Source organism: Pristis pectinata, chromosome 3 (genome assembly GCF_009764475.1).
Source record: "Pristis pectinata isolate sPriPec2 chromosome 3, sPriPec2.1.pri, whole genome shotgun sequence".
Taxonomy (NCBI): domain Eukaryota; kingdom Metazoa; phylum Chordata; class Chondrichthyes; order Rhinopristiformes; family Pristidae; genus Pristis; species Pristis pectinata.
Window position 1 is genome coordinate 142,228,995 of NC_067407.1, and position 69,942 is coordinate 142,298,936.

At 45.5% G+C, this 69,942-nt stretch overlaps 2 protein-coding genes across 9 annotated transcripts; both read right to left on the bottom strand.

Annotated features, from left to right (window-relative positions):
* Positions 1–1,609: 1,609 nt before the first annotated feature.
* On the bottom strand, positions 1,610–18,911 carry LOC127568697 (T-cell-specific guanine nucleotide triphosphate-binding protein 2-like). 6 transcript variants are annotated; one of them, XM_052012746.1, is made up of 4 exons: positions 18,846–18,911; positions 18,292–18,433; positions 13,641–13,880; positions 1,610–6,316 (listed from the first exon to the last, which is right to left on the bottom strand). In XM_052012746.1, exon 4 carries the CDS (start codon positions 6,268–6,270, stop codon positions 5,446–5,448), a length of 825 nt encoding a protein of 274 aa, XP_051868706.1. In that variant the 5' UTR covers positions 6,271–6,316; positions 13,641–13,880; positions 18,292–18,433; positions 18,846–18,911; the 3' UTR covers positions 1,610–5,445. The 6 variants fall into 6 exon arrangements, with proteins under 6 accessions (XP_051868706.1, XP_051868705.1, XP_051868712.1 ...); XM_052012745.1 differs by lacking the exon at positions 13,641–13,880; XM_052012752.1 differs by lacking the exons at positions 13,641–13,880; positions 18,292–18,433 and having other exon boundaries at positions 18,846–18,909.
* Positions 18,912–32,466: 13,555 nt separating this feature from the next.
* LOC127568681 (interferon-inducible GTPase 5-like) lies at positions 32,467–50,190 on the bottom strand. 3 transcript variants are annotated; one of them, XM_052012710.1, is made up of 3 exons: positions 49,465–49,780; positions 47,809–47,930; positions 32,467–33,707 (listed from the first exon to the last, which is right to left on the bottom strand). In XM_052012710.1, the coding sequence occupies exon 3, from the start codon at positions 33,699–33,701 to the stop codon at positions 32,484–32,486; it is 1,218 nt and encodes a 405-aa protein (XP_051868670.1). In that variant the 5' UTR covers positions 33,702–33,707; positions 47,809–47,930; positions 49,465–49,780; the 3' UTR covers positions 32,467–32,483. The 3 variants fall into 3 exon arrangements, with proteins under 3 accessions (XP_051868670.1, XP_051868667.1, XP_051868669.1); XM_052012707.1 differs by lacking the exons at positions 47,809–47,930; positions 49,465–49,780 and adding an exon at positions 50,077–50,190; XM_052012709.1 differs by lacking the exon at positions 47,809–47,930.
* Between the last annotated feature and the right edge of the window lie 19,752 nt (positions 50,191–69,942).

Genomic DNA, 69,942 nt, shown 5'->3' on the forward strand with positions numbered 1-69,942 from the left:
TGCTCTACCTTGATCAATGTGCTTTGTTGCATCCTCAAAGAATGCAATCATGCTCGTTAGGAATGTCCTGCCCCTCTGAACTCCATGCTGACTGTTCCTAATCAGCCTGTGCTTCTCCAAATGTCCATAAATCCTGTCTCTAAGAATCTTCTCTGGTAATAGTCCCACCGCTGAATTAAGACTCACTGGTCTGAAATTCCCACTGTTTTCCCTACTCCCTTTCTTAAACAAAGGAACAATACTTGCTACCCTCCAATCATCTGGCTCTAGCCTGATGAGGACGCAAAGATCATCACCAAAGGCGCAGCAATCTCTTGTCTTCCATTGCTTTCGGTAATAACCTTGGATACATCCCATCCAGACCCACTGACCGATCTATCTTAATGTTTTTCAAAAGTTCCAGCACCTCCTCTTTCCTCACGTCGACATGCCCTAGCATATAAGCCTGTCGTATGCAATCCTCACAAACATCGTCCCTCTCTCTCTCTGGTAAATACTGAAGCAAAGTATTCATTAAGGACCTCCCTACCCCTTCCAACTCCAGGCACATGTTTCATCTTTTATCGTTGATCGATCCTACCCTCACTCTAGTCATCCTCCTATTCTTCACATATGTGTAGAACGCCTTGGGGTTTTCGTTGATCCTGCACGCCAAGCACTTTTCATGTCCCCTTCTAGCTCTACTAAATCCATTCTTAAGCTCCCTCCTGGCTACCTTGTAACTCCCAGAGCCCTGTCTGATCCTTGATTTCTAAACTTTATGTAAGCTTCTTTCTTCCTCTTGACAAGATATGCTACATCTCCTTTCAACCATGGTTCCTCACTCTACCATCCTTACCCTGCCTCAATGGGACAAACTTCAGAGCCCCCATGCAAGTATTCCTTGAACAGCTTCCACATTTCTGCTGTGTCTTCGCCAAGAACATCTGTTCCCAATTTACGCTACCGAGATCCTGCCCAATAGCATGATGATTCTCCCTCCCCCAGTTAAATACTCTCCCATATTATGTTTCCACTTGGGATCGTAAATTGGGAACAAATGTTCCTGGAGCTTACAAATGGACTTAGGAGAGCCAGAAGCGGGCATGAGAGGTCTTTGGTCATATCGTCTGCTCCTATCCCTCTCCAAGGCTATGGTAAAGGTCAATGAGTTATGGTCACTTCTGCCAAACTAGGTTAAACCTCCCCAACAGTTCTAGCAAAGCTGCCCGCAAGAATATTGGTCCCCCTTCAGTTCTCACTACTCCCCTTTACACTGGACACCTCGCCTCTCCACTCTCAGTCCTGACGCAACGATTCGATCCTAAAGGTCGACAGTTCCTTTCCTCCCACTGATGTTGATCGACCCACTGAGTTCCTCCAGCAGATTGCTTGTTGCTCATCATCAAATGAAGCAGCCCATGCCTCATGCAGCAAGACATGGATAACATTAGGGCACGTAACGTCCATGGCACATGTTACAGACTCAGTGAGAGAGAGAGAGAGTGAGAGAGTGAGAGAGTGAGAGAGAGAGAGAGAGTGAGAGAGTGAGAGAGTGAGAGAGTGAGAGAGAGAGAGAGAGAGAGAGAGAGAGGCGTGCTTACGTCAATAGAAGATAAAGGACGTAATGATGTTGTTGAAGAAGCAGAAGAAGAGAGAGAGAAGGGAGAGAGACACCAACCTGCTAGTTTTTCTCTATCAATGGATGAAAAACAATAACTGTCTGCCACTGAAATCCATGTATGGAAGTTGGAAGTAATCCGGTGGAGTTCACTTTGTTGCTGACCTGTAGAAGGAAACAGGTATTTGTGTGTGGACGACCACGATTCGGATGGTTTTCGGGGTGAGGAAGTCACTACCGAGTAAACACTGGAGTGTCGTTTGTGTTCCATCGTGGAACATTTGGATTTCGTAATTGCTCTCCCTATGTTCTCTACATCTACGTCTTATCTTCAGACAACAGTGGTTGTTGAAGAAGTCTTTGCTCATGTATCACCTTGTGGCTTGCGGAACTGAACTTTAAGAAATATTCCTGCACTTGGAGTTTGGGACTTTGCCACACACACACACGAAGAGTTTAGTTTTGGGGTTAATATTCAAGGTTTAACATTTTTTAATTCTAACATACCAACATTTTTACTTTTATTTTTCGTATTATCATAAGTAGTGATTAATAAAATAGTTTTTAACACTGAATCATGACTCAGTGTGTTTCGTTTGTTGCTGGTTCGTAACACACAATAGTGCCAGGAAATGTCCATTTCCCAGTAAGCCAGTGTCTAACGACTGACCTGTAACAGTTCGAGACATCACCACAACTGAATCCTCCTTCTGGTTCTTGTGTCCTCATGCAGCGCATGGCTGGATGTTGACAAGGGCTCGTCCCCTGCAGGCATTGCCTGCTTCATTTTCTGAGGAGTGTCAGCCAACATCCCCACTTCTGACTTTCTGATGGAAGGAAAGTCATTGCTGAAACAGTTGATGTTGGTTGTACTGAGGACACTGCCCTGAGACCCACTGGAGTGTTGTCCCTAGATCCATGGTGCTACCCTTGCTCCACCCCCATTGACGACCAGGTGTGTCAGGACTGAATAGCTCTCATATGATTTGTCCTTGCTCTGTCGGTTGCATGTTACCATTGGTTAGTGCACATGTAATCCTGTCTTGCATCTTTGTGAGGATGATGCTTCATGTATGTGTATGGCTGTTGTGAACCTGACAAATACACCTCACTGACCCAGTGTTGATCACTTGACCTGACGGTGATGGTCAGTGAGGGAGACACCGGGCGGTGAGGTTACAGATTCTGGAGGGAACCAGTTCTGCTGCTGCTTTCTCATGGAGGCTCAGGGTTCAGTCTCCGGATGTGTCAGATACCAACACGGTCAAGGACAGAACCATCCACGGCCAATGGATCTGTTAGGATGAGCTTAATCACTCATGCTGAGGACACAGTCCTTCAAAAGAGCTCTTCTGTTACTCCTGACACCAACGTTCCCCAGCAGGAGTGTGAATTCAGTGCACAGGGCTATCGAGCAGAATGAGGTATCTCACCATATAATGATAGGCCCTGTATGGTAACGAGAGTATTTAGAGCAACCAACTCCAATTCAGTCGATGACGATGTAATGTGTTACTTGCCTCCATTCTCCCTGTATCCTCTGCATTAAAGCCTCTGTGTTGTTGACCTGACTCTTGCCTCCTAAGCAAAACTTATGATCAGAGTTGTCTCGTTACACTGGAGAGGTGGATCCCTGCAGGTTAAAAGAATTCTTCCTTATTCACAAATAAGCAGAATGGACAGAGAGGTAGATGTTGGCTTTTGTCTGAAATTTAATCTTGATTCAAATGTGCATCAAAATCTAACAGAAAAAAAACACATTAAATTAGGCTGTGATGAAAAGTGATGTGCACGGTGACCTCCAGATTTGGATACTGGATCGAGAGATGGACGAAATAATTCAGGAGGATGAATTCAAATCGCAGTGGGGCTGAGGAATTTAAATTCAGTGAACGGAATGCATTGTAATTGAAGGCAGATCAGTGTGGGTGACCATGGATGTTCTTGGTTGTCAGCAAAACCCATCTGGCCGCCAGTTAGGAAGGAATCTTTTGATCTTCTGCACTCTGAACGGAGGAGCGAACAGTCTAAGGCAATAAATTCTGGCACTGGCAATGGTGCACATGCTGGAAATGAATGAAAGAATGCACACAGCAGTGGAACATAGAACTACCGTAGTGCTGGGATATTCGCACACATCAGGAGAGGACATTCAGCCCAACTGCCCTGAACTGGGCTCCATCCAACATGTCCAGTTCCAACTAAAGCTTGTTTTGATAACAATTGTGATGAACATTAAACTGTGCATTTCCCGCAGTTGCTTCTTTCTCCTGAACAATTCTGGGCACCAATAAAACACCAGGGCACCCTACTGTACCTCAGCTTCGATCAGTGCTGATGCACTGTGGTAGCAGGCACGGAACAGTGGGCAGGATGAAAGCGTTAACCAACTGCCGTATTTTGCACCGGACAGGGTTCGGGCTTCCACCGGAACAGAGGTGGCCAACAACGAGTAGGATATAGATGGTCTGACTCTGGGGTTTCAGATAATGGCGGCACCCTCCAGTGACCCTGTACCACATGAAAAACAGTGACAGAGAAACAAAGGACTGCAGATGCTGGAATCTAGATGAAAAACAAGATGATGCTGGAGAAACTCAGCAGCCCAGGCAGCATCCGTGGAGAAAAGCAGGCGGTCAATGTTTCGGGTCAGGACCCTTCTTCAAGACAGTGACAGTCCTGGTCAGGGGAAAGACAGTCAGCCCGAGGGTGGCCATTGCTGAGAAATTACAGCTCCATCCAATTGTGTTTCAGAGTGAACACACCCCCACTGCACCCAGCGACAACATTTCCCACAGATCGATGGGGAATGACCAACATTCCAACACTTTATCCGGACGTCAGGATCACAATCTTGAAACTACAAAAGCGTAATGTTGCAAGTGTTGGAAATCAAAAATGAAATCATCAAACGCTGGAAATACACAGCAGTTCAGAGGAAAGGATTGTCAGACAGGTGACAATCCGTCGGAAAGGAAGGCATTAAGCATCTACATCAGGATTACTCAATCAAAATTAAAGTGAGAGACATTCTGAAGCAAAGTGCTGCAGATGATGGAAATCTGAGATAAATCTGGAAGTGGTGGGACTGTTCAGTGGGTCAGGCAGCAAATGTGGGAAACACCTCCCGGACACGGGGGTAAGAGGCGTACATCGGCAGGGCGAGGGGGTAACAGGAATTCACCTGGGGACAGGGTATGGAAAAAACTTTGAGACAGTGTAATAGATACCAGGATGGTGTAACAAGGGCATGGCTTGGAACAGAGGTTCAGGAATATTCCTTGGGAGGGGTTAACAGAGATACTTCCAAGGGTATGGGAACAGGAATGCCCTTTTGTACAGGGAGTAACAAGGATAATCCTTGGACACGAGGTTAACGACAATATTTCTCGGGACAGGGGCACTGGAGATATTCCTGAGGACAAAGAGTGAACAAGAATATCCCAGGGGTCAGGTTAACATGGGCTGCCCTGTCTAAAGCCCGCGGTAACGTGCGCCATTACCAGGAGCTGCAGAAGCTGCTGCCTTGGCATTTCTCAGGACGATTTTAGCTGTTTCCACCATCAGATTCAGTGAATTGTTCAACATCTGGAGAGTGACCCCAAAGGACGTTGTCGCCCCATAGAGAGAGCCCAGAATGGGGACAAGGTCGAGGAATGGCTCGGCAGCTGTCAGCGCCAGCGCCACAGTGCTTCTCTGCAGCAACAGTATCACCTGCTCCCGGTTGATCTCCCCAAACACCCAGTCGTGCTCGGTACTTTTTCGCAGCTCCGCCACACTTGTCCCCACTCTCTGGGCCAGTTTGCCCAGAGACCTATCGTCCAGACCCAGGGTCTGCCGTATAGTCAGGATACCTGAGGCAATGAGGACCAGGTCACAGGCCAGGGACAAACCCGGCACGGGAACTGCACCGATAACCCCGAGCCGATGGCCAAAATCTGGATGAAACACCGCAGAGCATCGCGTTTACTCTCTATCGCAGCTTCGGATGTATTGGGGAGAGACACCAGGAATAGATTCTTCAGAGTCTCCGAGAGATTGGACACCACGTTCTCCTTTAACTTGGGGAAGTCGTACTCATCCAGGTCAAAGGCGGAACAGAGGAAAACGCGAGGGTCCTGTATCCCTGCCGCCTTCAGTGAGGAGATGCAGTTTTCCCTCACACGCTGGAACATTTTCTCCTGGTTGTAACCCTTCCTGTGGCTCTCCGACCTGACAGAGTCGTCGATCTTGGAGCGCACCAGGTAGAAGGGTTTACCCGCCTTCTTCAGCGCATTGGCTAGTAATTGGTCGTTCTCCGTGAACCTACATCCCGTCACAATGATGCCCAAATCATACTGCGAAAAGTTGGTCCTTTTCATGAACGTTTTCACTGGGAATTTTGGCGTGTTCAGTCCGGGGAAGTCATGATACTGAACGTTAGGGAGGGTGGGGTGGGAGTAGGGTGTTATTTCAGTGGTGGTCTCCACGCAGCCAGTTGGGGCAGCTCCTTCTTCATCCTCATTCAACCCGAGCAGAGCGTTGATCATGGTCGATTTACCAGACCCGGATTCACCCATCACGGAAATCCGAAGCTGCACGTTGGCGAACTCCTTGGCTTTTCTCTCGATAACCGATTGGAAGACCCTTCTCACCTTCACGGAGATAAGCATCTGCCAGATCCTTCGCATCTTGGGCTCTGTAGTACAGGTTGGATAGAACGCCAGCCATCGCTCACTGAAAGAGGAAAGTGTGTTTATTAGTTTGGGGAAGTGATTAATCGAAGGGACCCAGGGTGATCTCGTAAATTTCCTTTAAAATTGATTGGGAGTCAAACGATGGCTGTGGGGGGTCGGTTTTCTGATTGGAGACCTGTGGCTACTGGTGTTCCACAGGTTCCCTGCGTTTTGTCATCTACATTAACGATTTGCATGAGAATGTAGGGAACATGCTCTGTATGTTTGTAGCTGACGGCAACATTGGTGGTGTAGTTTACAGTGATAAAGGCTGTCTCAGATTACAGCAGGATCTAGATCTGCTTGGAAAGTGGGCCAAGAAATGGCAGATGGAATTTATGTCGAATATGTGCAAAGGAAAGAAGTGATGGGCAGTTCCCTGTAGTTGGTGCCACAGGTACACAGGGGAGTGAGAAAGCGCTTGGCACGCTTGCCTCAGTCGTGACATTGAGTACAAGAGTTGGTATGTCATATTACAGCTGCACAAGACGTTACTGAGACCACACCTGGAGTATTATGTGGAGTGCTGGCCACCCAGCTGTAGAAAGGATATGATAAGATTTGGATGAAAATGTAAATGGGCAGGTTAATAAATTTGCAGTCAATACAAATATTTGTGGATCGTGCAGAAGATTGCCAAAGGATACAGCTCAGTTTTCGATCAGTTGTAGATATGGGCAGAGAAATGGCAGATGGAGTTTAATCCGACCACGTTTGAGCTGCTGCACATTGGGAGATCAAATATCAAAAGACAGAGCACAATTCATGGCAGGATCCTCAACAGTTCTGATGTACGGAGGGATCTTGCTGTCAAGTCCATAGCTCCCTGAACGTGGCTGCACAGGTTGATAACGTGGTAAAGAAGATGCATGTCATGCTTGCCTTTATTAGTCGAGACAATGTGTTGAAGAGTCAGGAAATTATATTGCAGATATATAGAAGTCTGGTTAGTCTGTATCTGGTGGAATATTGCGTTCAGTTCTGGTCGCGCCATTATCGGAAGGATGTTGAGGCTATGGCGAGGGTACAGAAGAGGTTCAACAGGATGCTGCCTGGATCAGAGGGAACGTGCTATGAGGAAAGTTTGGACAAACGAGTTGTTTTATCTGCAGTGACGGAAGCTGGGGGGAGACAGGTTAAAAATTATATGAGAGGCATAGACATCCTGTATCTTTTTCACAGGGTCTAAATGTCTCATACTAGAGGGCATGAATTTAAAGGTAAGAAGGGGCAAGTTCAAATGAGATGTGCGGGAAGGGTTCCCCCCCCCCCCCCCCAACACACACAGAGTGGTGGGTGCTTGGAATGCGCTACCAGGGCTGGTGGTGGAAACAATTACAATAGAGGGATTTAAAAGGCTCATAGGTAGGCAGATTAATGTGCAGACAATGAAGGGATATGGTCATTGTGGAGGCAGATGGGATTAGGTTAGTTACCACCTGCTTTTTAAAATTGTGCCCCCCCCAGCTTCTTACCGCATATTCACTTCTAAACTTAAAACTATGTCCTGTGGTATTCAATTCCCCGACCCTGGAACAAAGACCACTCACCCTATCTACAGTATGTCCTTTATGACTTTAAGTTCCTCTATGAGATCACCCCTCAGTCTCACACGCTCCAAGGAGTTAGGGTCCAGCCTGTCTATCCCCTCCCTTTCACAGTCCCTCGAGACCTTATAAATTTTCTTTGCAGTCTTTCCAGTTTAAACGTATGCTTCCTATAACAGGGTGACCAGAAATGAATGCAATTCTCCAAGTGCGGCCTCACCAATGTCTTGTATAACTGCAACATGACCTGCCATATAGTCAATCCCCTGACTGTGAGGCAAATATGCCAAAAGCTGTCTTCACTGTCGACCTGTGACTCCACTTTAAGAGAGTTGTGCAACTCTACTCCAAGTACCCTCTGTTCTGCAACAGTACCCAGGCCCTTCCATTCAATGTACAGAAAGTCCTACCTTGATTTGTCCATCCAAAATGTAAAACTCCACGCTTATCCGAATTAAATTCTATTTGCCACTCCTCAGCCCACCTACACAACCGATCAAGATCTCGCAACAATTCATGCTGCATTTGCTACCCTCCAGCCTTCCGGCACCTCGCCAGAGGATCGTGATGTTGCAAATATCTCAGCAAGGGCTCCTGCAATTTCTTCTCGAGCTCCCCACAGTGGTGCTGACCAAACTAGGCCCATTTTCCCACATTTGGCCCATTTCCCTTTAAACCTTCCGATCCATGTAGTTATCCAAATGTCTTTCAAATGTTGTTAAATTATCTGTCTCAATCACTTCCTCTGGCAGCTCATTCCATAAATGCACCACCCTCTGCATGAGGTAGCCCCTCAGGACCTTTTCAACTTTCACCTTTAAAGCTATGTTCTTTTTATTCCCCTTCCCTGGGAAAACGACTCTGTGTTGGCCCGATCGACACCACTCATGACTTTATACACCTCTATAAGGCCATCCATCAATCTCCTACGTTTCAAAGCAATAAGTCCTAGCCTGCCCAAACTCTCCCTGCAGCTCCAGATCTTGGGTCCTGGCAGCATTCTCGTAAATTTTATCTGCAGCTTTCCAGTTTAACAATGTCTTTCCTATTACAAGGTGACCAAAATTGAACACAATACTCCAAGTGCAGTCTCACCAATGTCTTGTACAACTGCAACATAATCTCACAAGTTCTACACTCAATGTCCTGATTGAATGTTAGCATGCCAAATGCCTTCTTCACTACCCTGTCAACTTGCGACATTGCGTTTAGCAAACTGTGCATTTACACTCTTAGGTCTCTCAGTTTCACAACACTCACCAGCGTCTGACCGCTCATTATACAAGTCCTACCCTGGCTGGACTTCCCCAAATGCAACACTTCGCATTTATCCAAATTGAAAACCATTTGCCAAACCTGGACCCACTTCCCTACCTGATCAAGGTCCCCCCTGTAATTTTTGACAGCCTTCTTCACTATCTACGATACTGCCTATTTCGGTATCATCAATAAACTTACGTACATTCACATAAAAATCATTTATATAAATAACGAACAGAAAAGGTCCCGGCAGGACCCTTGTGACACATCATTAGTCACAGGACTCCAGTCAAGAAACAACCATTGACAATCAGAATCTGCTTCCTCCCAATGAGCCAATTGCAAATCCAATTAGCTCTCTCACTCTCTCTCCCTGGATCTCAGACAATCCAACCTTATAAATCATCCTGCTATGAAGGACCTTCTCAAAGACCTTGCTGAATTCCATATAGACAATGCCCACTGCCCTACCCTTATCTATCCTCTTGGTTACCTCTACGAAAAACTTAAGAAATTTGTCAGATATGATTTCCCATGCACAAAGCTCTGCTGACTATCCCTAATTTGACCTTGCATATCCAAATGTTGGCAGAATGTGCCCTCAGAATTCCTACCAGTAACTTACCCACCCATGTCAGACTCAACGGCCTGTAGTTCCCTGGCTTGTCTTTGCAGCCCTTCTTAAATACCGTACAACATCAGCCAGCATCCAGTATTATGAAACTTCACCTGTAGCTAATGATATCTCTGCAAGGGCCTCCACAATTTCTTCCCTAGCTTCCCACAAGGTCTAAGTGGTACGCTGTGAGGCCCTGGGGATATATCCATCTTAATGCACTTTAAGGCCTCCAATACCCCCTCCCTCGTAATTTGTGTGTGGTCCAAGACCTCACTCGGGTCCCTTATTTCCTTCGCATCCATCAATTCTTCACAGTAAGAACCGAGGAAAAATATTCATTACAAATCGGACCCATCTTCTGTGACTCCACACATGGATGGCCATGCCGATCTTTAAGGGCATCTCTTCTCTCCTGAACCACCCTTTTGCATTCAGTATACCCATGGAATAGCTTGGGATATTACTTAACCCTGCCTGCCAGATCCGCCTCGTACCCTCTTTTTGCCATCCTGATTTCCCTCTTAAGTGTTCTCCTACACTTCGTACAGTCAGCGAAGGATTCACTTATTCCCAATTGCCTGAACCCAATGTATGTTCCTTTTTTCCTCACCAGTCCCATATCTCTTGTCAGCCAGGGTTCACTAATCCTATCAGCCTTGCCCTTCACCCTAGGAAGAACATGCTGGCCCTAGACTCTTGATATCACACTTTGAAAAGTCTCCCACTTGCCGTTGGCCCTTTAATAGCAGGCTCACCCAATCGAGCTCTGCAAGGTTCCTCCTAATGCCCACATGATTGGCCTTGCCCCAATTTAGGACCAAACCCGTGGACCTGTCCTATCTTTTGCCATAAATATTTAAAAACGACTTGAAATATGGTCACTGGACACAAAGTGCTCCCCAACTGAGACATCAGTCACTTGTCCTATTTTCCCCCAAGAGGAGGTCCGGTATTGTACCCACTCCTTTTGGACCCTCTATATATTGATTTAGGAAACTTTCTTGGACACTAATACCCTAATAGCAGTCAGGAAGTGGACTATAATTTGTAGTTAGAAATAGAAAAAGCGTGTCAGAGTGACAACGTTAAGATAATTATGGGGGATTTTAACATGAAGATGTACTGGGACATCCAGCAAGGCAGTAGAACTCAGGAGAGTGAGTTTGTGGAATGTCTTCGGGACGGCTTTTTGGAGCAAATTGTTGATGAGCCCACCAAGGGATCGGCTGTTTTGGATTGGGTGCTGTGTAATGAACCGGAGGTGATTAGGGAACCAAAGGTAAAGGAACTGTTGGGAACCAGTGATCACAATATGATTTAGTTCAGTTTCAAATTTGAGAAGAATTTGATAACTGGTCTATCGATATTTCAGTGGAACAAAGGAAATTACAGTTTCATGAGAGAGGAGCTGGCCCAATTTGATTGGAAGAGTAAGTCAGCTGGACGGACGGCGGAGCAGAAATAGATGGAATTTCTACAAGAAATAAGGAAAATGCAGGATAGATATATTCCAAGAAAAAAGGTTTTGAATGAAAAAAAGGCACAAATGTGGATAACGAGAGAGGTGAAGGCGAAAGTAAAAGCAAAAGGGAGGGCGTACAAGGAAGCAAAAACTAGTGGGAAAACAGAAGACTGGGAAACTTTTAAAAACCTGCAGAAGGAAACCAAGAAGGTCATTAGGAAAGAAAAGATGAATTATGAAAGGAAGTTGGCAGATAATATTCGAAAGGATACCAAGAGTTTTGTTAAATATATAAGGAGTAAAAGAGAGACATGGGTTGATATAGAACCAATTGATAACGGTGCGGGAGAGATTATAATGGATGATAAAGAGATAGCAGAGGAACTAAATGAGTATTTTGCATCGGTCTTCACTGAGGAGGACATCAGCACTATACCGGATAGTCAGGGGTCTCAAGGAATGGAACTGAGTTCAGTTAAGATTACTAGAGAGAAGGTGCTAGGAAAACTAAATAAACTAAAGATTGATAAGTCTCCCAGACTCGATGAGGTGCATCCCCGGGTTCTGAAGGAGGTGGCTTTAGAGACAGCAGAGGCATTGGTGATAATTTTCCAGGAATCGATAGACTCTGGCATGGTTCCAGAGGACTGGAGGGTCGCAAATGTAGTTCCACTGTATAAGAACGGTGGGAGGCAGCATAAAGGAAATTACAGACCTATTAGTCTACGTCGGAGGTGGGAAAGTTATTAGAATCAATCCTCAAGGATGTGGTTATGGAATACCTAGAGGTGCAAGGCAAGATAGGTCCTAGCCAACATGGTTTCGTGAAGGGAAGATCCTGCCTGACCAACCTATTGGAGTTTTCTGAAGAACTCCCAGGTAGGGTGGACAAGGGAGAGGCGGTAGATGTTGTGTATTTAGACTTTCAAAAGACCTTCGACAAGGTGCCTCACAAGAGACTGATTAATAAGATGAGAGCTCATGGAATTACAGGTAGGATATTGGAATGGGTGGAGCATTGGCTGAAAGCAAAGGGTGGGAATAAAGTGATCCTGTTCTGGTTGGCTACCAGTTACTTGTGGTGTTCTGCAGGGGTCGGTGTTGGGGCCGCTTCTTTTTACCCTGTACATTAACGATTTGGATGATGGAGTAAATGATTTTGTGGCAACGTTTGCGGATGACATCAAGATAGGTGGAGGAGTAGAGGGTATTGAGGAGACAGGAAGGTTGCAGAGATACCTAGATAGTTTAGGAGAATGGACAAGGAAATGGCAGATGAAATACAATGTTGAGAAATGTACAGTAGTACACTTTGGAAACAGAAATAAACGGTCAGATTATTATCTAGAAGGAGAGAAAATTCAAAGTACATAAGTACATAGGGACTTGGGGGTACACATGCAGGATACCTTAAAGGTAAACCACCAGGTGGGATCGGTGGTAAAGAAAGCGAATGCTATGTTGGCATTCATTTCGAGAGGTATAATGTATAGAAGTAAGGAAGTGTTGATGAGGCTCTATGGGGCACTAGTGAGGCCTCATTTGGAATACTGTGCACAGTTTTGGGCCCCATATCTTAGGAAGGATGTGCTGATGTTGGAGAGGGTTCAGAGATTTATGAGGATGATCCCGGAATGAAAGGGCTTACGTATGATGAGCGTTTGTCGGCTCTTGGACTGTACTCACTGGAGTACAGAAGAATGAGAGGGGACCTCATAGAAACATTCAAAATGTTGAAAGGACTGGACAGAGTAGATGTGGCCAAGCTGTTTCCCTTGGTGGGTGAGTCCAGGACCAGAGGGCACAATGTTAGAATTAGAGGGTACAGGTTTAAAACAGATGAGGAGAAATTTCTTTAGCCATAGGGTAGTGAATTTCTGGAATTTCTTGCCACGTACAGCAGCGGAGGCCAGATCATTGGAGGCGTTTAAGGAGGAGATAGATAGATACCTAAATAGTCAAGGTATCAAAGGATATGGGGATAAGGCGGGAAATTGGGGTTAGAATAGCTTTTTTGCGCTCATGGTGCAGACTCTCGGCCCCCCCCCCCCCCACCATTTCTCTTGTTTTCTTTTTCCCCTTTTGTTTGGAGCAGACTCGATGGGCTGAATGGCCTACTTCTGCTCCCTTGTCTTGTGATCTTGTGTGATCTTGTGATCACATTTAACACACTCCACCCCATCCAACCCCTTTGCACTATTGGTGCCCCAGTCAATGTTGGGGAAGTAAAAGTCCTCCCACTAATATTTCCCTTTCATTCATATGACTATCTGCAATATCCCCACACATCTGCTCCTCTAATTTATTAAAGTGACCATGCTCTCCTTGTTTCCTTTTTAACAGAAAGACTCAATGATCCCACATGAATATCCTCTCCAAGCACTGTTATTATGCCCTCCCCATCAAAAGGCAACTCCATCTCTTCTCTTACCCGTACCTCTGTCACACCTGTAGCACTCTGTCCAAGTCGCACTGGCAATGCTTCCTGCCGGGATATTTGTCCCCCTCCAGTTCAGGTGCAACCCATCTTTCTTGTACAGGTGTCCTCTGCTCCAGAAGAGATTCCAATGATGCAAGAATCCGAATCTTTGCCACATGCACCCGATCCTCAGCCACTCATTCATCTGGCCTATATTACTATTCCTGCCATCACTGGCACATGGCACTGGGATTAATCCTAAAAACATTAACATTCACATCCTGATTTATCTTCTTTCTTAACTTCCGATGCTCACTCCGCAGGACCTCATCCCTTTTACCGCCAATGCCGTTTGTACCAATGTGTACAACAATGTCTGGTTGTTTGCCTCCCCCTTGACAATGTTCTGCAACTGCTCAGAGACATCCTCGAGGGAAGGACTATACCAGCACACCACTGCTCTAACTGCCACCTCAACTGCACTCAGTGTGAACGATAGAGTTAGAGATTCCTTACCTCTACCTCTGCTCAGCCTCCTCTCGCAGAAGCCTCACAAGCCAAAGCCTCAGCACTTACAATCAGACACTGGCCACCCTCACAATGACCACTCCAAAATGGGCACCCTTCTGTACTTACCTTGTTGTAATTGTCTGATGTGCCTCAGTATTTTCAATGCTCTTTTTTTTATCTCCAGGTTCTCCTTCGTGAACCTAGCTCAAAGGGACTGCTGACCTGCTGTTCCCGTGCTGCACTGCTCCACGTTCTATCTTCTAAATCCAACACAGATACCAACGGCTTACTTGGGAGGACTTGGGCAGTATCACCCACAAAGGGGACTACTGGGAGTCCCCACAACTGGCAATGGTGTCCCGAGTGCGGCTGACGGAACCGCGAGCGGCGCCCCGATGCGAAGTGGAACTTGGTCATGACTTCGCAGAAATGAGGGCTTCCGGGCCCCTGGTGTGCAGACAAAGGGAGACAAAAACAGAAAGGCAAGGGAGCTCCAGAAGCGGCAGAGGGGTCTACACGGAGGCTCCAGAACTGGCAGAGAGTGCAATTAGAGTGTCGGCAGTGCTGGTCGCAGATAACACGTTAGTTTCAAACCTGGGACAAACTGTGGTAAGGCTTTTGGCAAGCTGGCCTTCAGTCGGGACATTGAGCATAAAATTGGGAGGTCGAGTTACAGTTGTGTAGGATGTTGGTGAAGCTGCACTTGGAGTATTGTGTTCAGGTTTGGTCGCCCTGTTATTGGAAATGTGTTATTAAACAGGAAAGAGTGAAGAGAGGATTTACAATGATGTTGCCAGCATTTGAGGGACTGAGTTATAGGCAGAGGTTGAACGGACCAGGACTTTAATCCCGAGACTGTGAGAGGATTAGATAGAGGTGTTTAAAACGTGAGGGGCATAGATAGGGTAAATGCACTCAGTCTTTCCCAAAGTTGGGAATTCAAGAACCGGAGGGCAAAGAATTAAGCTGAGAGCGAAAGAATTAAAAGGAAATTGAGGGGCAAGTTTCTTTTTTACACAAAGGGTGGTGTCTGCATGCAATCAGCTGCCGGAGGATGTAGTTTAGCAGGTACAACAACAACTTTTAAAAGACAGCTGGACAGGTACGTCGATTGGAAAGTTTTAAAAGGCTAAACGTTGGCAAATGGAACGATCTTGGATTGGGCATATTGGTTGACATGGACTAGTTGGGCCGAAGTTCTTCTTTCCATGCTGCATTATGACCATTCCATATACTTTTTAGAGAGCGGAACAGCCGCAGGAGACTCCTGCATAACGTGCCTTCCCCGACTGCCGTCACCCATTTATCTGACTGAACCTGCCGTGTGACCACCTCCCTGAACGGTGTCCCTCGTGCGGTTCCCGGAACGAAGCGATGTGGAACTAGGTCATGCTCTCGCGCACATGAGGGAGTCCGGGCCCCCGGGCTGCAGAAAACGGGAGACAAAGACAGAAAGGCAACGGAGCTCCAGAATTTCAGAGGAGTCGACAGGGGAGGCCCCAGAACTGGCAGAGAGTACCACAGGGGAACAGCCAGCACAGAGAGAGGAATAACATGGTTGATCACATATATCCCGTAAGATTCAAATCTCGGACAAAGTTTGGGAATACTCAGTATATTTCTCCGAAACAAATACAAATATTATCAACTTACCAGTGAAGAGTTCGATTACCCGGACTGTGTCACGGCTGTTTAGAGAGCGGTCCAGCTGTGCTGCTGAGTGCTCTCAATACGGAATGAAACTAATTCTGGGCACTCCCTGAATAAGAATGAAATTATCCCAGGACACGCCCCCTGTTTGATGGGAGCTGTCACACTCCAACTGACTCAACTCCACTTCCCTCAAATTCAATCACCCCGACCAATCACCTCACCGTGTGTCCCGGGAGGGCCCCATGAAACCCCAACACTGCGCAGCAGGAGCCCACAGTGGACGAGATTCACCCACTGCCCAGACCAGCAGACGGAATCAGAGAGCGTCTGTACTGAGAAAAGTAAAACGAGCTCAGCGGGCGGAACAATTGGGAATGGCAACAGAACAGGTAAGGGAGCTTCCGTCATTGGGAGAGGTCCACAGTGGGCGACCCAGTACAAGGGAGATCCCAGCACAGAGGGAGGGGTCTACAGAGGAGGTTCCTGCACGGACTCAAGGGGTCTACAGGCAGAGGGGCAGATCCCAGCACACTGAGGGTGGTCTATAGGGGATATGCGGTTATGTTATGAGCTCAGGCAAACGACAGTCGTTTTGGGAATACTCAAACACTTCTCCAGAACCAGTACAGGAATGAACAGCTTTCTTTGACAGTGAGGAGCTCACAACTGGGACAGGTGTTCACAACTGCGTTTCCGGAACTGGGAGTCGAGGCACCGAGCAAAGTGAATCTAGATCATAGTTTTTCTGATCCAAGGGAATCCAGGACACTGTTGGTGCAGAACTACGGGGAACAAAGAACCCACAGAGGAGCTCCCAGAAGAGGAGTAGACATTGGCAGAGGAGTCTGTAGGGGAGGTCCGAGCACAATGAGAGTGTCTCCAGGGTTGGTCGCAGATAACACGTTAGTTTCAAACCTGGGACAAACGTTGAGCACACTCAGTAAATGTCTTCGAAACGAGTGCAAATACAACCTTACCTTGGAGGAGTCAATTTTATGGTGATTGGCGCCGCTGTTTACAGAACGGTCCAGAAGTGTTGCTTAGCGCTCCCAATCCGGAATGAAACCTTCCCTGCATATTCAGGTGTCTGTCATAAAGCATCTGAAACGCCACTATCGCATCTGCTTCCATCACCACCCTTGGCATCCCGTTCCAGACACCCACCTCTCTAAAACAAAACTTGCCCTACCACATCTTCTTTAATCTCCCCCCCCCCCCCCCCCCCCCCCTCACCTTCAGGGCATGTCCTCCAGTGCTGAAAAACTTTGCAGATATAAGCAACTGACCTTGGAGTTCATTTGTCCTCGCGCTCGCAATCCAGAATGAAACTAATTCCAGGCACTCCCTAAATAAGAGAGAAATTATTCCAGGACACGCCCCGTGTTTGATGGGGACTGTCACACTCCAACTGGCTCAGACCAACTTCCCCCAAATTAAATCAACCCGACCAATCTCCTGCTTCAAGCACTCGACGTATTACGTGGCATTTCAAGTCCTGCTATGAATATTGCATACGTGTTATGCGCGTCTCTGTTCCACCACCCTACTCATCCTCTGGGCGAACAAAATTCTCCTTGGAATCCCCTGCCACCTGCTCTTTGACCATGGACACCTCAGTTCATGGTAAAACTCTATATTACAACATAGAACACGAGAACACAGTACAGGCCCTTCGGCCCACAATGTTGTGCCGATATTCTGTTCTGCTCTAACATCTATATAGCCCTTCCCCCCACACATAACCCCCTACTTTTCTATCGTTCATGTGTCTAAGGGTCTCATCAATGTGCCTAATATATCTGCAACTGCTCAGAGACATCATCGACCCTGGCATCCGGGGGCAACACACCAGCCTGTTGTTTGTTTTGCAGCTACAGAATCACATGTCTGCACCCAGCTAGCAAACTCTCCTATCACTGTCGCTCTGTCTGACTAAACCCATTCCCGCTCAGCCTCTGAGTAGCTCACAGTGCCACAGACCTGTAGGTTGTGGCAACAATCTACCCCCTGTAAGATCATCGCCACAACGGTTTCCAAGGGAGTATACCTGTTGGTGAGGGGAATGGTCACAGGGGAGCCCTGCACTGTCCGCTTAATCCACGCCTTTCCTGGTTGTCACCTAGCTTCCTGCTGCCTGCGGCTCAGGCGTGACCAACTCAGTAAAACTCTTGTCCGTGTTGTTCTCGGTGTCGCGAATGATCCTGAGTGCATCCTACTCCAGTTCCTTAAGCCAGGAACTGCAGCTAGTTGCACTTCCCCAAAGCTCTAGGCACCAGGGACACTGGATGTTCCTTCATCATACAGAAGGACTATACCAGTATATCACTGCTCTAACTACCACCTCAACTGCACTCAGTGTGAACAATAGATTTAGAGAGACCTTACCTCTACCTCTGCTCAGCCTCCTCTCGCGGAAGACTCACAAGCCAAAGCCTCAGGACTTACACTCAGACACTGGCCCCTCTCACAATGGCCGCTCCAAAATGGACACCCTGCTGTACCTTACCTTCTTTTAATTAGCTGATGTGCCTCAGTTTTTTCAGTGCTCTTTATTTAATCTCCCGATTCTCCTTCTCGTTAACCTTGCTCAAACGGACTGCTGACTTGCTGTTCCCGTGCTGCACTGTTCCACGTTCTATCTGCAAAATCTAACACAGATACCAACAGCTTACTTGGGAGGACTTGGACAGTGTCACCACAGAGGAAACTACAGGGAGTTCACAAAACTGGTAATGGTGTTCCGAGTGCGGCTCCCGGAATCGGGAGCAGCGGCACGAAGCAAAGTGGAACTAGGTCATGATTTCGCAGAAATGAGGGAGTCCGGGCCCCCGGGCTGCACACAACCGGAGACAAAGACAGAAAGGCAAGGGGATCCAGAAGCGGCAGAGGGGTCTCCAGGGCAGGCCCCTCAACTGGCAGAAAGTACCACAGTGCAGCAGCCAGCACAGAGAGAGGGTCATCATGGTTGGTCACATATACGCCGTCAATTTCAAATCTCGGACAAAGTTTGGGAACACTCAGTATATTTCTCCGAAACAAATACAAATATTATCAACTTACCAGTGAAGAGTTCGATTACCCGGACTGTGTCACGGCTGTTTAGAGAGCGGTCCAGCGGTGTTGCTGAGTGCTCTCAATACGGAATGAAACTAATTCTGGGCACTCCCTGAATAAGAATGAAATTATCCCAGGACACGCCCCCTGTTTGATGGGGGCTGTCACACTCCAACTGACTCAACCCCACTTCCCTCAAATTCAATCACCCCGACCAATCACCTCACCGTGTGTCCCGGGAGGGCCCCATGAAACCCCAACACTGCGCAGTAGGAGCCCACAGTGGACGAGATTCACCCACTGCTCAGACCAGCAGAGGGAGGCAGAGAACGTCTGTACTGAGAAAAGTGAAACCAGACCAGAGGGCAGAACAATTGGGAACAGAAACAGAACAGTTTAGCGAGCTTCCGTCACTGGGAGAGGTCCACAGTAGGCGACCCAGTGAAGGACGGATCTCGGCAAAGATGTCGGAGTCTACAGAAGAGGTCCCTGCACGTAGTTAGGCGTCCACAGGCAGGCAGGCGGATCCCAGCACACTGATGGTGGTCTATAGAGGATATGCAGTTATTTTATGAGCTAGGGAAACGACAGTCATTTTAGGAATATTCAAGCACTTCTCCAAAATTAGTACAGGAATCAACAGCTTCCTTTGACATTGTAAATATGGTGGAGTCTACAGAGGAGCTGACAACGAGGGCAGGTGTTCACAGCAGGGTTTCCGGAACTGGGAGCGGCGGCACTGATCGAAATTCAGCTGGATCATAAGTTTGTTGATCGAAGGGAATCCGTGTCACTGGTTCTGAAGAACGACAGATGACAAAGACAGGACCCACAAAGGAGCTCCCAGAAAAGGAGCAGACATTGTCAGAGGAGTCTTTAGGGCAGGTCCGAGCACAATGAGAGTGTCTACAGGGTTTGTCGCAGATAACACGTTAGTTTGAAACCTGGGACAAACTTTGGGAACTCAGTCGTTTTCAATCTTTTTACTAGTTTTCAAATTCATACAGATTGATATATAGCACCAATATTTATACACGTAATACACAGAGATCAGGACAACAATCATAGCATAGATACTCATAAAGAACAATATAATATTTAAAAAATCTGAAGATCCAACGATCTCTTAGTAAATTAATATAATATAAAAGAAAGGAAAGAAAAAGATTTATTATATAAATTGAAAAAGGAAAGAAAAAACCCAAATCAATAAGAAAAATTGTAAACAATATAAACTAAACTAAACAGAAAAACTTCAAAAAAAAACAACAACAAAAACTGGTCTAAATTTTCACAGTAAAAACAGAACAACATTATGTCGTCAAATCCGTTCCTCTAAGATGGAAAGTTATTGAAAGGGGATCTATATCATGTGAAAATGTTGAATAAATGGACTGCAAATATCTTCAAATTTAAGCGAAGGATCAACAGTGCCACTCCTAATTTTTTCCAAGTTTAAACATGATATAGTTTGAGAAAAACATTGAAAAGTAGTAGGGGGTATTGCATCCTTCCATTTTAGCAAAATGGATCGTTTGGCCATTGATGTAATAAAGACAATCATACGGTTAGCGGAAGCAGATAAATGGCCAGACTCTATCCTTGATTATCCAAAAATTGCAGTGATAGGGTGAGGTTGTAAATGAATCTTCAATACATTTGAAATAATGTTAAAAATGTCTTTCCAAATTTTTCCAAAAGAGGACAGGACCAAAACATATGTGTCAAAGAAGCCACATTCGATTTACATCTATCACATATAAGATTTATATGGTTATAAAAATGCGCTAACTTATCTTTTGACATATGGGTCCTGTGGACTACCTTAAACGAGTGTCTTGAAGATGTATTAACTAAATGAAGAAATTTCTTCCAAGTATCTGTAGGTATAGATGTCTGGAGTTCACTTTTTCATTCATTCTTAATTTTGCCCAATGATTCTGGGCGTATTTTCATAATTAAATCATAAATTATTGCTATCAAGTCCTTCTGATAAGGATTAAGACCTATTTTTTTCCGTAATTTCAATTTTGTAAGATGTTGGAAAAGAGGGTATAGTAGTTTTTTTAAAAAAAAATTCTAATCTGCAAATATCGAAAAAAGCGTGATCTAGGCAAATTATATTTATTAAACAATTGTTCAAAACATGAAAAACAGTTACCAATGAATAGATCCCGAAAACATACGATTCCCTTCCTCTTCCATATGGGAAAAGCTGAGTCAACTCTGGATGGATGAAAGAAAAAATTAGATTGAATGGAAATTGAAAAGTTAAATTTATTCAATCCAAAAAATGATTGAAATTCAAACCATATTCATATTTTATGTTTAACAATTGGGTTAGTCATATGTTTACTTAATTTGGTAAGTGCAAAAAGGAGTGAAGCTCCTAAAATAGAAACTAATGAAAATTCAAGTACTGATTGGTGCTGAAGGTGTACCCATTTGGGGTGTTGAATTACATATAAATCTTGTATCCAAGAAATTAAATATCTGATGGTGATTGCCCAATAACATAATCTAAAGTTAGGCAAGGCCATATCACCATCCTTTTTCAGTTGTTGTAAATATTTCTTATGTAACCTTGGGTTTTTATTCTGTCAAATATATGAAAGAATTTTAGAATCAATAATGTCAAAAAAGATTTCGGGACAAAATATGGAATCGCTTGAAATAAATATAAAAATTTTGGTAACATATTCATCTTAATCGCATTAATTCGGCCTACCAATGATAAAGACAGTGGAGACCACTTAGTAAATAATTGTTTAACATGGTCAATTTAAGGCAATAGATTAGCTTTAAATAAGTCCTTATGTTTCTTGGTAATGTTAACACCTAAATACATAAAATAGTCAGTTACCAATCTAAAACGTAATTGGCTATAATATGGGATTTGCATATGGAAATAGAAAACTTCGCACTTATTAAGGTTTAATCTATAGCCAGAAAAAACACAAAACTGATCTAGTAGGGATAGTACTGTGGGGATAGATTCGTCCGGATTAGAAATATAAAGTAACAGTTCATTTGCGTAGAGAGATATTTTATGAATCATCTGTCCGCGCGTAATGCCACGTACATTTGAAGAGTTCCGGAGTGCAATAGCCAAGGGTTCTAAAGCAATAACAAATAATAAAGGGCTTAATGGACGACCTTGTCTAGTACCTGGTAAAGCCTAAACAAAGGAGATCTTTTATTATTAGTGAGTATTGAAGCAATAGGTGTAGAATAAATCATTTTAATCGCAGATCTAAATTTAGGGCTAAAATTAAATTTTTGAAGTGTAGTGAATAGATATTCCCATTCGTCTCTGTCAAACACCTTTTCAGCATCTAGTGAAACAACACGTTCAGGAATTTGGGATGAAGGGGTATATATAGTATTCATTAATCTCCTGATATTAAAATGTAAATAACGATTCTGAATAAATCCTTTCTGGTCTTCAGAGATAATTTGTGGGAAAACTTTTCCAGTCTAAAGGCCAATATTTTGGAAAATCTTTTTGAATCTACATTTAATAAATAAATAGGTCTATAAGATGAACAATCAGTGGGATCTTTATCCTTTTTAAGAATGAAAGAACTAGTTGCTTCATTGAAAGATTGTAGTAGTTTACCCACTGATAGCCAAAATTTTTAAAGATGCCCTAACCAGGGAACAAAAATATCCATCAGGGCTGGGTGCTTTACCCGAGTTCATTGAAAATATTACTTTCTTTATTTCTTCCTCCGAAATGGGAGCATCCGAAATGAACATTGATTTAAAGACAGTTGAGGAATCTTCGGATCTCTTCAAAATTCATACATTAATGTCGGATCCTCAGGAGATTCTGATTGGTATAAAGAAGAATAAAGTTCTTGAAAGGATTTGTTGATTTCAACATGATCTATCGCGCAGGTATCATCTGATTTATGAATTTTATTAATCTGATGTTTAGATAAAGTAGGTTTCAATTGGTTGGTCAGAATTTACCGGAATTGTCACCATGTATATAAAATTAACTTTTATTTTTAAGTAGTAGATTTCAAATTGAAGATGTTAATAATAAACGATGTTGTAATTGGAGTTCTGTTCTCTTTTTAAAAGCTCCAGATTCGGAGTATCAGAATATTTTTTTATCAATTTCTTTAATCTTGTCAACCAATATATGTATTTCATTATTAGTTCGTTTTTTCAAACCAGTGGAATGTGAAATTTGACCACGGTATATGCTTTAAAAGTATTCCATATTATCCCACTGGAAATTTTCCAGTAAAATTAGTTAAAAAGAAAAATGAAATCTGTTCTTTAATAAATCTGACGAAAACTGAGTCTTGTAATAGAGAAGGATTAAATCGTCATTGTCTGACATCAAAGGATACATCTGGTAATTTAATTGATAAAGTCAATGGTGCATGATCAGAAATGGCAATTGCATCGTCTTTACAGTCCGTAGTAAGTGGAGCTAATCTAGCAGCAATAGCAAAAAACAATCCTTGAGTAGTTATGGTAGGCAGGAGAAAAGAATGAAAATTCTTTATCATATGGGTGTAGAAATCTCCAAACATCTAAAATTCCGGATTCAACTAAGAAGGAGTTGATAAAGACAGTGGATTTGTTTGGAAGTGCAGGATTTGACACAGATCTCTGCATGGAAGGGTTTAGACAGCAGTTAAAATTTCCACCCATAATCAGAGTGTATTCATTTAAATTAGGAAAAAATGCAAACAAGATGTTTAAAAAATACAGGGTGATCTACATTGGGTGCATAAACATTAACCATAACAACTTTTTTTATTATGAAACAGACCAGTAATTAGTAAAAATCTACCATTTAGGTCTAATATTGTCTCATGATGGACAAACGAAATTGAGGAGTCTATAAAAATAGAAATTCCTTTCACCTTTGCTTGTGAATTCGTTGACCCCTCCAAAATCTTAAAAAAAGTTGATTATCTTTCTTCCTAATGTCACAAACCAGCAACAAAAGAAACACACTGAGCATGATTCAGTGTTAAAAACTATTTTATTAATCACTACTTATGATAATACATAAAATAAAAGTTAAAAAAAATGTTAGTATGTTAGAATTCAAACATGTTAAACCTCGAACGTTAACCCCAAAACTAAACTCGTCGTGTGTGTGTGTGACAAAGTCCAAAACTCCCAGTTCCGGAATGGTTCTTAAAGTTCAGTTCCGCAAGCCATAAGGTGAAACATGAGCAAGGGCTTCTTCAACAACCACCGTTGTCTGAAGATAAGATGTAGATGTAGAAAAACATAGAGAGAGTACATACGAAATCCAAATGTTCCACGATGGAACCCAAACGACACTTCAGTGTTTACTCGGTAGTGACTTCCTCACCCCGAAAAGCATCCGAACCGTGGTCGTCCACATACAAATACCTGTTTCCTTCTACAGGTCAGCAACAAAGTGAACTCCACCGGATTACTTCCAACTTCCATACATGGATTTCAGTGGCAAACACAGTTATTGTTTCTCATCCCTCTTTAGAGAAAACAAGCAGGCTGGTGTCTCTCTCCCTTCTCTCTCTCTCTCTCCTTCTTCTTCTTCTTACTTCTTCAACAACGTCATTACGTCCTTTATCTTCTATTGACGTAAGCACGCCCCACACACACATACACACACACTCTCTATCTTAAAGGGACTTTCACTGAGTCCGTAACACTAATGTGAGTCTCCTGAATGAAAATAATCTGATCATTTAATCTGTGAATTTTTAAAAAAATCTTCTTGCATTTAATACGATTATTTAAACCGGTAACATTCCACGAAATAAAATTAATCATTTTATGCATTTAACACATTAAAAAACGTATGGTATGTAAAGGGTTAATCTTGGTATTTCCGAGTCTTACCAACAGGAAGAAGTAAAAAATATATTCAAAGAGGAAACGGATGTGACGAAAATTTGGAAAAATTTGTAGTTTAGCCCAGAAGAAAAAAACATAAAAACAACTCCACCCCCTCCCCCAACAGCCCTAAATCTGGCCAATTCAACTAACCCCAGTTCTATTGGTGGCAGTAGTCTAAATTGAAAAAATATATAAACCACACATGTTTTTTCTAAAAATGAACAAAATAATACAAAGGGAGATAACGAACTCACAACATAGTTGTGAGATTGAAACTGAGCCAAAGTGCGTTAACAGCCGACAGTTAAAAAATACGGTTTAATAATTATTTTGAAAATAAAGCAAACAATCAGTCATTTTGTTAAATTCTTAATTGTTATCAAAACAAAACATTAAAAATATTAGAAGAAGAAAAAAGAAAACTTTAAATCTAAAAATTAATTATATAATTTTAAAAAAGTAGGAAGTAGATCAAAGGAAAAACACTGTGTCTCTTCTGCAATTCTTAGCTTCCAAAAATAAAAGCTAATTCAAAAGAAAATTCTCTGCTTGTTGGATAGATTTAAACCATTTGCGAGATTTATCAGGTAATGAAATTCTCAACCTTGCTGGGAATAATAATGCAGGATGATAATTGCTTTGACAGAGATGAGTCATAATTTGTTTATAGGTCAGCCTTTCTTTCATAACTTCTGGGGTGTAATCTTCAACTATTTGAAACTTACTTTGTTTAAATTGAATCATTCCACGTCTGCGAGCGGTACAAATCAGGAGTTCATTGACGCTGACAAAATGGAATCTCAGTATTACTTGCTGAGGTTTTTGATCCGGAGCAGGTTTAGATCTTAATGCTCTGTGAGCCCAATCCAGAATGGGCTGAACAGGGAACATTTCGGAACCAAACACATCGACCAAAAGATTAGAAAAGAATTCCGTAGGGTTACCAGTCTCGGTGTTTTCTGGAAAAATTGATGATCCTTAAATTTTTCCTCCTGAAGCGTCCTACCAGGTTGATGATCCTCTGTTGTTGCTTTACCAGGTTTTACTTGGTCGTAATTAAGGCTTTTTCAAGTGAATGGAGTTTGGCATCTCTCTCTTTACCAGCTTGGTCGAGTTCAGCAATTAACTGCATTTGTTTGTCATTCTCCTGCATAACAGTATCTTGTTTATCTTCAAAGTCTTTTAAAATAGACCAGTTCGGGAAAGCTCTGATTGAACTTTCTATCCAGATTAGAAATAGCTTCCAAAGTAGTTTGGTCTCCAATACCTTTAACATTAGCAGAGGCTTTAGATCTGGTGGTCATTTTAACAGTTAAAAATCAAGATTAAACGTGCCAGTATTGTAAAAGACTTATTAAAGGGTGGTAAATAATAGATTGAAAAGTGCCTGGACCAAAGCCAAGTTATGACTTAGTCCATAGAGCGCCAGCAACAGACCCCCAGGAGCATGTCGTCTATGTAATGGGCGGATGACACCCCTGGGGCAAGTTGGATGGCTTGCAAGTCCCGGGTGAGTAACCCATGGCGTATGGTGGAGCTATGAATGTAGCCATGTGGTGGACGTTGAAATGTATATTGCCTTCCGTCCCAGGTCAATGCAAATTTGTCCTGAGAGGTATGAAGGAGGGGGATGGAGAAGAATGCATTGGGCAAATCCATAACGACAGACCATGGTTTGTCCGGGCGCCCTAAAATATCCTCCACCAGAGTGACTATGTCGGGTACAGCGGCAGCGAAGGCGGGGAGGGGCTGCCTTGTTCAGGTGTATGTAGTCCACCATCAGGCGCCATTCCTGTTATTTTTGTGAACGGGCCAGACGAGGCTATTGAAGGAGGACGCGGCAGGTCGAATGACCTGAACGGCCTCTGTGATGTCTTGGTGTCCCCCCGGCACCTTATACTGCAGACTGCAGACAACCTTGGAGGGAGGAGGAACAACAACCGGTTCCCACTTGGCCGCCACGACTACCACCATAGCCCGGGCAACTCCAAAAGTGAATTTGTCTCTGTTGGTGTGTAAGGGTTGTCCTTTTGTCGTCCTGAAATCAATTTTCCCTTTCCGTCCGCTGTAAGTAACACAGTGCCACAAGGTCGATTCGAACAAATACCTTTATTAGCAGTGCACCGCTAGGAGAATTCTCTTCAGCACTCACTAGGAGTCGCTTCCCGAGTTCTCCCCGAACAAAGGGCAGACAGACATTTATACAGGAATTGTCACGCACATCCCATGCAAACGGCGCCGCGAGTCTCGGTCAAGCTATAGAGATCCCGAGACAGCTATCACACCTCTTGTCTTAGTATAATTGAGTTATAATCAAGGTTTTCAAAGGCAGGTATCACCCTTCATTGTTCAGACCAAGTCTTCACCTCGATGTTAATTACACTCAGTATCGCCACCGTCTGACATAGCGGAATGGTTTGTTACCCGAAACAAAGGCAGTTAACATACTTAACATTCCAACCTAACTAGTGGGTCAGCAGCTTGCTAGTCCTTGCAAGAGAAATATAAATGCATAGATATATATATTTTGTTTGCCAGTTATAGGTACGGTTGCAATTTTTAACCCTTCACTTCCTCATTCCCTCCTTTTTATCATTTCATGATAAACTAGAGCGGCGCTGAGAACGGGACCAAGAGCTCATTAATAAGGACCTTGCAACAGGTATTTAGACAGGACAGCACCACACAGCATACTATTATAATCACTATTAGTCCCACAGCTCCATGCAGCAGGTATGATGCCCACGACCCTCCTAGCAGCCACCCATATCAACTTGTCCCTCCTGTAATTCCCTGTCTAACGCTATCTACTTGCGTCTGAGTGTCCTGAATGGCATGGGAGATGTCGTCGGACTCATCTCTCGTGTTGGTGATACATTTGTCCCCAACTATAGCACGTACTCCTCCTTGCTGAGCCAGCTGGTAGTCCACAGCATACCGGGTCTGCTGGGCATAAAGTCGAAGCTCTGCCAGTTCCCGGTTCACCGCCTTCAGGCCCTCCATAGTTTTGTTTCCCAGTGCAGCCAGTCCACAAATAAGGTAGTTCAGGTTTTTTGCGGCTATAGTTCCTGCCGAACCCCCCAGAGAGAGAGTACTCAGGAATCCATAGCCTGACGATGCTAAGGGAGATCCCAATGACATAGGATCCCTCCAATGCTCACAGAACTCCTCACTAACTGACCGCACCCCAAGTCTTCATCGGAAATGAGCCATCTGGGGGCAGGGGACCATGACCGGCCCGATTGTTCCTATTGCAAACCAGTGTTACGGACTCAGTGAAAGTCCCTTTAAGATAGAAAGTGTGTGTGTTTGTGTGTGTGGGGCGTGCTTACGTCAATAGAAGATAAAGGACGTAATGATGTGGTTGAAGAAGGCAGAAGAAGAAGAAGGAGAGAGAGAGAGAAGGGAGAGAGACACCAGCCTGCTTGTTTTCTCTATCGATGGATGAGAAACAATAACTGTGTTTGCCATAGAAATCCATGTATGGAAGTTGGAAGTAATCTGGTGGAGTTCACTTTGTTGCTGACCTGTAGAAGGAAACAGGTATTTGTGTGTGGACGACCAGGATTCGGATGCTTTTCGGGGTGAGGAAGTCACTACCGAGTAAACACTGGAGTGTCGTTTGGGTTCCATCGTGGAACATTTGGATTTCGTATTTACTCTCTGTATGTTTCTCTACGTCTATGTCTTATCTTCAGACAACGGTGGTTGTTGAAGAAGCCCTTTCTCATGTTTCACCTTATGGCTTGCGGAACTGAACTTTAAGAACCATTCCGGAACTTGGAGTTTGGGACTTTGTCACACACACACACACAAAGAGTTTAGTTTTGGGGTTAACGTTCGAGGTTTAACATTTTTGAATTCTAACATACTAACATTTTTACTTTTATTTTATGTATTATCATAAGTAGTGATTAATAAAATAGTTTTTAACACTAAATCATGCTCAGTGTGTTTCTTTTGTTGCTGGTTCGTGACAAAATTGGGGGCTCGTCCGGGATAGTTCCCAAGGTGAACGAGATTCATCCAGGATCCAATCCAAGATTGTCGTCTGGGATCGTTCCCCAGATTGACAAGATTTGTTTGGGATTCAATCCAAAGATTTTTGAGGGAGGTCTGATAAATTCTTTTTAATTGGCTTGTGTGTGTGGAAACCAGCAGCAATGGATATTAAGGCATTTTTGGAGTCACCAACCCAAAAGGGATTGGAGGTGGCGAAAAAGGATGATCTGATAAAGATTGCTACAAGGTTAAACCTTACAGAAGTAAAGCAGTCTATGAGAAAGGCAGATATTCAGAGACTGATAGCTGGCCATTATGTGGAAAAGAAGGTGTTTGAGAAGGAAGTGTTAAAACAGTTTCCTGGCAGTGAAATAGCAATTTCTGAGGCACAGGTGCAGCTGGCAAAGATAGAGGCTGAACGAGAGCAAACCCAGTTAAAGATAGAGGCTGAACGAGAACAAAAGAAGTTAGACGCCGAACAAAGGATAACTCAGATGAAGTTAGAGGCTGAACGGGAACGAGAGCTAACTCAGATGAAGTTAGAGGCTGAACGGGAACGGGAACTAATTCGGTTAAAGTTTGAGGCAGAGGAGAAGGAAAAACAGAGGCAGCATGAGTTACAAATGAAGCGTAGGAGTTCGGAATCTGATTCTGATGATGGTTTTTCAGCTAGCAGGGAGGTTCGATTAGTCCCTCCTTTTGAAGAAGATCAGGTTGATCAGTATTTCCAACATTTTGAAAAGGTTGCTGTGAGTTCAAACTGGCCAAGGAGAGGATGGGCTCTTATGGTACAGAGTGTGATTAAAGGTAAAGCTCAAAAAGCTTATTCTGCTTTGTCTGCTGAGGATGCAGCTGATTATACCAAGGTAAAACAAGCTATATTGAAGGCCTATGAATTGGTACCTGAAGCTTATAGACAAAAATTTAGAGACTTGAGGAAATCTACAGATCAGACTTATATGGAATTTGCCAATGGAAAGAGAATATGTTTTGAACGATGGTACTTGGCTAAAAATGTAGATGGGGATTTTGATAAATTGAAAGAATTGATACTGGTGGAGGACTTTAAACGATGTGTTCCAGCTGAATTAACAACATATTTAAATGAAAAGGCTGTGGAAACTTTACAAGAAACTGCTAGGTTGGCAGATGATTATGCTTTAACCCATAAATCCAAATGGGGACAACCTAAAACCTTTCAAAAGAGTTACAAGGACAATCCAGGTAAACCAGAGATTAAATTGGGAGGTAATCAAAAAGGAAAGGATGAAAAGAAGCCAGGGCTGGAGAAACCTGTTGAGCGTACTTGTTATTACTGTAGGAAACCTGGCCATGTGATACCTAATTGTGCCCTTTTGAAGAAAAAGAATGAAGCTGTGCCAATGCTTGCTTTCAGGCAATTAAAAATCAAAAAGGTTTAGGAGATGCTGTTAAAGATCAGTCCTTGCAAGAGGGAAAAGCGGAAAAGTTGGAGGAGGTGAGAAAAGAATTCCGTTCGTATGTATCAGAGGGTTTTGTTTCACTGAATGATGAGTCACCCCAGGTGCCAGTGAAAATTCTTAGAGATACTGGGGCTAGTCAATCTCTCTTGCTGGACAGTGTTTTAAATTTTGGAGAAGAAAGTGACACTGGTGAAGTAAATCTAGTACGAGGCGTTACAGGTGACACCATGTCTGTCCCTTTTCACAGGGTGATTTTAAAGTCAAAGTTCGTAGAAGGACCAGTCGAGATAGGGATAAGACCTAGGTTGCCCGTGGAAGGAGTTTCTTTGTTATTGGGAAATGACCTTGCAGATGGAGAAATTGTCCCTGTGGTACGGTTAACAACCAAACCAAGGATTGATGAGTCTGAGAATGATCCAGATGTTTACCCATCATGTGCGGTGACTCGAGCTAGAGCTAGAGAATTAGCCAAGACAGACAGTCCGATGCAGTCTGATGTGGTTCCTTGTGACAGTCCTAAACAGGAAGAAAATTATGATGCCTTATCTGAGACTTTTCTGTCTTCACTGGAGGATCAACATCCTTGTAGGGAGCCTGAATTTAAAGATTTGTCTTTGTCGAGGAAGGATTTTATGGTGTGTTACGGACTCAGTGAAAGTCCCTTTAAGATAGAGAGTGTGTGTGTATGTGTGTGTGGGGCGTGCTTACGTCAATAGAAGATAAAGGACGTAATGACGTTGTCGAAGAAGTCAGAAGAAGAAGGAGAGAGAGAGAGAGAAGGGAGAGAGACACCAGCCTGCTTGTTTTCTCTATCGATGGATGAGAAACAATAACTGTGTTTGCCACTGAAATCCATGTATGGAAGTTGGAAGTAATCCGGTGGAGTTCACTTTGTTGCTGACCTGTAGAAGGAAACAGGTATTTGTGTGTGGACGACCACGGTTCGGATGCTTTTCGGGGTGAGGAAGTCACTACCGAGTAAACACTGAAGTGTCGTTTGGGTTCCATCGTGGAACATTTGGATTTCGTATGTACTCTCTCTATGTTTTTCTACATCTACATCTTATCTTCAGACAACGGTGGTTGTTGAAGAAGCCCTTGCTCATGTTTCACCTTATGGCTTGCGGAACTGAACTTTAAGAACCATTCCGGAACTGGGAGTTTTGGACTTTGTCACACACACACACACACGAAGAGTTTAGTTTTGGGGTTAACGTTCGAGGTTTAACATTCTTGAATTCTAACATACTAACTTTTTTTTTAACTTTTATTTTACGTATTATCATAAGTAGTGATTAATAAAATAGTTTTTAACACTGAATCATGCTCAGTGTGTTTCTTTTGTTGCTGGTTTGTGACAGGTGGAACAGACAAAGGACCCTGAGTTGACAGAATTGAAAGAAAAAGCTCTCTCATGTGAAGAGATTGAAAAAGTGCCAATGGGATATTATGTCAAAAATGGAGTGTCAATGAGGAAATGGAGACCTCCTCATGTTCCTGTTACTGAGGAATGGGAAGTTATTCATCAGGTTGTTGTTCCAAAAGTTTATAGGGATGAGATTTTAAACCTGGCCCATAGTATGCCTTTGGGTGGTCATTTTGGTGTGAATAAAACTGTAGGGAAGATCTTGAAACAATTCTATTGGCCTGGTTTGAGAAAAGATGTGGTGACCAACATTCCAACACTTTATCCGGACGTCAGGATCACAATATTGAAACTACAAAAACGCAATGTTGCAAGTGTTGGAAATCAGAAATGAAATCATCAAACGCTGGAAATACACAACAGCTTAGAGGATAGGATTATCATACAGGTGACAATCCGTGCAAAAGGAGGGCATTAAACATCCACATCAGGATTACTGAATGAAAATTAAACTGTGAGGCATTCTGAAGCAAAGTGCTGCAGATGCTGGAAATCTGAGATAAATCTGGAAGTGGGGGGACCGTTCAGTGGGTCAGGCAGCAAATGTGGAGAAACACCTCCCGGACACGGGGGTGACAGGGATACTTCCCAGCAGGGCGAGGGGTAACAGGAATTCACCTGGGGACAGGGTATGGGAAAGACTTTGAGACCGTGTAATAGATATCAGGAGGGTGTAACAAGGACATGTCTTGGAACAGAGGTTCAGGAATATTCCTTGGGAGGGGTTAACAGAGATACTTCCAAGGGTATGGGAACAGGAATGCCCTTTGTACAGGGGGTAACGGGGATAATCCTTGGACAAAGGTTTAACAAGAATTTTTCTCGGGACAGGGGCACTGCGGATATTCCTTGGGACGGGGGTGAACAGGAATGTCCCGGGGGTCAGGGTAACAGGGGCCGCCCTGTCTACAGCCCTCAGTAACCTGCGCCTTTACCAGAAGCTGCTGCCTTGGCATTTCTCAGGACGATTTTAGCTGTTTCCACCATTTCATTCAGTGAATTGTTCAGCATCACGAGAGTCACCCCAAAGGACGATGTCGCCCCAAAGAGAGAGCCCAGAATGGGGACAAAGTCGAGGACGAGCTCCACAGCTGTCAGCGCCGCCGCCACGGTGCTTTTCTGCAGCAACAGCATCACCTGCTCCCGGGTGATCTCCCTGAACACCCACACGTGCTCGGTACCTCTCCGCAGCTCCCACACACTTGTCCCCACTCTCTGGGCCAGTTTGCCCATAGACCTGTCGTCCAGACCCAGCTCCTTCCGTATGGTCAGGATACCCGCTGCCATGAGGGCCAGGTCACAGGCAAAGGACAAACCCGGCACGGGAATTGCACCGATACCCCCCGAGACGATGGCTATATTCCGGATGTAACTCCGCAGAGCATCGCGTTTACTGTCTATCGCAGCTTCGGATGTGTTGGGGAGAGACACCAGGAATAGATTCTTCTGTGTCTCCGAGAGATTGGACACCACGGTCTCCTTTAACTTGGGGAAGTCGTACTGATCCAACTCAAAGGCGGAATAGAGGAAAACGCGAGGTTCCTTTATAGCTGCCGCCTTCAGTGAGGAGATGCACTGTTCCCTCACACCCTGCAACATCTGCTCCTGGTTGTAACCCTTCCTGCGCTTCTCCGCCCTGACAATGTCGTCGATCTTGGAGCGCACCAGGTAGAAGGGTTTACCCGCCTTCTCCAGCGCCTTGGCCAGTAACTGGTCGTTCTCCGTGAACCGACAGCCGGTCACAATGATGCCCAAATCATACTGGGAAAACGGAGTATTTTTCATAAACGTCTTCACTGGGAATTTGGGTGCGTTCAGTCCGGGGAAGTCATAGTAGTGAACGTTAGGGAGGGTGGGGTGGGGGTAAGCTGTTATTACTGTGGTGGTCTCCGTACAGCCGGTTGGGGCAGCCCCTTCCTCATGATCTTTCACCCCGCGCAGAGCGTTGATCAGGGTCGATTTGCCCGACCCGGATTCACCCATCACCGCAATCCGAAGCTGTACGTTGGCGAACTGCTTAGATTTGCTCTGCATGACCGATTGAAGACCCCTCTCACCATCACGGCGATAAGCAGCCGCCAGATCCTTCGCATCTTGGGCGCTGTAGCACAGGTCGGATAGAAAGCCAGCCATCACTCCCTGAAATAGGAAAGTGTGTTTATTAGTTTGGGGAGGTTATTCATCGAGATATCAGAAGGGACCCAGGGTGAACTCGTAAATTGGACGTAAAACGGTTGGGAGTCGAAGGCTGGCTGTGGTGGTCGGTTTCTGATTGGAGGCCTGTGACTAGTGGTGTTCCACAGGTCCCTTGCGTTTTCTCTTCTACATTAACGATTTAAAACCATAGAACCATACAGCACAAAACAGGCCCTTCGGTCCACCATGTTGTGCCGTCCATCAAACCACCCTCACGCTATCTAACCCTTTCCTCCCGCATATCCCTCTATCTCACATTTCTCCATGTGCCCATCCAACAAACTCTTGAACCTGTCCAATGTATCTGCCTCCACCACCACCCCAGGCAGCACATTCCATGCACCAACCACTCTCTGGGTGAAAAACCTCCCTCTGACATCTCCCCTGACCCCCCCCCCCCACCCATAACCTTAAAGCCATGCCCTCTTGTCTTGAGCATTGGTGCCCTGGGAAGGAGGCGCTGACTGTCCACTCTATCTATTCCTCTCAATATTTTATATACCTCTATCATGTCTCCTCTCATCCTCCTCCTTTCCAGTGAATAAAGCCCTAAAGCCTTTCCTCATATTCCACACGCTGTAATCCAGGCAGCATCCTGGTAAATCTCCTCTGCACCCTCTCCAACGCCTCCACATCCTTCCAATAATGTGGCGACCAGAACTGAACACAGTACTCTAAGTGTGGTCTAACTAGAGTTTTGTAAAGCTGCATCATCACTTCGTGGCTCTTAAACTCAATCCCATGACTTATGAAAGCTAACATCCCATTGGCCTTCTTAACTGCTCTATCCATCTGTGAGGCAACTTTCAGTGAACTGTGAATATGAACCCCCAGATCCCTCTGCTCCTCTACACTGCCAAGTACCTTGCTATTTACCCTGTACTCTGCCCTGAAGTTTGTCTTTCCAAAGTGTACCACCTCACACTTCTCCGGATTGAACTCCATCTGCCACTTGTCAGCCCAGCTCTGCATCCTATCAATATCCCTCTGTAAGCTCTGACAGCCCCCCACACTATCCACAACACCGCCGATCTTAGTGTCGTCTGCAAACTTACTAACCCAGCCTTCCACCCCCTCATCTAAGTCATCTATAAATATCCCAGAACCGATCCCTGCGGGACACCACTAGTCTCTGCCCTCCAATCCAAGGGCACTCCTTCCACCACAACCCCCTGCTTTCTACAGGGAAGCCAATTCCTAATCCACACAGCCAAGTGTTACAGACTCGGTGAAAGTCCCAAAATATCCTGGAGAACCTTGAAACGAAGTTGGACCATTTACAAATTTCACAAAAACAACAGATGAGAGAATTAATTTTAAAATTTAAAAATCTGTTCCCAGATGTTCCAAACAAAACGTCGATGTTGGGGATGCAAAACCAATCAAACAACACCCATATCGAATGAATGTGGAAAAAAGCAAACTTGTTGATCAGGAGATAAAATACATGTTGGAAAATGATATTATTAGACATTCTACTTCAAACTGGAGTTCGCCCTGTGTTATTGTACCTAAACCTGATGGAACTGTTAGATTTTACACAGATTACAGGCAAGTGAATGCTGTAACGAAGTCAGATGCTTACCCTATTCCTAGCGTGGATGATTGCATAGACAGAGTGGGAAAGGCTAAATTTCTTACAAAGATTGACCTATTAAAAGGGTACTGGTGTGTTCCTTTAACAGATAGAGGAAGGGAAATTTCTGCCTTTGTAACCCTTTCTGGATTCTATGAATATAATGTTTTGCAATTTGGAATGAAAAATGCTCCGGCAACATTTCAACGAATGATTAATTCAGTGATTCATGGGTTAAAACATACAGATGCCTACATTGACGACTTAGTGACTGGGAATGATACTTGGGAAGATCACATCTCTGCGTTAGAAAGGTTGTTTGAAAGACTTTCCAAGGCTAACCTTACAGTTAACTTGGCTAAAAGTGAATTTGGCCATGCCACTGTGACGTATCTTGGTTATGTGGTAGGTCAACGCAAGCAAGCTCCTGTTCAGGCAAAAGTTCAAGCAATATCTGAGTTCCCTATTCCCACAGGTACGAGGACTGTTAGAAGATTTTTGGGAATGGTTGGATATTACCAAAAATTTTGTAAAAATTTTGCTGATATTGCTCTTCCCCTAACTAATCTTCTGAAGAAGGGAGTAAAGTTTGTTTGGACAGATTCTTGTCAAGAAGCAGTTGAGAAGCTGAGAGCCATTTTATGCTACTATCCTGTGCTCAAAACACCTGACGTTGAAAAGCCATTTTCATTAGCAGTAGATGCCAGTGATGAAGCTGCAGGAGCTGTGTTGTTGCAGAAGGGTGACCTTGATGATATTGACCATCCTGTAGCTTACTTTTCAAAGAAGTTTAATGAGCATCAAAAGAATTATTCCACCATAGAGAAAGAATTACTGTCGCTTGTTTTAGCCTTGCAACATTTCAGTGTATATGTTTGCACCACTCAGAAACCATTGACTGTGTATACAGATCACAACCCATTGGTGTTTCTGGGCCGAGTCAAAAACAAGAACAGAAGGCTGTTAAACTGGGGTTTAATTTTGCATGAGTTTGATCTCATAATAACTCACATTAAAGGCAAAGATAATGTGATTGCTGATTGTCTTTCCCGATGTTAAATGGGAAACATGTACCTGTACTAATCTGATATTCTGCAATTGTGCAGCATGATAATTATTAACATTACTAACAGTATGCGTGGTTAAAATTTTTCTTGGGAAGAATTCTTTTTAGGTGGGAGGTGTAACGGACTCGGTGAAAGTCCCTTTAAGATAGAGTTAGTTGTGTGTGTGGGTGTGTGTGGGTGTGTGTGGGGGGGGGGGCGTGCTTACGTCAACAGAAGCTAAAGGACGTGATGACGTTGTTGAAGAGGTCAGTCGAAGAGGGAGAGAGAGAGAGAAAAGGGAGAGAGACACCAGCCTGCTAGTTTTCTCTATCGATGGATGAGAAACAATAACTGTGTTTGCTACTGAAATCCATGTATGGAAGTTGGAAGTAATCCGGTGGAGTTCACTTTGTTGCTGACCTGTAGAATGAAACAGGTATTTGTGTGGAAGACCACGATTCGGATGCTTTTCGGGGTGAGGAAGTCACTACCGAGTAAACACTGAAGTGTCGTTTGGGTTCCATCGTGGAACATTTGGATTTCGTATTTACTCTCTTTATGTTTCTCTACGTCTACGTCTTATCTTCAGACAACGGTGGTTGTTGAAGGAGCCTTTGCTCATGTTTCACCTTATGGCTTGCGGAACTGAACTTTAAGAACCATTCCTGGACTTGGAGTTTGGGACTTTGCCACACACACACACACACACACACGAAGAGTTTAGTTTTTGGGGTTAATGTTCAAGGTTTAACATTTTTGAATTCTAACATACTAACATTTTTACTTTTATTTTTCATATCATCATTACTAGTGATTAATAAAATCATGACTCAGTGTGTTTCTTTTGTTGCTGGTTCGTAACACAAGCTTCCCTGGATCCCTTGGCCTCTGACCTTCTGAAGAAGCCTACCATTGGAACCTTATCAAATGCCTTACTAAAATCCATATAGACCACATCCACTGCACTACCCTCATCAATCTTTCTCATCACCTCCTCAAAGAACTCTATCAGGCTTGTGAGGCAAGATCTTCCCTTCACAAAGCCATGCTGGCTGTCCCTAATCAGTCCATAATTCTCTAGGTGTTCATAGAACCTATCCCTTAGAATCCTTTCTAACAGCTTACCACCCACAGACATGAGACTCACTGGTCTGTAATTCCCTGGACTATCCCTACTACCTTTTTTGAACAAGGGGACAACATTCGCCACCCTCCAATTCTCCAGCACCATCCCCGTGGAAAACGAGGACTCAAAGATCCTTACTAGCGGTTCAGCAATCTCCTCCCTCGCCTCTCAAAGCAGCCTGGGGAAAATCCCGTCAGGCCCCGGAGATTTATCTGTCTTGATATTATTTAACAACTTCAACACATCCTCTCTCTTGATATCTACAACCTCAAGAACATTACCCCTACCAGCACTCCCCTCCGTGTCGTCAAGACCCATCCCCTTGGTGAATACTGAAGAGAAGTACTCATTGAGAACTTCTCCCACTTCCGCCGTCTCCAGGCACATTCTCCCACCTTTGTCTTTAATCGGACCTACCTTCACCCTAGCCATCCTCCTACCCTTCATGTACATGAAAAAGGCCTTGGGATTTTCCTTAACCCTACTAGCCAACGCCTTTTCATGTCCCCTTCTAGCTCTCCTCAGCCCTTTCTTGTTCCTTCCTCGCTACTCTATATTCCGCATGGGCCCCGTCTGAACCTTGCTGCTTATACCTTATGTATGCTACCTTCTTCTCCCTAACTAGGCATTCCACCTCTCTCGTCACCCATGGTTCCTTCACCCTGCCATTTCTTCTCTGCCTCACGGGGGACATATTTATCCCTAACTTCCTGCATAAGATCCCTGAACATCGACCACATCTCCATGGTACATTTCCCTTCAAAAAGGACATCCCAATTTACACTCTCAAGTTCTCTCCTTATAGCCTCATAGTTCGCCCTTCCCAAATTAAATATCTTCTTGTCCTCTCTGCACCTGTCCCTGTCCATGACAATTTTAAAGGTTATGGAGCAATGGTCATTGTCCCCCAAATGCTCACCCACCAATAGATCCTTCACCTGTCCTGGTTCATTTCCTAAAACTAGATCTAACATGGCATTCCCTCTAGTCGGCCTGTCGACATACTGTGTCAGGAATCCCTCCTGGACACATTTAACAAATTCCGTCCCATCTAAACCTTTGGCACTAAGCAGGTTCCAGTCTATATTTGGGAAGTTGAAGTCTCCCATTATAACAACCCCGTTATTTTTGCTTCTCTCCAAACACTGCCTGCCAATCTGCTCCTCTATATCTCTACTGCTACCGGGGGGCCTATAGAATACTCCTAGTAGAGTAACTGCTCCTTTCTTGTTCCTTACTTCCACCCATACGGACTCTAGAGATGATCCTTCTACAACATCCATCCTTTCCACAGCCGTAACAGTGTCCCTGACCAGTATCGCCACCCCTCCTCCTCTTCTCCCCCCTTCCCTATCCCTCTTAAAACACCAAAAACCAGGAATATTCAATATCCACTCCTGCCCTGACGTCAGCCACCTCTCAGTAATAGCCACAATATCATAGTCCCCCATACTTATCCAAGCCCTCAGTTCATCTTCCTTATTCCTGACGTTTCTTGCATTTAAGTAAACACACTTCAGTCCATCTACCTTACTACTTTTACAGCCTGTATTCCGCTTCTCCTTCCCCAAAGCCTCTCTACCTGTTTGATCTAACTTTTCCCCATTCCCTTCTTCCTCTGACCTACTCCTCCGGTTCCCTTCCCCCTCACAAACTAGTTTAAACCCTCCCAAACCACCATAGCAAACCTAGCCGCAAGGATATTGGCCCCCTTCTGGTTCGGGTGTAACCTGTCCTCTCTGTACAGGTCCCACCTTCCCGAGAAGAGATCCCAATGATCCAGAAATCTAAAGCCCTCCCTCCTGCACCAACTTCTCAGCCACACATTTATCTGCCACCTCCTCCTGTTCCTACCTTCACTATCACGTGGCACCAGCAGCAATCCCGAGATTGCTACCCTTGAGGTCCTGTTCCTCAGTCTTCTGCCTAGCTCCCTGAACTCACTCTTCAGGACTTCATCCCCCTTCCTACCTATGTCATTGGTGCCAACGTGGACCACAACTTCTGGCTGCTTTCCCTCCCGCTCAGGAATCCTGTGGACCTGATCAGTGACATTCCGGACCCTGGCATCTGGGAGGCAACATACCATCCGGGATTCATGCTCACTGCCACAGAACCTCCTGTCTGTTTCCCTGACTATCAAGTCCCCTATCACTACCGCATGTCTCTTTCCCACCCTTCCCTTCTGAGCAGCAGTACCAGTCCCAGTGCCAGAGACCTGGTTACTGCAGCTAGGCCCCTGCAGGTCATCCCCCTCAACAGCCTCCAAGGCGGAAAACCTGTTACTTAGGGGAACAGCCTCAGGGGTTCCCTGCTCTGTCTTCCTGTCTGTCTTCTTCTTCCTCTTCCCTCCCCTGACAGTCACCATTCTATCTGCATCCTGAACCTCAGATGTACCTGCTCTAAGGGGGTTGACTGTCACCTGATGGACCATGTCTACATAACTCTCTCCCTCCCTTATGCTGCGCAGCGTTTGTAGCTGCGACTCCAGCTCATCAACTCTGAGCCGAGGTTCGTCCAGCCACAAGCACTTACTGCAGATGTGGCCATCGTGGACCGCAGCAAGGTCCACGAGTTCCCACATCAAACAGCTGCAGCATATCACCATGTCCCCCATCTGACTACCTTTTTTTTCCCTAGTTAGTCCCAGCTACAAATCTATAATAGACAACAGGTAAACCTTACCTTTACCTACTTACCAGCTACTTACCCTCCTTGCCCCTTCACGCCGAAGCCCCTTGAGCCAAAGCCTGACCACTCTGCTGCCTCTCACTCTGCTGCCCTCTCTGACGCTGCCCGGTCTATAGGCTGTTTGCTTTTTTAAGCTGCCTGCGCCGCGCCTGTGCAGTCCAGCCCCCACTCGACTAGTTAGAAATAACTTCGCATGAGAATGGAGGGAACATGCTCAGTGTGTTTGTAGATGACAGCAACATTGGCGGTGTAGTTGACAGTGATAAAGGCTGTCTCAGATTACAGCAGGATCCACATCAGCTGGGAGAGTGGACCAAGGGAGGGGCAGCTGGAATTTCTGTCGGATACGTGCAAAGGAAATCAGTGATGGGCAGTTCCCTGGGAGTGGCGCCACAGGTAGACTGGGCAGTGAAGTAAGCACTTGCCTCAGTCATGGCATTGAGTACAAGGGTTGGGATGTTATATTACAGCTGCACAAGACGTTATTGAGACCACACCGGGATTATTATATGGAGTGCTGACCACCCAGCTGTAGGAAGGATGTGATAAGATTTGGATGAAAATGTGAATGGGTGAGTTAGTAAATTCACAGACAATACAAATATTGGTGGATTTGTGGATCGTGCAGAAGATTGCCAAAGGATACAGGTCAGTTATCGATCAGTTGCAGATACGGGCAGAGAAATGGCAGATGGAGTTTAATCCGACCAAGTGTGAGCTGCTGCACTTTGGGAGATCAAACATAAAGAGACAGTGCACCATCCATGGCAGGATCCTCAACAGTTTTGATGTACAGAGGGATCTTGGTGTCCAAGTCCATAGCTCCCTGAAAGTGGCTGCACAGGTTGATAATGTGGTAAAGAAGATGCATGTCATGCTTGCCTTTATTAGACGAGGCAATGAGTTTAAGAGTCAGGAAGTTATATTGCACATATATAAAACGCTGGTTAGGCTGTATCTGGAGTATTGCATTCAGTTCTGGTCGCCCCATTACAGGAAGGATGTGGAGGCTTTGTCGAGGGTACAGAAGAGGTTCACCAGGATGCTGCCTGGATCAGAGGGCATGTGCTGTGAGGAGATCTTGGACAAACTTGAGTTGTTTTCTCTGCAGTGGCGGAGGCTGAGGGGAGGCCGGATAAAAATTATGAGAGGCAGAGAGAGACAGCCGGTGTCTTTTTCCCAGGGTCTAAATGTCTCATACTATAGGGCATGAACTTAAAGGTAAGAAGGGGCAAGTTCAGATGAGATGTGCGGGAAGGTTCCTCCCCACACACAGAGCGGTGGGTGCTTGGAATGCGCTGCCAGGGCTGGAGCTGAAGCAATTACAACAGAGGGATTTAAAAGGCTCATAGGTAGGCATATTAATGTGCAGACAATGAAGGGAAATGGACATTGTGTAGTCAGAAGGGATTAGTTTAGTTAGGCATTTAATTACTAATTAGTTCCGCACAACATCTGGAGCTGAAGGGCCTGTTCCTGTGCTGTACTGCTCTACGTTCTATGTTCTACCCTGGAGATGGTGCAGAACATATTCACAAAGATGTTGCTGGAACTGGAGGGCTTGAGTTATGAAGATAGATTGGATAGGATGGGGCTTTTATTTCTCCTGGAGTGTAGGAGGCTGAGGGGTGACCTTAGCGAGGTTTATAAAATCATGAGAGACACAGATAAGTGAATGATCAGTCTTTTTCCCAGGATAGGGGAGTCTAAAACTAGAGAGCATTGGTTTAAAGTGAGAGGGTAAAGAGGACCTAAGGGGTGGTGGGTACATAGAATGAGCTCATATAGGAAGTGGAAGAGACAGCTGCAAACACAATGATTAAAAGACATTTAGACAGGTAAATGGGTAGGAAAAGGTGTGGAGGGATATGGCAAACGGGATGAGCGCAGGTGGACAACTTGGTCAGCATTGACAAGTTCTGCAGACGAGCCAGTTTCTGTGCTGTACAATTCTCTGACTGGAACTTCACAAGATGCATCATTATGCACTTGTCTGAGTTAAATTCCACCAACCACTCCCTTTTCCCATTTCCCCAGAGGATCCTGATCCTGTTGTAACCTTGGAAAACGTTCTTCACGATCAGCCAGGCCACTAGTTTTGGTGTCATCTGCAAACTGCCTAATCATGCCCCCTACATTCTGTGACCCTGGCACAGAGACAGGGGTCTGTAGGGGAGGCCACAGATATCTGGTCAGGCCATGGATGTCCCTCAGGAAAACTGCAGTCACTTTCAGAATACTCAAAGACATCTTCAAAAGATTTGCAGATTAAATTGACATCACAGTCGACAGCGACAGACTGGGTCAAGGACCTGTTACAGAATCATGGAGTCAAAGGGTGATAAAGCACAGAAACAGGTCCTTCGGCCCAACTCATCCACACCGACCGTTGTCATAGTCATAGAGATGTACAGCACAGAAAATCAACTTTCATCCTATATGTGTCCATGCCAACCAAGATGTATATTCAAGCTAATCCCATTCCCCAGCACTTTGCCCATATCCGTATGAATTTTTGTCATTCGTATTCCTGTCCAAATACTCCTTAAATGTATCTAATGTGCCTGCCTCAACCACTTCCTCTGGCAGCTCGTTCCATATATCTACAACCTGCTTTTTAAAAGTTTGCCCCCCAGGTTCTTAACTCAAATTCACCTCTAACCTTAAAACCTTCTAGTGTTCAATTCCCCAACCCTGGAAAAAAGAGCACTCACCCTATCTATGTCCTTTATGATTTTACGTTCCTCTATGAGATCACCCCTCAGTCTCATACGCTCCAAGGAGTTAAGGCTCAGCCTGTCTCACCTCTCCCTATAACAGGCCCTTGAGACCTTGTAAATTTTCTTTGCAGTCTTTCCAGTTTAATCATATGCTTCCTATAACAGGGTGACCAGAACTGAATACAATTCTCCATGTGCGGCCTCACCAACTTCTTGTACGGCCAGAACACAACCTACCATATATTCAATGCCCTGACTGTGAGGCAAACATGTCAAAAGCCGTCTTCACTGCTCTGTCGACCTGTGACTCCACTTTAAGAGAACTATGCAACTGTACTCCAAGTACCTTCTGTTCTGCAACAGTACCCAGGAACCTTCCATTCAATGTACCCAAAGTCCTACCTTGATTTGTCCTTCCAAAATGTAACATAGAACAGTGCAGCACAATACAGGCCCTTCGGCCCACAATGTTGTGCCAACCTTTAAACCTCGCCTAAGACTATCAAACCCCTTCCTCCCACATATCTCTCTATTTTAAATTCCTTCATATGCTTATCTAGTAATCTCTTGAATTTGACCAATGTACCTGCCTCCACCACTGCCCCCGGCTGCATATTCCATGCCCCAACCACTCTCTGGGTAACAAACCTTCCTTGAACTTCCCACCCATTACTTTAAAGCCATGCCCTCTTGTATTGAGCATTGGTGCCCTGGGAAAGAGGTGCTGGCTGTCCACTCTATCTATTCCTCCTAATCTTAAGTACACCTCTATCATGTCGCTTCTCATCCTCCTTCTCTCCAAAGAGTAAAGCTCCCTTAGTCTCTCCTCATAATGCATACTCTCTAAACCAGGCAGCATCCTGATAAATCTCCTCTGCACCCTTTCCAATGCTTCCAAATCCTTCCACATGAGGGAACCAGAAGTGGACACAGTACTGATGCAGCTCTATAAAACTCTGGTTAGACCACACAGAGTACTAAGTGTGGTCTAACCAGAGTTTTATAGAGCTGCATCATTACCTCGTGGCTCTTAAACTCAATCCCTTGACTTATGAAAGCTAACATCCCATAAGCTTTCTTAACTACCCTATCCACCTGCAAGGCAACTTTCAGTGATCTGTGGATATGAACCTCCAGATCCCTCTGCTCCTCCACACTGCCCAGAATCCTGCCATTAACTTTGTACTCTGCCTTGGAGTTTGTTCTTACAAAGTGTACTGCCTCACATTTCTCTGGATTAAACTCCATTTGCCACTTCTCAACCCAGCCCTACATCCTATCAATGTCCCTCTGCAATCTTCAACAATACTCTACACTATCCACAACACCACCAACCTTTGTGTCATCTGCAAACTTGCCAACCCACCCTTCCACCCCCTTATCCAAGTCATTAATTAAAATCACGAAAACCAGAGGTCCCAGAACCGATCCTTGTGGGACACCACTAGTCACAGCCTCCAATCTGAATGCACTCCCTCCACTACAACCCTCGGCTTTCTACAGGCAAGCCAATTCTGAAACCACATGGCCAATCTTCCGTGGATCCCATTCCCTTTGACCTTCTGAAGAAGTCTACCATGTGGAACCTTGTCATATGCCTTACTAAAATCCATGTAGACCACATCCACTGCACTACCCTCATCAATCTGTCTGGTCACCTCCTCAAAAAACACTATCAGGCTTGTAAGACATGATTTGCCCTTCACAAAGCCATGCTGGCTGTCCTTGATCAGACCATGATTCTCTAAATGCCCATAGATCCTATCTCTAAGAATCTTTTCCAACAGCTTGCCCACCACAGACATAAGGCTCACTGGTCTATAATCAATCTGTCTGGTCACCTCCTCAAAAAACACTATCAGGCTTGTAAGACATGATTTGCCCTTCACAAAGCCATGCTGGCTGTCCCTGGACTATCCCTACTATTTTTTTTTGAATAAGGGGACAACATTTGCCACCCTCCAATCCTCTGGTAGTATTCCCGTGGACAACGAGGACTCAAAGATCCTAGCCAAAGGCTCAGCAATCTGCTCCCTCATCTTGCGGAGCAGCCTGGGGAATATTCTGTCAGGCTCCGGGGACTTACCAGTCCTAATATTTTCTAACAACATCCTCTCTTGTTATCAACATGGTCTAGAACACTTCGTGCTTATCCGAATTAAATTCCATTTGCCACTCGTCAGCCCACCTACCCAACCGATCAAGATCCCGCAACAATTCATGACGCATTTGCTACCCTCCAGCCTTCCGGCTCCTCGCCAGAGGATCGCGATGTTGCAAATATCTCAGCAAGGGCTCCTGCAATTTCCTCTCTAGCTTCCCACTGTGGTGCTGACCAAACTAGGCCCATTTGCCCACATTTGGCCCATATCCCTCTCAACCGTTCTGATCAATGTAGTTCGCCACATGTCTTTTAAATGTTGTTAAAGTATCTGCCTCAACCACTTCCTCTGGCAGCTCATTTCATAAACGCACCACCCTCTGCATGAAGTAGCCCCTCAGGATCCTTTCAACGCTAACCTTAAAGCTATGCTATTCCCCTTCCCTGGGAAAAAGACTATGTCCGCCCTATCTACACCACTCATGACTTTATACACCTCTATAAGGTCACCCCTCAATCTCCTATGTTGCAAAGCAATAAGTCCTAGCCCGCCCACACTCGCCCTGCAGCTCCAGCTCTTGGGTCCTGGCAGCATTCTCGTAAATCATCTCTGCACATTTCCAGTTTAACAATGTCTTTCCCATTACAAGGTGACCAAAACTGAACACAATGCTCCAAGTGCAGTTTCACCAACATCCTGCACAACTGCAACATAATGTCCCATGTTCTACACTCAATGCCCTGACAGAATGTGAGCAAGCCAAACACCTTCTTCACTACCCTGTCAACTTGCGATTCTGCTTTTAGCAAACTATGCACTTACACTCCTAGGTCCCTCAGTTTCACAACACTCCCCAGGGCCTGACCGTTCATTATACAAATCCTGCCCTAGTTTGACTTCCCCATATGCAACACTTTGCACTTATCCAAATGGAACACCATTTGCCAATCCTCAGCCCACTTACCTGCCTGACCAAGATTCCCCTTTAATTTTTGACAACCTCCTTCACTATCTGCGATACTACCTACTTCAGTATCATCCATAAACGTACTAACCATGCAAATCATTTATATAAATAATGAACAGAAAAGGTCCCGGCAGGACCCCTGTGGCACAGGGCTCCAGTCGAGAAACAACCATTGACAATCACTATCTGCTTCCTTCCAACGAGCCAATTGCAAATCCAACTAGCTCTCTCTCTCCCTGGTTCTCAGGTAATCAAACCTTACAGATCAGCCTGCTGCGAGGGACCTTCTCAAAGGCCTTGCTGAATTCCATACAGACAACGCCCACTGCCCTACCCTTACCCATCTTCTTGGTTACCTCTTTGAAAAACTTAAGGAATTTGTCAGATACGATTTCCCATGCACAAAGTTCTGCTGACTATCCCTAATTACACCTTGCTTATGCAAATGTTGGCAGATGGTGTCTCTCAGAATTCCCACCAGTAATTTACCCACCAATGTCCGACTCACCGGCCTGCAGTTCCCTGTCTTGTCTTTGCAGCCCTTCTGAAATAACGGTACAACATCAACCACCCTCCATATTACGAAACCTCACCTGTGGCTAAAGATGAAGCAAATCTCTCTGCAAGGGCCTCCACAATTTCTTCCTTAGCTGCCCACAAGGTCTAAGGTCGTAATCTGTGAGGCCGTGGGGATTGCTTGACCTTAATGCACTTTAAAGCCTCTAATATCCCCTCCCTGGTAATTTGTATGTGGTCCAAGACCTCACTCAGTTCCCTCATTTCTTTCGCATCCATTAATTCTCCACAGTAAAAATTGAGGAGAAATATTCATTACGAATCGCACCCATCTCCTGTGGCTCCACACATAGATGGCCATGCTGATCTTTAAGAGGATCTATTCTCTCCCTAACCACCCTTTTGCATTTAGTATACCCATAGAATATCATGGGATTTTACTTAACCCTGCCTGCCAGATCCATCTCATAGCCCCTTTTTGCCATTCTGATTTCCCTCATGTTCTCCTACACCGTATAGTCATCGAAGGAGTCACTTATTCCCAATTGCCTAAACCCAATGCATGCTTCCTGTTTCCTGACCAAACCCTCAATATCTCTTGTCAGTCAGGGTTCCCTAAACCTGTCAGCTTTGCCCTTCACCCGAGCAAGAACATGCTGGCCCTAGACTCTTGATATCACACTTTGAAAAGTCTCCCACTTGCCATCGTTCCCTGACCAGCCAACTGTCTCACCCAATCGACCTCTGCAAGATCCCTGCTAATGCCCACATAATTGGCTCTGCCTCAATTTAGGACCTGACCCCTGGACCTGTCCTATCTTTTGCCATAAATATTTTAAAACGAATGGAAGTATGGTCACTGGACACAAAGTGCTCCCCAACTGACAAAGCAGTCACTTGTCCTATGATGTTCCCAAACGGGAGGTCCAGTATTGTGCCCACTCCAGTAGGGCCCTCTACATACTGATTCAGGAAACTTTTTTTGGACAGCTTTAACAAACTCCACCCGGTCCAAGCCCTTTGCACTATCGGTGTCCCAGTCAATGTTGGGGATGTAAAAGTCTCCAACTAATGTTTCCCTATTATTCTTACAACTATCTGCAATCTCCCTACACATCTGCTCCTCTAATTCAGGCTGACTACTGGTGGCCTATAAGACAGTCCCATCAAAGTGACCATGCTCTCCTTGTTTCCAAGGTCTTACATTAGGGGCTCATTGGATGATCCCACCGGAATATCCTCTCTCAGCACTGTTATTATGCCCTCCCCCATCAAAGGGCAGCTCCCTCTCTTCTCTTACCTGCACCTCTGTCACGCCTGTAGCACCTGTACCCAGCCCAAGTGGCACTGGCAAAGCTTCCTGCCAGGATATTGGTTCTGCTCCAGTTCAGGTGTAACCCATCTTTCTTTTACAGGTCACCTCTGCAACAAAAGAGATCCCAATGATGCAAGAACCTGAATCTCTGTCACCTGCACCAGATCCTCAGCCACTCATTCATCTGGCCTATATTTCTATTCCTGCCCTCACTGGCACGTGGCACTGGGATTAATCCAGAGATCATTAACCTTCATCCTGATTTTTATCTTATTTCTTAACTTCCTATGCTCACTCTGCAGGATCTCATCCATTTTCCTACACACGTCATTTCTAGGAATGTGTACAACAACCTCTGGTTGTTTGCCTTCCCCCTTGAGTATGTTCTGCAACTACTCAGAGACATCCTTGACCCTGGCACCCAGGAGGAAACACACCAGCCTGTTGTCTCTTCTGCGGCTACAGAGTCTCCTGTCTGCACCCAGCTGGCAAACTCTCCTGTCACTATCGCTCAGTCTGACCGCACCCAATACCACTCAGCCTCCGAGCCAGGCACAGTGCCATAGACCTGACCTGACTGCTACCCCCTGTGAGATCATTGCCCGAACAGTTTCCAAGGCGATATATTACCAGATAGTGAGGGGAATGGTCACAGGGAACCCTGCACTGTCTGCTTAATACCTTTGCCTTTCCTCGTGGTCACCCAGCTTCCCGCTGCCTGCAGCTCAGGTGTGACAAATTCACTAAACCTCTTATCTCTGATGTCCTCAGTGTCCCAGATGATCCTGAGTTCATCTTACTCCAGTTCCTTAAACCACAAACTGCAGCCAGTTGCACTTCCCCACAGCTATTGGCACCAGGGACACTGGATGTCTCCCTCATCGTGCAGAAGGACTGTAACCAGCACACCAGTGCTCAAACTACTATCTCAACTGCACGGTGTAAGAAAAATAGAGTTAGAGAGACCTTACCTCGATCTCTACTCAGCCTCATAACGCAGAAGCCTCATAAACCAAAGCCTCAGCACTTTGACACTGGCTACTCTCACAATGGCCGCTCCAAAATGGGCGCTCTGCTGTACTTTACCTTCTTGTAATTGGCTGATGTGCCTTCCGTGTTTTCAATGCTCTTGTTTTAATCTCCCGATTCTCCTTCGTGAACCTTGCTCAAAGGGACTGCTGACCTGCTGTTCCCGTGCTGCACTGCTCTACGCTCTATCTTCTAAATCTAACACAGATACCAGCAGTTTACTTGGGAGGACTTGGACAGTGTCACCACAGAGGAGACTACGGGGAGCTCCCACAACTGGAAATGGTGTCCCGAGTGCCGTGCCCGGAACCAGGAACGGCGGCCCGAAGCGAAGTGGAACTAGGTCATGATTTCGCGCACATGAGGGAGTCCGGGGCCCCCGGGCTGCAGACAACGGGAGACAAAGACAGAAAGGCAAGGAAGCTCCAGAGGCGGCAGAGGGGTCTACAGGGGAGGTCCCGGAACTGACAGAGAGTATCACAGGGGAGCAGCCAGCACAGAGAGAGAGTCTACATTGTTGGTCACATGTATCCCGTCAATTTCAAACCTTGGACAAAGTTTGGGAACACTCAGTAGACATCTCCGAAACGAAGACAAGTATTAACAACTTACTTCTGGGGAGTTCGATTTCCGGGAGTGTGTCGCGACTGTTTAGAGAGCGGTCCAGAGGTGTCGCCCTGCGCTCTCAATCCGGAATGAAACTAATTCTGGGCCTGTGTTTGATGGGAGCTTTCACACTCCAATTGACTCAACCCCACTTCCCTCAAATTCAATCACCCCCACCAATCACCTCACCGTGTCCCGGGAGGGCTCCATGAAACCTCAACCGCACACTGGACAACGGGATTCACCCACTGCCCAGACATAAAATATATCTCAGCTCGGGGTTCAAACCAGCAGAGAGCGGCTGTACTGAGAAAAGTGAAACCAGCTCAGCGGGCTGAACAACAGGAAACGGCAACAGAAACGGCAAGGAGCTTCCGTCACTGGGAGAGGGTCCACAGTGGGCGACCCAGTACGGGGGAGATCTCAGCACAGAGGGAGGAGTACACAGAGGTGGTCCCGGCACAGTGTCAGGGATCTATAGGAAGAGGGGCGGATCCCAGCACACCGTGGGTGGTCTGTTGGGGATATTCGGTCATTTTCTGAACTCGGGCAAACGACAGTCACTGTGGGAATACTCAAAACACTTCTCCAGAACCGGTGCGGGAATCAACAGCTTACTTTGACAGTGTCAACACAGTGGGGTCCACAGAGGAGCTCACACCTGGGACGGGCTCTACAGCAGGGTTTCCGGAACTGAGGGAAGTTCATCTCGATCATAATTTTGTTGATCCAAGGGATCAGAGGCTGAGAGTCCAAAGGCAGTGGAAAGGAATTTATTGTGAAATATTCCAATGGCAGCAACAACCTGCATTTGGCGAGGCAAGGATTGATGAGGGAGAGTCAGCATAGCCTTGGTAAGGAGAGGTCATGTCTGACTGATTTAAGTGAATTTTACAAGGAGATGACAGTGTGTCGATGTGACTGTGTGTGGCAAAGGGAGCAGTTCAACTGGACTTTAATCAGGCCTTTGACAAGGTCCTACATGGGAGCCTGCACCAAAAGGTTAGAGCCATTGGGATTCAGGGCAATTTGGCTCATTGGATCCAAGTTGGCGTAGTCACATGAAGTAAAGGGTGAGATTGAAAGTCCTGCCTCTACAGTGTGCTGTGAACAGCAGGGCTATGGGGACTGTTGTAGAACAGAGGGACCTTGGAGTGCAAGCACATGGTTCACTGAAAGTGGAGTCACAGGTAGACAGGGTGGTGAAGAAGGCGTTTGGCTCGCTGGCCTTCATCAGTCAGGGCACTGAGCATAAAAATTGGTCGGCCATGGTGCAGTTGTTGAGGACACTGGTGAGGCCACACCTGGAGTATTGCGTTCAGGTTTGGTCACCCTGCTATTGGAAAGGTGCTGGTAAACTTGAAGGATTGCAGAAAGGATTTACAATGATGCTGCCCACAGTTGAGGGACTGAGTTATAGCGAGAGGTTGGGCAGACTAGGACTTTATTCAGACTGAGAGATGATCTTCTGGAGGTGTATAAAATCATGAGGGGCAGAGATAGGGTGAATGCACTCAGTCTTTTCCCAAAGTTGGGGATTCAAGTACCAGAGGGCAAAGGTTTAAGCTGAGAGGGAAATATTTAAGAGGAAATTGAGGGGCAATTTTTTTTACACAAAGGGTGGTGTCTGCATGCAATCAGCTGCCAGATGATGTGGTTTAGCAGGTACAATAACAACTTTTAAAAGACAGTTGGACAAGTATGTGGTTTAGAAAGTTTTAAAAGGCCAAATGCTGGCAAATGGAACACACTTGGATTGGGCATATTGTTCAGAATGGACCAGTTGGGCCCAAGGACCTCTTTCCGTGCTGCATTGTGACCATTCAGCCTACTTATTAGAGAGTGGAATAGCCTGCAATCAGTGAGGATAGGCAGTAATACCTCTGGCACAATTATTCTTATTCTCAACACTGGTGCCCCACAAGGCTGCATCCTCAGCCCTCTACTCTACTCCCTATACACTCATGACTGTGTGGCCAGATTCTGCTCTAACGCCATCTACAAGTTTGCAGATGATACCACCGTTGTAGGCTGTATCTCAAACAGCGATGAGTCAGAGTACAGGAAGGAGATAGAGAGCTTAGTGGAATGGTGTCATGACAACAACCTTTCCTCATTGTCAACAAAACAAAAGGGCTGGTCATTGACTTCAGAAAAGGGGGCGGTGTACATGTACCTGTCTATATCAACAGTGCTGAGGTCAAGAGGGTTGAGAGCTTCAAGTTCCTAAGAGTGAACATCACCAACAGCCTGTCCTGGTCAAATCACATAGAAGCCACGGCCAAGAAAGCTCACCAGTGCCTCTACTTCCTCAGGAGGCTAAAGATATTCGGTTTGTCCCCTTTGACTCTCACCAACTTTTATCGATGCACCATAGAAAGCATCCTGTCTGGATGTATCACAGCTTGGTACGGCAACTGCTCTGCCCAGGACTGCAAGATACTGCAGAGAGTTGTGGACACAGCCCAGCGCATCACAGACACCAGCCTCCCCTCCTTGGACTCTGCCTTTACTTTTCACTGTCTTGATGAAGCAACCAGCATAATCAAAGACCCCACCCACCCGGGACATTCTCTCTTCTCTCCTCTTCCATTGGGCATGTTGTCCCAATTTTGAGTTCCCACTTCTGTCTGCTGCAAAGTAACACAGTGCCACAAGGTTGATTCGATAAAGTGCGTTTACCAGCAGTATACTGCGGGAGAATTCTCCTCAAACTCTCATGTACAGCCTTTATCGGAGCTCTCCACAGTCCAAAGCAGCAGACAGTAATTTATACAGATATTGTCACGCACACTTAATGCATGCGGCTCCACGAGTTTAGGTCAGGCCTCAGAGATCCCGAGACAGACATCACACCCATTGTCCAACATAATTGAGTTATAATCAAGAGATTCAAAGACAGGTCTCACCCCTCATTGTTTAAAACAAGCTTCTTCCAGTCTGTTTATTACACCCACCACCCTTATCACAAGATCACAAGACAAGGGAGCAGAAGCAGGCCATTCAGCCCATCGAGTCTGCTCCAAGGAAAGGGAAATAGAAATGAGAAATGGGGAATGGGGGAAGAAGAAGAAAAAAAAACTATTCTAATCCCAATTACCGGCCTTATCCCCATATCCCTTGATATCCTGGCTATCTATCTCCTCCTTGAACGCCCCCACTGATCTGGCTTCCACTGCTGTACGTGGCAAGGAGTTCCACAAATTCACCACCCTCTGGCTAAAGAAATTTTTCCTCATCTCTGTTTTGAAACTGTACCCTCTAATTCTAAGATTGTGCCCTCTGGTCCTGGACTCACCCACCAAGGGAAACAGCCTAGCCACATTTACTCTGTCCTTTCCTATCAATATTTTAAATGTCACTATGAGGTCCCCTCTCATTCTTATGTACTCTAGCGAGTACAGTCCAAGAGCCGACAAACGCTCCTCATACTTAAGCCCTTTCATTCCTGGAATCATCCTCGTAAATCTCCTTTGAACCCTCTCCAACGTCAACACATCCCTCCTAAGATGTGGGGCCCAAAACGGCGCATAATATTCCAAATGAGGCCTCACTAGTGCCCCGTAGAGCCTCATCAACACTTCCTTACTTTTATACACTATACCTCTCGAAATGAATGCCAACATAGCATTCGCTTTCTTTACCACCGATCCGACCTGGTGGTTAACCTTTAAGGTATCCTGCACGAGTACCCCCAAGTCCCTTTGTACTTCCGTGCTTTGGATTTTCTCTCCTCCTAGATAATAATCTGCCCGCTTATTTCTGCTTCCAAAGTGTACAACTGCACATTTCCCTACATTGAATCTCATCTGCCATTTCCTTGCCCATTCTCCTAAACTGTCTAGGTCCCTCTGCAACCTTCCTATCTCTTCAATACTCCCTACTCCTCCCCCTATCTTGGTGTCATCCGCAAACTTAGCCACGAAACCATTTATTCCATCATCCAAATCGTTAATGTACAAGGTAAAAAGGAGCGGTCCCAACACCGACCCCTGCGGCACACCACTAGTAACCGGTAACCAACCAGAACGAGATCCTTTTATTTCCACTCTTTGCTTCCTGTCAACCAGCCAATGCTCCACCCATTCTGTTATCCTACCCGTAATTCCATGACCTCTCATCTTATTAATCAGTCTCTTGTGAGGCACCTTATCAAAGGCCTTTTGAAAGTCTAAATACACAACATCTACCGCCTCTCCCTTATCCACCTTGCCTGTGATTTCTTCAAAAAACTCCAATAGGTTGGTCAGGCAGGATCTTCCCTTCACAAAACCATGTTGGCTAGGACCTATCCTGCCCTGCGCCTCTAGGTATTCCGTAACCCCGTCTTTGAGGATAGATTCCAATAACTTTCCCACCACTGACGTCAGACTAATAGGTCTGTAATTTCCTTTATGCTGCCTCCCTCCTTTCTTATACAACGGAACTACATTTGCGACCCTCCAGTCCTCCGGAACCAAGCCTGAATCTATCGATTTCTGGAAAATAATCGCCAATGCCTCCGCTATCTCTAAAGCCACCTCCTTCAGAACCCGGGGATGCACCTCATCCGGTCCGGGAGACTTATCAGTCTTTAGTCCATTTAGTTTTCCTAGCACCTTCTCCCTAGTAATCTTAACTGAACTCAATTCCAGTTAGACTCCTGACTAACCGGCACATTGCTGATGTCCTCCATGGTGAAGACCGATGCAAAATATTCATTCAATTCCTCTGCCATCTCTCTATCGTCTATTATAATAGTTCCTGCACCGTTATCAATTGGTCCTATATCAACCTGTGTCTCTCTTTTACACCTTATGTATTTAAAAAAACTCTTAGTATCCTTTCGAATGTTATCCGCCAACTTCCTTTCATAATTCCTCTTTTCTTTCCTAATGACCTTCTTAGTTTCTCTCTGCAGGTTTTTAAAAGCTTCCCAGTCCTCTGTTTTGCCACTAATTTTTGCTTCTTTGTACGCCGCACCTTTTGCTTTTATTTTAGCCTTCACCTCTCTCGTTATCCACATTTGTGCCTTTTTTCCATTAAAAACCTTCTTTTTTCTTGGAATATATCTATCCTGCAATTTCCTTATTTCCTGTAGAAATTCCTTCCATTTCTCCTCTGCCGTCCCTCCAGCCAGCTTACTCTTCCAATCAATTAGGGCCAACTCCTCTCTCATACCATTGTAATTTCCTTTGTTCCACTGAAATATCGATACACCAGTTACCAGTTTCTCCTTCTCAAACTTGAAACTGAACTCAATCATATTGTGATCACTGGTTCCCAGTGGTTCCTTTACCTTTAGTTCCCTAATCACCTCCGGTTCATTACACAGCACCCAATCCAAAACAGCCGATCCCCTGGTGGGCTCTTCAACAAGTTGCTCTAGAAAAACGTCCCTTAGACATTCCACAAACTCCCTCTCCTGAATACTACCGCCATTCTGGATTTTCCAGTCCACCTTCATGTTAAAATCCCCCATAATTATCTTCACATTGTCACTCTGGCATGCCTTTTCTATCTCAAACTGCAACTTATAGTCCATTTGCTGACTGCTATTAGGGGGCCTATATATGACTGCTACTATTGTCCTTTTACCCTTGCTATTCCTTAGCTCCACCCACAAGGATTCCACCTCCTCTGACCCAATGTCCTTCCTTTCTATTGATTTTATATCACTACTAACCATCACGGCCACACCTCCCCCTCTGCCTACCCGCCTATCCTTCCTATACACTGTGTACCCCTGGACATTCAGTTCCCAATCACATCCGTCATAAAGCCATGACTCGGTGATTGCCACAATGTCGTATTTATTAACCTGTAGTTGTGCCACTAGGTCATCTACCTTATTCCTAATGCTACGTGCATTTAAATACAGTATGTTTAGTCCGGTATCTGCTATTAATTTTGTTGTACTTCTATTGTTCAGCAGATTATCCTGGCTTTCCACCTGTCTATCCTTCTTACCATCTTCACTGCATACTACTTTAGACATGTTCCTACATACCTCACCCCCTATCCTAACATTCTGTATCCTAACTTCCTGACTTGTTGTACTTCTATTATTCAGCAAATTATCCTGACTTCTCACCTGCCTGTCCTTCTTGCCATCCTCATTGGACTTGTTTCTATAAACTCCCTCCTTTACCTTAGCATCTTGTAACCTAACATCCTGGTTTCCATCCCCCTGCCAGATCAGTTTAAACCCTCCTCTACAACTAAATCAAAGATTCCCGCCAAGATATTGGAACCTCTGGAGTTTAGGTGCAACCCATCCTTAGCGAATAGGTCATGCCTCCCCCAAAAAAGGTCCAAATTATCCAAAAATCTGAAGCCCTGCCCCCTGCACCAGTCACTCAGCCACGCATTCATCTGCCAGAGCTTTCTATTCTTCCTATCATTGACACGTGACACAGGTAGTAATCCTGAGATTACTACCCTTGAGGTCCTACTTCTCAACCTTCTCCCCAATGCCTTGTATTCCTCCTTCAGGACCTCTTCTCTTTTTCTACCTATGTCATTGGTACCTACATGTACCAAGACTTCTGGCTGCTCACCCTCTCCCCTCAGAATATTCTGGACCCGGTCCGTGATATCCTGTACCCTGGCACCAGGGAGGCAACACACCATCCGAGACTCATTGTCTCTATCACAGAATCTGCTATCCGTACCCCTTACTATAGAATCCCCAATAACCACTGCATTTCGCTTCCTCCACTGGACCACAGTACCAGGCACGGTGCCAAGGTTCCGGTTGCTGAGGTCTTCCTCTATCAGGTCATCCTCTCCAACCGAATCTAAAATGAGATATCGGTTTTTGAGGGGGACCGCCACAGAGGTGCTGTCTACAAACTCTTTATAACTCCTATCTATTTCCTGCTCGCTCTCCCTAACCAACCGAAGGTCATCGAGCTGCAGCTCCAGACTCTCAATCCGTTCCTTGAGGAGCTGCACCTCGGTGCACTTTGCGCAGATGTAGTTATCGGGGAGTCTGGTAGTCTCCCAGGGTCCCCACATCTGACACTCCAAACATATGACCAACCCCAGATGCATTTTGCTGAATACCACTGAGTTCAACAAATAAACTAATAACTTACCCCCTCTCTATTAGTCTCGCCTCTTTCCCGCTCTCGCCGAAGCCCGTTGAGCCAAAGCCTAACCCACTCTGCTCCCTCTCACTCAGCTGCCCGCTCCGACGCTGCCCGCTAGATATGTTGTTCTGCTATTTAAATCGCCCGCGCGCTGCCGAGTGACGTCACGCGCCTGCACAGTCACTCGCTGCTCTCCCGAACGCTAGAAAGAAAAAAAAATCGCTCCTCGTTAATTTCCGGCACTCTCCGCTCTCTGGTTGTCTGGTATATTGGCCTACCACCAAGGTCCTGGACACAGCAATTATCACCTAGCTTGAGTCAGTAGCTTGCCTGCTCTTGCTTGCAAGTTATTTCTCCATGAGCTACATGTATAGTTACAGTCAGTCACAGTTTCTTCTTAACCCTTTACTTCCTCAGGTAGAAGATACAGGAGCCTGAGGGCATCTGCCACCGGACTTAAGGACAGCTTCTACCCCACTGTGATAAGACCATTGAATGTTTCCCTTTTACGATGAGATGGACTCTGACCTCACGATCTACCTTGTTGTGACCTTGCACCTTATTGCACTGCACTTTCTCTGTAGCTGCGACACTTTACTCTGTACTGTTACTGTTTTTACCTGTACTACATCAATGCACCCTGTACTAACTCTTTCTTTCTTTCTTTTCAATCTTATTATTAATTTTCAAATTAATACAGTTTAATACATATAACATTGGTAGTTATACACGTAATACAAAGAGATCAGGAGGACAATCATGACATATCTTGTCATAAAGAATAAAAAAAATATTCTAGGCCCCACGGTTTCTTGGTAAACGAATATATTACAAAAAAAAGTCAAAAGGAGAAAGAAAAAGATTTATTATGTACAAAAACAAATCGAAAAAATTGTGAGTAATAAATTGAAACAAACTAAAAAAAATTTGAAAAGAAAAGAAAACTGGACTGATATTTCTTGATGAACAAAGAGCGTTATTATGTCGTCAACTCAGCTCCTCTGTTCAAAGGTTATTGAAAAGGGAACTATATCAAATGAAAATATTGAATAAATGGACTCCAACCTTCCTCAAATTTAAGCGAAGGATCAACAGTGCCACTCCTAATTTTTTCTGAGTTTAAACATGATATAGTTTGAGAGAACCATTGAAAAGTGGTGTGAGGTATTGGATCCTTCCTTTTAAACAAAATGGATCGCTTGGCCTGTCCTACCTCAATGCACTCTGTACTAACTCAATGTAACTGCACTCTGTAATGAATTGACCTGTACGATGGGTTTGCAAGACAAGTTTTTCACTGTACCTCGGTACAAGTGACAATAATAAACCAATACCAATACATGAAACATTTCAGCCCAGGACCAGGCCCTTCGGCCCACAATCTCTGTGCAGAGCACGATGACAAATTGAACTAAGTCTTCTCTGCCTGCACACGTTCTGTATCCCTCCATTTCTGCAAATTCATGTGTTTACGGAAAGGACTATTAAACCCCTCTATTGTATCTGCTTCCACCACCCCTGGCAGCCCGTTCCAGGCACCCACCACTCTCTGTGTAAAAATCTTGCCCCGCATAGCTCCTTAAACTGCCCCCCCCTCCCTCCCCGCCCCACCTTCACTGCCTGTCCCTCACTGGGCAGTGCTGGAAGCAGTGCAAATATCAACAATTTACCTGTGAGGAGTTCGATTTCCCAGAGTGTGTCACGGCTGTTTAGAGATCGGTCCAGAGGCGTTGCTTAGTACTCTCAATCCAGAATTGAGCTCTCCCTGAACAGGAGAGAAATTATCTCAGGACAGACCCCCTGTTTGATGGGGGCTGTCACACTCCAACTGACTCATAGAACCTAGAACACAGAAGACTACAGCACAGTACAGGCCCTTCGGCCCACAATGTTCTGCCAACCTTTTATCCTGCTCTAAGATCTTTCTAACCCTTCCCTCCCACTTACCCCCCTATTTTTTTATCATTCCCCACTTCCTTCCAAATTCAATTACCCTGACCAATCACCTCACCGTGTGTCCCAGGAGGGCTCCATGAAACCCCAACCCCTTCATGGTACAGCAGGAGCCCACACTGGACAACGAGATACACCCACTGCCCAGAGTCATTCTCCCTTCTCCCGCCTCCCGCAGGGCAGAAGATACAAAAGCCTGAAAGCACGTACCACCAGGCTCAAGGACAGCTTCAATCCCGCTGTTATAAGACAATTGAACGGTCCCCTAGTACAATAACACGGACTCTTGACCTCACAATCTGTCTCGTTATGACCTTGCACCTTATTGTCTGCCTGCGCTGCACTTTCCCCGTAGCTGTAACACCGTTCTGCGTTATGTTATTGCTTTACCTTGTACTACCTCAAGGTGACAAAACTCAACCAATTTAAAATACATCTGAGCTGGGGGCATCAACCAGCAGAGGGAGGCAGAGAGTGGCTACAATGAGCAAAGTGAAACTCGCACCGCGGACGGAACAATGGGGAACATGAACAGAACTGGCGAGGGGGCTTCCGTCATTAGGAGACCCAGTACAGGGAGAGGGGTCGACAGGAGAGGTCCTCTTCCATCGGGTAGAAGATACAGGTGCCTGAGGGCACGTACCACCAGACTTAAGGACAGCTTCTACCCCACTGTGATAAGACTATTGAACGGTTTCCTTATACGATGGGATGGACTATGACCTCATGATCTACCTTGTTGTGACTTTGCACCTTATTGCACTGCACTTTCTCTGTAGCTGTGACACTTTACTCTGTACTGTTACTGTTTTTACCTGGATTACATCAATGCACTCTGTACTAACTCAATGTAACTGCACTGTGTAATGAATTGACCTGTACGATGGGTTTGTAAGACAAGCTTTTTCACTGTACCTCGGTACAAGTGACAATAATAAATCAATACCAATACCAATAGAGGGAGAGAGCTCTACAGGGGAGGTCCCAGCACAGGGAGAGGGATTTACAGTTCGGATCCTTGGACAACATCACCACAGAGTGGTCTACAGGCAGCTCCAGCAACTGGGACGGTCGGCACCAGAGCAGTGACACAGAGTGAAGTGAAACCAGATCACAATTTTGCAGAAACGAGGGAATCTCGGTCCCTGGGGATGTGGAACAATGGGGGACAAAGACAGAACTGACGAGGGCGATCCCAGTGCTGGCACAGGAGACACAAGGCACTGCAGGTGTTTGAATCTGGAGCAACAGAAATGATGCTGCAGGAAGGCAGCAGGTCGAGCAGCATCTGCTGGGGGGAATGGACTGTCGGTGACTCGCGTCGAGGTGCCATCAGTCCAAACCAAGAGAGTCTCCAGATAGCCTGACAGTTTCAAATCTCGGGCCAACTTTGGGAACAGAGAGAACATGGAACAGTTCAGCACAGGACCAGGCCCTTCGGCCCACAATGTCTGTGCAGAGCACGATGACTGTTGAACTAAGTCTTCTCTGCCTGCATTCCAGGTTGTGGGGGAAGTCCCAAATTGGAGGGGGTGTCACACTAGGGGGTGGGGTGGTGGGGGTTCCCAAGTTAGGGCTCTCCAGGTTGGACAAGGGTGCCAGGTTGGGTGTGGGTGTAGGGGGGGCTGCTGGCTTCCAGATTTGCAGGATCTGTCCCAGGTTAGATGGGGTTCCCAGACGGGGGAGGTGGGGAGATCCCAGATTGAATGCAGATCCCAGGTTACGGGGTGGGGTCCCAGGTTGGATTATAACATTTACAATAATAATATTATTATAACGGCTATTAACAACTATAATATATTGGAACACCTTAGGTTCCGAGGGCTATTAACAGGGTAATGGTGAGAGGATGGGAATCTAGAACTAGGGGGCAGAGTTAGAGTCATAGAGTTATAGACTAAAGCAACATTGAATCAGGCCTTTCAGCCCAACTTGTCCATACCGATCATGTTGCCTACCGAAGCTAGTCCCATTTGCCTATGTTTGGCCCATGTCCCTCTAAACCTAAGAGAGGGCATGGCTTCAAGGTTATGGGTGGAGGGTTCAGGGGAGATGTCAGGGGGAGGTTTTTCACCCAGACAGTGGTTGGTGCATGGAATGCACTGCCTGAGGTGGTGGTGGAGGCAGATACATTGGACAGGTTCAAGAGCTTGTTGGATAGGCATATGGAGGAATGTGAGATGGAGGGATATGCAGGAGGAAGGGGTTAGGTAGTGTGAGGGTGGTTTGATGGACGGCACAACATGGTGGGCCGAAGGGCCTGTTTTGTGTTGTATGGTGTTGTGGTTCAAATTGCCTACGACTCTTGAGGATACATTCCACTTTCCATGTGTCTCAGGTGAAGCCAATGGTTAGCAGTCCATTGTGCCCTCCAGCCAAGCCCCATCCCGTCCCCCGGATTGTTGAAGACTACCCAGCGTACACCATCCGGCGTTTATTGGATGTACGCAGCCGGGGTAGGGGTCTGCAGTACTTGATCGATTGGGAAGGATACGGTCCGGAGGAACATTCCTGGATTCCTCGTTCCTTCATTTTGGTCCCCTCCCTCATTCAGGACTTCCATCGGAACCATCCAGATAAGCCTGGTGGGTCGCCTGAAGGCTCCTGTTGAGGGTGGGGGGGGGGGGGGCTGGTGGTGGTGGTGTACTGTCAGGGTTCCGAGTACTGGCCCTCGATTCGGCTCCATTGATGGTGCCTTGTTGTACAGCACATGGATTCCATGCTCAACTAATTGCATAACGACACACACCTGAGCCCCATCAGAGGCCGAGCATAAGTACCTGGGTTTCTCTAGCACTAGTTGCCAGAATATTGGTCAATATTTGGGTATACTTTGTCTCCTGGCTGCTTAGAGTTGTCAACTCTAGAGCAGTCCCGGTTTCACTGTTCCTCTTAGGATACCCAGTTTTTGTGTTGGGACCCCATCTCAGATCCCCGAGGAAAGATTCCTTCCAGTTGATGACTGTTTGGTTCTGAGGAAACATTCTGACTCCAGTCTCATACCAGTGTGCCGCATTTGGGTTCTCTGCGAGCTTGCTCTTCGCTCAACATTGTGTCGACCTTCCCCGTTATTTCATCAAAAAAACTCAATCAAATTCAAGAGACACGATCTCCCACGCACAAAGCCATGCCTGCTACCCCTAATCAACTCCTGCCTTTGCAAAAGTATAAGAAGGTAAGTAACCGTGGTAGGTACATTGCTGGAAAGCATTCTGAGTTATCCATCAGAATGCTTTCCATCAACTTAAAACCTAATTCTGTGGTAGGTAACTGGTCTAATTAACAAGTCTGTCCTTACTTGCTTCTGAAAGGCTTTCTCAAATAAAGACACAGCATTTGCGACCCTCCAGCCTTCTGGCACCTCGCCAGAAGACATCAATGTTGCAAATATCTCAGGAAGGGATCCCGCAACTTCTTCTCCAGCTTCCCACAGTGGTGCTGACCAAAGTAGGCACATTTGCCCACGTTTGGCCCATATCCCCTAAACCCTTCTGATCCATATAGTTATCCAACCGTCTTTTAAATGTTGTTGAAGTATCTGCCTCAACCACTTCCTCTGGCAGCTAATTCCATAAACGCACCACTCTCTGCATGAAATAGCACCTCGGGACACTTTGAACTCTCACCTTTTGAAGCTATGCATTTTCCCTTCCCTGGGAAAAAGACTGTGTCGCCTTATCTACACCATTCATGACTTTATACACCTCTGAAAGGTCATCCCTCACTTTACGTTGCAAAGTAAAAAGTCATAGCCTGCCCAAACTCTCCCTGCAGCTCCAGCTCTTGGGTCCTGGCAGCATTCTGGTAGATCGTCTCTGCACCTTTCCAGTTAAACGATACCTTTTCCATTACAAGGTGACCTATATGAACACAATACTGCAAGTGCAGTCTCGTCAACGTCTTATACAACGTCAACGTAATGTCCCAAGTCCTACACTCAATTCCCTGACTGAATGTTAACAAGCCAAATGCCTTCTTCTCTACCCTGTCAACCAGCAACACTGCTTTTAGCAAACTGTTCACTTACACTCCTTGGTCCCTCAGTTTCACAACCCTCCCCAGGGTCTGACCGTTCATTATACAAGTCCTACCCTGGTTAGACTTCCCCAAATGCAACACTTTGCACCTGTCCACATTGAAAACCATTTGCTAATCCTCGGCCCACTGACCTACCTGGTCAAGATCGCCCTGTAATTTTTGACAACCTTCTTCACTATCAACGATACTGCTGATTTCAGTATCATCAGTAAGCTTACTAACCATGCTTTGTACATTCACGTCCAAATCATTTATATAAATAACAAACGGAAACGTCCCCAGCAGGAACCCTGTGGCACGTCATCAGTCACAGGGCTCCAGTCGAGAAACAGCCGTTGACAATCACTATCTGCTTCCTACCAGTGAGCCAATTGCAAATCCAATTAACTCACTCTCTCACTCTCTCACTCACTGGATCTCATATAATCCAACCTTCCAGATCAGCCTGCTACGAGGGACCTTCTCAAATGCCTTGCTGAATTCCATACAGACAACATCCACTGCCCTACCCTCAGCTGCCCTCTTGGTTACCTCTTCGAAAAACTTAATAATTTTGTCAGATTTCCCATGCAAAAAGCTCTGCTGACTATCCTTAATTCGACCTTGCTTATCGAAATGTTGGCAGATTGTATCCCTCAGAGTTCCCACCGGTAACTTACCTACCAATTTCAGACTCACCGGACTCCAGTTCCCTGGCTTGTCTTTGCAGCCCTTCTTAAGTAACAGGACAACATCAACCACCCTCCATATTACGAAACCTCACCTGTGGCTAAAGATGAAACAAATATCTCTGCAAGGGCCTCCACAATTTCATCTCTAGCTTCCCACAAGACCTAAGGTTGTACTCTGTGAGGCCGTGCGGAACTATCCATTTTAATGCACTTCAAGGCCTCCAATACGCCCATCCCGGTAATTTATGTGTGGTCCAAGACAGAAAGCATAGAACAGTACAGCACTATAAGGCCCTTCGGCCTGCAATGTTGTGCCAACATTTAAACCTCGCCAAAATCTATCTCATCCCTTCATCCCACATATGCCTCTATTTTAAATTCCTCGATATGCTTATCTAGCAATCTCTTGAATTTGAACAATGCACCACCACCCCAGGCAGCGCATTTCATGTCCCAATTATTCTCTAGGTAAACAAACCTTCCGCAGATATCTCCTCTGAACTTCCCACCCATTACTTTAAAGCCATGCCCTCTTGTATTGAGCATTGGTGCCCTGCGAAAAGAGGCGCTGGCTGTCCACTCTTTCTATTCCTCCTAATATTTGGTATACCTCTATCATGTCTCCCCTCATCCTCCTCCTCGCCAAAGAGTAAAGTCCGAGCTCCCTGAGTCTCCCCTCATATGGGATTCTCTCTAAATCATGCAGCATCCTGTTAAATCTCCTCTGCACCCTTTCCAACGCTTCCACATCCTTCCTATAATGAGGCAAACAGAACTGGATACAGTACTCGAAATGAGGTCTAACCGGAGTTTTGTAGAGCTGCATCATTACCTCGCTGCTCTTAAACTCCATCCCTCGACTTATGAAAGCAAACATCCCATTGAACTCCACATGCCACTTCCCAGCCCAGCTCTGCATCATATCAACGTAGCTCTGCAATCTTCGACAATCCTCTACACTATCCACAGCACTACCAATCTTTGTGTCGTCTACAAATTTGCCAATCCACCCTTCTACCCCCTCATCCAAGTCACTGATAAAAATCACGTAAAGCAGAGGTCCCAGAACCAGTCCTTGTGGGACACCGCTGGGCACAACCTTCCAATTGGAATTCACTCCCACAACCCACATCCCTCTTCTTTCTACAGGCAAGCCAATTCTGAATCCACATGCCCAAGCTTCACTGGATCCAATGCCCTCTGACCTTTTGGAGAAGCATACCATGTGGAACCTTGTCAAATGCCTTACCTAAATCCATATCTACCACAGTTCCTGCACTACCCTCATTAATACGACTGGTGACCTCTTCAAAAAACACTATCAGGCTTGTGAGACATGATCTGCCCTTCACAAAGCCATGCTGGCAGTCCCTGACGAAACCATGATTCTCTAAATGCCCATAGATCCTATCTCTAAGAATCCTTTCCAACAGCTTGCCCACCACTGACATAAGGCTTAGTGGTCAATAATTCCCTGGACTATCCCTACTAACTTTTTTGAACAAGGGGACAACATCCTCCAGTACCATTCCTGTGAACAACTCAAAGACTCAAAGATTCTAGCCAAAGTCTCAGCAATCTCCTCGCCTCGCGGAGCCGCCTGGTGATTATTCCATCAGGCCCCGGGGACTTACCTGTCCTAATATTTTCTAACAGCTCCAACACATCCTCTCTCTTGATATCAACATGCTCTAGAACATTAACTTTACCAACACTGTCCTCGGCTTCATCACAGCTTGGTGAATACTGAAGAGAAGTACTCATTGTGGACCTCACCCACTTCCACAGCTTCCAGGCACATCCTCCCACCTTTGTCTCTAATCGGTCCTCCCTTTAGTCCCGTTGTCCTTCTGCTCTTCACAAAAGTGAAAAATGCCTTAGGGTTTTCCTTAACCTTACTCGCCTTTTCATGTCCCCTTCTTGCTCTCCTCAGCCCCTTCTTAAGTTCCTTCCTTGCTACCCCTTATTCCTCAAGAGACCTATCTGATCCTTGCTGCCTAAACCTTAAGTATTCTGCCTTCTTCCTCCTAACTAGATGTTCCACCTCTCTTGTGAACCATGGTTCCTTCACTCTGCCATTCTTTCTCTGCCTCACCGGGACAAATTTTTCCCTAACATGTTGCAAGAGATCCCCGAACAACGAGCACATCTCCATAGTACATTTCCCTTTAAAAATATCATCCAAATTCACACTCGAAAGTTCCAGCCTTATAGCCTCATAATTTGCCCTTCCCCAGTTAAATATTCTCCTGTCCTCTTTGCTCGTATCCTTGTCCATGAGAACCTAATGGTTAGGGAGCGGTGTTCATTGTCCCCCAAATTCTCACACTGAGAGATCTGTCACCTGACCCGGTTCATTGCCTAATACTAGATCTAATATGGCACTCCCTCTCGTCAGCCTGTCAACATACTGTGACAGGAATCCTTCCTGAACACACTTAACAATCTCTTCCCCATCGAAACCTTTGGTACTAAGCAGGTGCCAATCAATATTTCTGAAGTTTATGTCTCAGATGATAACAACCCTGTTATATTTGCACCTTTCCAAAAACCTGCCTCCCAATCTGCTCCTCAGTATCCTTACTGCTACCGGGGGGCCTATAGAATACTCCCAGTACAACAACAGCTCCTTTCTTATTCCTAACTTCCATCCATACTGACTCTAGAGAGGATCCTGCTACATTATCCACCCTTTCTGCATCTGTAATAGTATCCCTGACCAGTAACGCCACGCCTCCTCCTCTTCTCCCCCCACCAATCCCTTTTAGAACACTGAAATCCGCAAATATTCAATATTCGTTCCTGCCCTGGTGACAGCCAAGTTTCAGCCAAAACATCATCACTCAGTTCCCTCATTTGTTTTCCATCCATCATTTCTCCACAATAAGAAAAGAGGAGGAATATCCGTTACAAATCGCACCCATCTCCTGTGGCGCCACACACAGAGGGCCATGCCGATCTTTATGGGGATCTCTTCTCCCCCAAAGCACCCTTTTGATTTTTGTATACCCATTGAATCTCTTGGGATTTTGCTTAATCCTGCCTGCCAGATCCATCTCATACCCTCTTTTTGCCATCCTGATTTCCCTCTCGTGTTCTCCTACACTTCTTGTAGTCATCGAAGGATTCACTTATTCCCAATTGCTTAAACCCAATGTATGCTTTCTTTTTCCTGATCAGACCCTCAATATCTCTTGTCAGCCAGTGTTCCCTAAATCTGTCAGCTTTGCCCTTCACCCGAGCAAGAACATGCTGGTCCTAGACTCTTGGTTTCACAATTTGAAAAATCTCCCACTTGCCATCGTCCCTCTACCAACCAACAGTCTCACCCAATCGACCTCTGCAAGATCCCGACTAATGCCCACATAATTGGCTCTGTCTCAGTTTAGGACGAAAGCCGTGGACCTGTCTTATCTTTCGCCATAAATCTGTCAAAATGAATAGAAGTATGGACACTGGTAAGAAAGTGCCCTCCAGCTGAATCATCAGTCACTTGTCCTATCTGGTTCCCCAAGGGGAGGTCCAGTATTGTGCCCACACGAGTAAGGCCCTCTATAAATTGATGTAGGAAACTTTTTTTTTCTTGTACACATTTAATAAACTCCACCCCGTCAAAGCCCTTTGCACCATTGGTGTTCCAGTCAATGTTGGGGAAGTAAAAGTCTCACACGAATATTTCCCTATTATTCTTAGAACTATCTTCAATCTCCCAACACATCTGCTCATCTATTTAGGGCTGATTACTGGTGGCCTATAAGACAGTCCCATCAAAGTGACAATGCTCTCCTTGTTTCCAAAGTCTTACAATATGGACTCATCAGATGACCCCACAGGAATATCCTCTCTAAGCACTGTTACTATGCCCCCCCCCAATAAAAGGCAGTTCCCTCTCTTCTTTTACCTGTACCTCTGTCACGCCTGTAGCATCTGTACCCTGACCAAGTGGCACTGGCAAAGTTTCCTGCCAGGATATTGGTTTCCCTCCAGTTCAGGTGCAACCCATATTACTTATACAGGTCACCTCTGCTCCTGAAGAGATACTTGAAAGAGGTGCAAAAACATGAATCTCTACCAACTGCACCAGATCCTCTGCCACTCATTCATCTGGCCTATATTTCTATTCCTGTCCTGAGTGAAGAGTGAACAGTGGGGGCTGGGCTGCGCAGGCGCGGTGCGGGCAGTTTAAAAAGCAAACCGCCATATCCAGCGGGCAGCATCAGAGCGGGCAGCTGAGTGAGAGGGAGCAGAGTGGATGGACTTTGGCTTAAGGGGCTTCGGCGTAAAGGGACAAGGCAGGTGAGTAGCTGTTAGGTAGGGAAAGGGAAGGTTTACCTGTTATCTGTTACAAACTTTTAAGTGGGAAAAACTAGGAGAAAAAAATGGAATTAGTTCAGATGGAGGACATGGTGGTGTGCTGCAGCTGCTTGACGTGGGAACTCGTGGACCTTGCTGCGGTCCAAGATGGCCACATCTGCAGTAAGTGCTTGAGACTGGAGGAACTAGGTCTCAAAATCGATGAGCTGGAGTTGCAGCTTCAAACATTGTGCGGCATCAGAGAGGGGGAGAGTTTTGCAGATACTGTACATAAGGAGAAAGTCACCCCCCCTCCCCCCCCCCCAGATCAGGTAATTCTGGAGTCCAGGAAGTAGATAGAAGGGTGACTGTCAGGGGAGGGAAAAGGATAAAGAAAACGAACAGGCAGATGGAGCAGAGGAGCCCGGAGGATGTTCCCCTCAGTAACAGGTTTTCCGCTTTGGAGGCTGTTGAGGGAGATGACCTGCTGGGGCCTCGCAGCAGACAGGTCTGTGGCTCTGGGACCGGTCCTGCTGCTCAGAAGGGAAAGGAGGAGAAGAAGAAGGCAGTAGTGATAGGGGCCTCGATGGTCAGGAAAACTGATAACAGTTTCTGCGGCAGTGAGTATGAATCCCGGATGGTTTGTTGCCTTCCAGGTGCCAGGGTCCGGGATGTCACTGATCGGGTCCACAGGATTCTAGAGCGGGAGGCAGAACAGCCAGAAGTCATGGTTCATGTTGGAACCAACGACATAGGTGGGAAGAGGGATGAGGTCCTGAAAAGTGAGCTTAGTGAGCTAGGCAGAAGGCTGAAGGACAGGACCTCGAGAGTAGGAATCTCGGGATTGCTGCCAGTGCCACATGATAGTGAAGGTAGGAATAGGAGGAGATGGCAGAAAATGCGTGGCTGAGAAGTTGGTGCAGAAGGGAGGGTTTTAGATTTTTGGATCATTGGGATCTCTTCTGGGGAAGGTGGGACCTGTACAGAGAGGACAGGTTACACCCGAACCTGAGGAGCGCCAATATCCTTGCGGTCAGGTTTGCTAGGGTGGTTCAGGAGGGTTAAAACTAGATTGCGAGGGGGAAGGGAACCGGAAGAGTAGGTCAGAGGAGGAAGTGGATGGGGAAAAGTCAGATCTAACAGGTAGAGAGGTTTTGAGGAAGGAGAAGCAGAGTAGAGGCTATAAAATTAGAAAGGTGGATGGGCTAAAGTGCATTTACTTGAATGCGAGAAGCATCAGGAATAAGGGAGATGAAGTGAGAGCTTAGATAATTACATGGGACTACGATATTGTGGCTATTACAGAGACATGGCTGACATCAGGGCACGAATGGACAGTGAATATTCCTGGTTTTCAGTGTTTTAAAAGGGATAGGGAGGTGGGGAGAAGAGGAGGACCGGTGGCGTTACTGGTCAAGGACACTGTTACAGCTGCAGAAAGGGTGGATGATGTAGAAGGATCCTCTCTAGAGTCAATATAGGTGGACGTTAGGAACAAGAAAGGGGCAGTTACCTTCCTGAGAGTATTCTATAGGCCCCCCGATAACAGTAGGGATACTGAGGAGCAGATTGGGAGGCGGTTTTTGGAGAGATGTGAAAATAACAGAGTTATTATAACGGGAGACTTCAACTATCCAAATACTGATTGGCACCGACTTAGTGCCAAAGGTTTAGAAGGGGTGCAATTTGTTTTGTGTGTCCAGGATGTATTCCTGACACTATGTTGAAAGGCCGACTAGAGGGAATGCCATATTAGATCTAGTATTAGGTAATAACCGGGTCAGGTGACAGATCTATCGGTGGGTGAGCATTTGGGGGACAGTGACCATTGCTCCATAACATTTAGAATTGTCATGGACAGGGATAGGAGCAAAGAGGACGGGAAGATATTTAATTGGGGGAAGGCAAATTATGAGGCTATAAGGCGAGAACTTGGGAGTGTAAATTGGGATGACATTTTTGAAGGGAAATGTATGATGGAGATGTGGTCGGTGTTCAGGGATCTTTTACAGGATGTTAGGGATAAGTTTGTCCCTGTGAGGCAGAGAAGGAATGGCAGGGTGAAGGAACCATGGGTGACGAGAGAGGTGGGAGCAACTAGTTAGGAAGAAGAGGGCAGCATACATAAGGTGTAAGCAGCAAGGTTCGGACAGGGCTCTTGAGGAATATAGAGTAGCAACTTAAGAAAGGGCTGAGTAGAGCGATAAGGGGACATAAAAGGCTTTGGCAAGTAGGGTTAAGGAGAATCCCAAGGCTTTTTTCGCATACGTAAAGAGCAGAAAGATGGCTAGGGTAAAGGTGGGTCCGATTAAAGAGGATGTGCCTGGAAGTGTGGAAGTAGGTGAGGTTCTCAATCAATACTTCTCTTCAGTGTTCACCAAGGAGTGGGGTCTTGATGATGCTGAGAACAGTGTAGGTGAGGGTAATGTTCTAGAGTATGTAGATATTAAGGGAGA

What these genes read in the sequence shown, in the direction of transcription:
- LOC127568697 (XM_052012745.1), bottom strand. Translation starts at nt 6,270, where the DNA reads ATGCGAAGGATCTGGCAGATGCTTATCTCCGTGAAGGTGAGAAGGGTC.
- LOC127568681 (XM_052012707.1), bottom strand. Translation starts at nt 50,175, where the DNA reads ATGATCGAGATGAACTTCCCTCAGTTCCGGAAACCCTGCTGTAGAGCC. An exon ending in ACTGTGTTGACACTGTCAAA is followed by an intron (nt 33,708 to 50,076) that starts GTAAGCTGTTGA and finishes TTCCTATTTCAG; the next exon opens with GGAGTGATGGCTGGCTTTCT.